The sequence below is a fragment of the Fundulus heteroclitus genome, chromosome 14 (genome assembly GCF_011125445.2).
Source record: "Fundulus heteroclitus isolate FHET01 chromosome 14, MU-UCD_Fhet_4.1, whole genome shotgun sequence".
Taxonomy (NCBI): Eukaryota; Metazoa; Chordata; class Actinopteri; order Cyprinodontiformes; family Fundulidae; genus Fundulus; species Fundulus heteroclitus.
Window position 1 is genome coordinate 11,061,088 of NC_046374.1, and position 72,089 is coordinate 11,133,176.

The following is a 72,089-nucleotide window of genomic DNA, read 5'->3' on the forward strand; positions in this document are numbered from 1 at the left end:
GGAAGAAAACAATTATCAGAGACAAAGCACTCGGAATATACATATATTTATTACAATCGGAATTCCAAGAGGAGACACACACGTTATCCTAAAGCCCATGTTGTAGCACAGGAAGTTCCCCCTCCCATGTTGGCTGCAGACGTGTGTCTGCCGGAAACCGCCCAGGGGCGCATCTTTTCATAGTCAGCCCATCACTGGGCCCCCGCATTATGTATGTGTTATGTATGTGACTGAATTATTGGGGGTGGGGGGGGGGGGGGCTACACAAACTCATTCTCTCTATACTTGTGTTCTCACAAGCAAAACAGATCCACATTCCAGTGTCACCCAAGGCGCTAAGTTCTTGATACATTTTCACTAGATGTTTTAGGAGTTTACCAAGATAAACTTTAAGAACAATAAAAAAGCTTTTACCATCAACCTTCTTGACAAGTACCCCCATAAAACCTCATGTGACTCCCACTTTGCGTAATATCCCACAAGACAGTTGGGTGAATTTATAGCTTTGAGTGAGCCTGCAGACTCCTTCTTCTTTGGACTCCAGGCCACACAGTTTAACTATATTATTGAAAACTGGCGTAACTCTTATTGCTTTAATAAAAATACACGATTAATACAAAAGCTGATTATATATTTCCATAACACTGCCTTATGACAAGTGGCATGAAGCTGCTCTGGAATCTGGTTCTGCATTTGTAGCTCCTGAACCTTTTGCCAGAGGGCAGCGGGGTAAACAGTCCATGATGGGGGTGGGAGGGGTCCTTTATACTTGTCTGAGCCCTGGTCATGTAGCGTTTACAAGCAATGTCATTGATGCTGTTGCGATGATTCTTGCCACTGTCCTCATCACTCTCTCTACACATTTCCAGTTTTTAATGAAGCTAAAGGCGGAAATTTAACTGAAGAAACTCTTGCTCACTTCCATCCAATCGGAGGCTGGTCCGCCTTCAATGCAGCCAATCCTCTTCGAGCCGCAACCTCCACGAAGCCCAATCATCATCCAGCGTTCACCTTAAAAGAAACTCCAAATCATCTCTCAGCCTGCTTTTCAGCAAGCGCAAGAATAGTCGGATTTCGACTCAGACGACCATTTCAACCCACCTCCATCCCTTTCTCCACCATCGTAGCAAGCTCCATCTGGCTTTCTCTGATGCTCCTTCAACCTCGCTCCTACCAGAGTGTAGTTTCTCCTGGACCCTCATGGAATTCCCTGTCACTCTCTAAAACAGTCCGGCAGAAGACCACCATGTTCAGCCTGGTTCTTCCAGAGGTTTCTTCCCAAAGGGGAGTTTTTTTCTCTCCACAGTTGCTTCATGCTTGCTCATCATGGACAGTTTATGCAAACTTTGTTTATCAAGTTGGACATTTAGCTCAAGCAAATCACCTTGCAAACCAGCCTCTATAGATTAACCAAATGAATCTATCTCAACTCCACCACCAGTTTCAGGCCTGGGGGAAATATCCCTATTCTCATACATCTGCTTATCTACATTAAAGTATAAATTAGCGTTCCTGTTTCCTGCTGAAGTCTGAGCGCCAAAGTTTAAATTATTGTATCAATAAATTCTTCTAATTGCTTTTATCTCTTTGTGAAATTTTCAGATTGAAATGTGTTCAGGCCACAAACCAGAATGTTCCAACTTGCTTTAGCTGGAGATCAGATTGCATATGTTACAATATCAGATCCATAGAAAGGTAATGCTTGTACTTACTTTCATTTGTAATAGCAATGCAGAAAAGATTCACAATAACAGGACATTGAGCATTATAAAGCAGGGGAATGAAACCCACAGTATGTGTAACCATTAACATGGTTAAGGTGGATATCTGCTGACATCTGTAGTTGAACAAGGAATATTAAAACATTGTAAAGCAACCAGAGGTTTCTTAGGAATTTTCTAAATACACTCAATATTTATATTTAAAGAATTATTAATTAAAATAAATGATTACTATTAATATTATTAGAAATAAATAATAACTAATATTACTATCTAATATTAATATTTGGTTTGGCAGAATTCCATCAAGTAGTGCTTGGCATGCATTGGGAAAGACCAGTACTAAATGCTGTCAAAGTTATTGAAAAAGATTCAACCAAACACCCTGGAGTCTCTTGATGTGAAGATTTGCCCAATTTCACACACCTTTAGGGCTATATCAGAGACTTTATCCATAAAATGTAATACATAGAAATAACTCAATGGTTTGAAATTTCATGAGGTATACAGACAACTATTTTCTGAATACAGAGTCAATCTCCAGTGCAGGCATAGAGAAACTCCAATGTAATTTGGAAGAAGAATATACTCCGTGAGAATCTCCAATTGTGAAGGAAAGTTATTCTATTTATTACTAATGATACAATTTAATTGCAGAAGTCTTACACTTACGTTTTTCTCAAGAGAATGGAAACAGTCTGGTCAGTTTCTGCTCTGTATAGAGGATAGAAAGAGGCATCAATGATGACAAATTAGAGTCAGCTTCTGTCTAGTTGGACAAAAAAAATTTAATTACAGCGTTACTGAGATTGAATTTAATTTATAAATGCTGTAATTTAATTTCCAAGGTATTTTCCCTTGTAAAAAGTCTTTTTTGACTTTGATATTCATGGTCTATAGGGGGAAATATCAGGCAATTCAAAGACTAAGACTTTATTGGTGTCAGAAATGACGACTAGGCTGTTTCACCAACTGCAAATAATTATTGGAAATAACTGGGTGTAAGGTTACAGGAAAAAATCACTTCAGCTTGCTGACTGTGTAATTTTGATGTCATACTTTATCAAAATTTTACTTGACTATGACAAACTGTTCTCCTGTAGATATATAAAATCACATAGATAGCCACCCCCTTTTACCCATGTATGATTAACTGAGGTTTTAGTAATTGATACAAGTTACAAGATATGTAAATGCTTCCTAAGTTATTAATTGAAACTGATGTAATTAGCCATGGCTTTGATGCAAACACACACCTAAACACTCTCTCAATGACTGCTCAATACCAGCGCAAACTGCAAAGGTGGCATTAACCCAATGGATTCCAAAAATGTGCTGACAGCTATCATTGAGTTTAATCTTCTGTGACTTGAGCCTGCTCACAGGTGATAGCCCAGAAGTACCTAGTCTGACAGTCTTCATTAACACTTAATGTCCGTCTGGGTGGGTGAGACCTGTTTCTGTTCACTAAAACACTATGACAATCTGTCAGGTAATTTCTTCATTGCAAACAATGATAAGTGAAGGATCTTCCAGAAAAAAGCCAAGGTTGTTGTGACAAACACATTATCATGATGGGAGGTGAGACATTTTCAGTTCTGTCATGGAATATTTCACAACCATTTTCTGCTTGGGAGGACATTTATGGTCTGTTCATGTAAGTCTATTTGGATATTCTAATTAGAAACCAGTAATGACAAATAATCTAAAACACAAAATAGTACATTAATAGACAAGCTTTCTTTTTTTTCAGTTGCCAAATAGACATTAGCAAAAACCTCAATTTTGTTTTGCATTTCATTAGTAAATTGACAAAAATCACCATTTCTGGCTACCTTGACATCTAATTTTGTGTCAACATATTTTAGACTTCAGCTTCTTTTTTCACAGCCCCAATATTGTATGAGTGAGTGTTTTTCACATGAAGCTGACAATGAGATAAAAAATGCAAACGATTTTTCTTAGGTTTATTTTTATCCCATATGTTCTTGTGCATCTATACTTGTTATTTGAGAAAACAATGTGTGGCTCTCATGATTTCTTTGAAAGGTGGACTTGGTGTAATGGAATAGATCGGGGCAAAAAAAAGAGTATTATTTAATACGAGATGCATAAAGTGATAACTAAAGCTAATGATAGGGGTTTTCTGTATAGAAGTGAATCTGTAATCACCTGGATCCAAGCACCTGGATGTGTTTACGAGAGTGCACTTGTTTATGTAAGGTTTATCCATAAAAAATGCTCAATAGTGGTTGTGAGGAACCAAAGAACAACCCCCCAGAGCACTGAACAAGAAACCAGAACCCCAAATGCCTGAAAGGGCCTCCAGAGCAGATAGGCCCAAGAGGGATCAACACAGGGATAGTTGCCTACCCATCCCAGGGAAGAGCAGAGAAGAGCCCAAGGAAACCCCCCAATAGGCACAGTGCTGAACCTCCCAGGAGCAGCAGTAATGAGCCCGTGGGCCCTGCCAGCAGCCAGCTACACTGGAGCGGATCCAGCATTGGGGGCAGTTATCCGAGGTGCCCCGCCCCCTGGTGGGATCCCAACAGAGCCCCAGTGCCCAGGTCCCACGAAGCAGCTGCCAGGAGTGTGCCAGCACACGCCTGAGCACCCAGCCTAGGAAACCGAGGAACACCAATGGTGGAACAGGGGGGATGGACTGGCCGCCTAGTGGAGAGCTGAGATGACATAAAGACAACCTGACATAAAGACAAACAGAAATCCAGGTGCACAGTCACATTCACTCGTTCCCACCCTAGTGCCCCACATGCATACACATATTCCAGTCCTGACCCCCCACCCCGATCCCAGCCCAGCTTACCCACAGGCCGATACACTCTGAGAAGGGGCCAACATGGACTGAACGCGCTGGCCAACCAGAACTCTCCCCACAAACCTTGAGATGCTGCCTCTCCCACACCCTTCCCTCCATTATATGAGGGAGAGCAGAAGTGCCAGCTCCATCCGACCCACAGGACCCAGTGGCCTTCCCCAGCTCTGTGCCCGACCAGGAGGGCATGTTGTTCTCAAGTGCATTTACAAATGGAGGGCCAAAAGGTGGCCGCCCCGCACAACCCACCCCCCTGCCGGAAGGCAGCTGGCGCCAGCACACCCTCTGCCCCTCATGCACCCCACCCAGAACCCTCATTGTCTAAAGGCAAGAGGAGTGATGTATAAAAGACGGATAAAGTCCACCATCGCCGTTCAGACTGTAGACTGAAAACAATCCAATTTGTATTCGAATTAGCACCAGATATGGAATTAGCATTACATATGGAAGCACCACAAATGATTTTTTTGGGCCATTCACACTGCTGTGAAAAAGATGAAACTGGGTCGCATATGGGCAAAAATGTCAGATTTGGGTCGCATATGGGCAAAAATGTCAGATTTGGGTCGCATTTCCCTGCAGTGTGAACGCAGCCTATGACAATTTGTGTACCCAGTGACTGTCTCCGCCTGAAAATAAGACAAGCCGCCTGAACCTGGATTGTCCTGAGTTCTGCAGGAAAGAATCTGTAGACAAACCAGGATCCAGACCAGGAAGCAGAGCCGTAGTTTAACACACCTTTTCACAGCTGTACTGTTACTCACCCATTACTCTATTGAGACAGTGTCTTTCCCATGGGCAAAACTAAATAGATTACAGACTCATCTAAAAGGCGCAAATCATAAAAATGTCATTAAAAATGTATAGAACTCAACTTGAACCAAAAAATAAAACAATTAAATGTGGTCTATTAAATATAAGGTCTCTCCCTTCAAAATTCATTCATATCTGATAATCAGTGGAGGAGTAGCAACCATCTTTCAGTCTGATTTATTAATTAGTCCCAGGCCAAATAATAGCTACACATCCTTTGAACATTTAACCCTTAGTCTCCCTCAAACTGTAAAATAATAAAACCTCTTCTATATGTTGTCTTGTATCGTCCACCTCGCCCTTACCTTTTTAGGTAATTTATCTGACTTCTTATCTGATTTAGTGTTAAACACTGACAATGCTATTATATGGGGGGATTTTAATATTCATGTTGACACTGAATGTGATAACCTTGATGTGTCCTTTAATTCTATCCTAGATTCAATTTGTTTTGCTCAAAATGTGCATAAACCGATGCATTCTTGCCTTCATACCTTGGACCTTGTGCTGACATATAGCATTGATTGCAAAAAACTAACAGTAGGTTTACAGGAAGATGGCTTCCTGGTTTAATCCTGAGCTGCGCTCTTTGAAGCACAACATTAGGCAATTGGAGAGAAAATGGAACTCCAGAAGGGATGTTCGGCCATTTTGTCTTAAATGAATCCTACCTTATCTTGAAAAACAGGAGGAGGAGTGAATGCTGCTTTTTAAGAAATAGGGTTTAGAAATAGGAAATACGATAGGAAATAGTAAACTTTTTGATTAATCTGTCTGTACGATTTGATTGAATTTGACTTTGTAAAGTGCCTTGAGATGACATGTTGTAAACTGACGCTATTTAAAAAATAAAACTGAATTGAAAATTTAAGTGAATTCAATTACAGTTTCCCCAGAAGAGACAGTGTGCCTAATCATGTTTATCAAAGTGTGTTTTTCCCACATCCTGAAGGACACAACATTGAAACCACCACTCCCCACGCCAACCACATGCTCCCAATCCAAGCAGACACTCTCCTCAGCTACCGAGAGCTGGCCACCACGCAACTCACTGGGCATTGAATGTCCTTCGTCTTTCATCAGATAGGAAGCTGTGTCTTTGGCAGAGAATATTAGCGTAGGATAAAACTGTTTAAATATTGTTTATTTTAGTATGTTTTCAGTTTGTGTGGTATTTAACTACTAGAGTACTAACAGGTTACTGAGCCATGATGATATAACATTTGTTTTGGGCTGCGCTTTTTAAGTTGCATCAAACTTTATGTGATACTTAAACATTGAAGGTCTGGTAACATGAGCTTCCTCCATTTTATTTGCGTTTTCTCTTCATCTCATCTCACTAAAGAGCATAAAAATGGCCCCATAGACCTTAATAGCATGCTAAAGTTTGTGTTTGTTGACCTCAGCTAATGTTAAAGCTATTTTTATTTGTTAGCTGAGCCGCTAATCCCAGACGTGACATTATCATGAGTCTATATCCAGTTTAAGCAACCATCTCAGTATTTCAGTCTGTGAAGACTGTTAACATAACATTAAAGGTTCCCTGGTGGATCATCTTATCTATTGTATGTCCTACATGCCAATCATTGTGATGTGCACACTTAACGCCAATGTGTGTGCACCTTCCTTGCTAGTTTCCTCTTGCTGGCTGTACATGCGCAATTCCAGTATTTATGGATCCAGTGAGCTTCTGATTCAGCCGTTCATTGTATCTCCACTGTTCTCACCATATACCTTAAAAATAGCTGAGTCACAAGAAGCAAACTGTCTTGCAAGTTAATGAGAAGTAGAGGAAGGCCTCAGAAGAAAGAAACAAGACCAGAGTGAATTTGGAAGATTCCTCATGCAATCCCCCAGAAGAGCAGAAGAGCAGTGAGGATGATCTTATGCATGCACAATTATTCAAAAAGGGATTTGGGAGTTTCTTTCCTACATTTCTGGAAAATCGTCCACTCTACCTTTAAGTATCAGTTTTTCTAAAGGTGTTTGCTTTAGGAAGGGCCAAAATGCAGACAAACTGGTAGGTGCAGGATTTCAATAGTGAATAAAAAAAAAACTTATAGTAGGCAGGGGGAACAAGGCAGGGAAACAAACGATGAGAAATATGACAGAAAAATAAGGCAGATCAACAGGGCAACAGGGAGTAGGAAGTTAATAGAAGACACCAGCGATGGGTAAATAAAACAATCTTCACCAGGGCCAGTACTACACTGGGGCAAGAGGGTCCATTGCCCCCACCCAAACAAGGCCCTTGCCCCCTCAATCAGATCTGCCATAACAAGCAGCTTTGTCATCTTTGCATGGGCATAACGGATGGGGTTTGTTGGTGGGACATGTCTTCCCCACTTTGAATCTGTGCCCTTTGTCCCCGCCAGCCCCAACCTCTGCTTTTTAAGCTACCACGACCGTGTCAATCTGTTATTTACATGTAGTAACATGTTTGTCTGAGCCATCTTTGAACATGCCATAAGGAAAGTCTCAACTCTGCTAAAGCTTTGGAACAAACAGGAGACATGCTACTGAGCAGTCCTTCACAGCGTGCGTGCGTGCGTGCGTGCGTGCGTGCGTGCGTGCGTGCGTGCGTGCGTGCGTGCGTGCGTGTGTGAAGATGTTCAGCCATCAAAAGGCAGAAAACTTTAAACAATTGTTTTTCAAATAAACATGCAAGTTCAGTAATGCTGTTGCATGTGTGATGTAGATAATGTTAGCTCAATGATGACTAGTCAACACATGCTGGCATATCATGTTCAGTTAGTTAACAATAATACTGTTGTTACTTTTATTACATCCCTCGCTAGTTAGTTCATGGCGAGAATAAAGAAAACATCTTTAATTTCTGTGTCAAACTTGTTCTCCCTGTGGTTTTCCACATATTTAAAATAAATCTTTATTTCCACAATAGCAAGAGCAGAAGCAGGGACATCAGAAGCCAGCAGCAGTGGACAATGATGCTGGCTCTTTACAGGTCAGAAGAGGCTACTACTTGCTGAGTTAAATTGATATGATATATCCAGATATATAAATATATCTGGAAGGAGAAACCAAGCAGTTATCAGGAGATGGTTATCACAGATATTTCAGAATAACTCTCATTCACACTAAAATATTTTTAATCTGTATTGTAGTAGTTCAGGGAGAAGGCCGTGCGTCAGGGCAGAAATCAGGCAGCAGCAGTGAGAGCCTGCAAGGAGTGACACAGGAGATGGATCTTTGTTTGATTTATTTGTATTTTCAAATCTTATTTGACTTCAGCACTATTTGCGTTCTTAAAGGAAGCAGGAACGTGTCATGCCATCTTTTTTTATCCTGATTAATTTTGCGCATCTGTTACATTTGACTAAAATGTGAATTTTGGTATTGTGTCACTTTCTATGTCCATGCTAATAAATTTAATTATGTGGCTTATAACCTTGTTACCTTGTCGTTTCCATTTCTTACCATATCATATGCAACAGTTTGCTTAAAGGGATGGTTTTTACCAAACATCTCATGTTCAGTGTTTTCATTTGGCACCTTATGATTTTGCCACTTGCCCAGTAGATGGCAGAGGGTCATTGTGTCAACTCAATCAGAATTTGGCAGCTAAAGCTTTAGACTTCGTTTATTTAAAAACTGTACTGTACTGAGGCTGATGGTGATTATGTGGCTCCTTAGCCACTAAAAGGTGCAACTGAAAGTGAGAGAATGATAAGTGACTCAATTTTTCCTCTGGAAAAAATATGTCCCCCTCACTTCTGAGATGATGGTTAAGCCCTTGCATCCCTGTGTCCTCTCCACTCATCCTGGCCATGTGTTTTGCCCTCTGAAGAATGATCTGTTTACAGTCATCAGCAGAGAACCTCTCCCTAGTAAACGGTGTCCCGATCAACATTTTTTAAGAGCAATTCATGTTGCGAGATACTCTATAACAAAAAAAAAATAAAAAAAAAAAAACATGCAAGTACATCATCTGTTTGCTTTGTCAACCACATAATGCTTTCCTGTTTTTTTTTTTTTTTTTTTCGAGCGTCCCTGCAGTGGAAGCATTTCTAAATCACACAAGAACAAACAGGTCACCCGCCCTCAGTGCTTTACACAGACTTTCACACTAGTGACCGTGTGTGAATGACCCCTGTAACACACCCCAGCCAGCTTCTAGTTCTGGATGCTGTTTCAAGGATAAACACACAATTGTCTTAAACTTTTTTACTCTCTGATCTCACTTGCTTTTAAAAAGCTCCATGTGTCTCTGCTTCGATTTTCTCCACAGTGACCCTAAGAGGTATACAAGCAGGAGTGTTGGCTTCAGATGGGACACCCAAGCTGGCCAGGTTTTGGGGTATAGGCCTAACTAAAGTGCAATCATTCTCTTGGATGTTGGGCACAGCTTACTTACAAATCACCAACTACATAAATTTGCTGGAGCATAATGTGATCACGGGGCTGCACAAGGTCCTGGGTATAAATCCAACCCTGGGTCTTTCCGGCATGGAGTTTGCATGTTCTCCCTGTGCATGCGCGGGTTCTCTCCAGGTACTCCGGCTTCCTCCCACAGTCCACAAACATGACTGTTAGGTTAATTGGCCTCTCTAAATTGTCCTTAGGTGTGAGTATGTGCGTGAATGGTTATTTGTCCTGTCTGTCTATGTGTCCCTGCGACAGACTGGCGACCTGTACCCTGCCTCTCGCCCGGTGAACGGTGGAGATAGGCATCAGCAACCCCCGCGACCCCATGAGGGATTAAGTGGGTCAGAAAATGGATGGATGGATAATGTGACCACATTATGATGCCCCCTCTGCCTGCCCTCTCATATCTGTGAGCCTAGATCCGGCCCTGATCTTCAGGTTAAAGCAATCAGGTGGAGTTGAGGAACAGCTGATACTAAAACCTATGAAGAAAAATGGTAGCAACTAAAAAATGTAAACATAAAAAACTGAAATGCAAACAAACCTCAAATACCTAAGAAGGATGGTGACATAAGGTTATTGATCTCAAATTCAGCAAACAATTTTTAAAACATACATTTATTAAAAAAAAAATGTTTATTTTCCCCTTTTGCTTTGCATTGTGAACTGGTTGTTTGAGCATAAACCAGTTGTTATTCTTAATTAGTTTTAAAGCTAATTTGACTGTATTCCAAACTCAAATTCTCAAAACAAACCATGGTTTCTACACTGATGAGACAGTCATCAAAGTGGCTTGGAGTGGATTGTGGGACGTGGTGGCATGATTTTAGGGTTTTGTTTTATGGACTTTCTGGACTAGTTTCCCTCAAGTCATTGAAATCTGCCCAGTCACCATCTACTATGCTCCACTCCCCCCAGCCACCAGCCACCTTAATTGGTTCCACCTGCTGCCACCACTAATCAACCTCACCTGGATCACCTGTCTCACTGCCTACATATACCGGCCTCATCCAACCACTCCCTGCCAGAATGTTTCATCTTGTCCTGCTGCCTGCATGTATGGTTCCTCAGTATCTTCTTGTCTGTTTATTCCCTGGACCTGCTCACGCCATGCCCTCTCTAGTTAATTTAACTAGTCCTAGTGTGCACCGCCTGGTAAAGGTCTCTCCTGGATTCTTCATGTTTCCATGGGAATTCATCTGCGGCTTCATGGACACAAGTCAACCTCTACCTCTCCTGGCCAGTTCTGATTCTGTCTGCAAACCTAGTCCAGTCCGGTTCTGCCTGCAACTCCACCTGCATTATTCTGTTCTCCTGACCATACCTGCCTACCTACTTTGTCATCTTCTTTTTAAAAAATTTCCCAGGCTTCCCAGAGCACCACCCATTACACATGGCGGCCCTGAAGATTAGTCTCTCCCACTGGTCTTCCCACAGGTTGTATGGCTTCAACTTTGGACCAGTGCCACATACCAGAATCAAAAGTCTGATGAATGCTCTTTGGGCATCGGCATCGATTCATGCTGACTCTGAACACTGTCTGAGAATGTTATTTAGAAAACCAGGTACGTCTAAAGTTGCAAGAAAGCTCAACAAAGGATGCAACATTGTGGTTTCCTGAATTGGTATGTCACCTGGGGCAGTGCATCATCCTGGTAAGTGCCTCAATGAAGCCCAGCATTTTTTCATGAGATGGATACTGGATTTATCCACTTTACAACACTGTTAGGATTGACAGTGTCTCTTTATCTCCTCCACTTTGAGAGGTAGTGTCAGAGACACTCACAGAAGGATTCCATGTCAGACTCCCAACAAGTGCTTTTTTTTTTTTTTCTTCAAATGAGACTTGTAGGTTGCTGGCAGATAAACATCATGTGGCTTTCTCAAACCTTTTCTGCTCTGAAATGCCTCTTCATTTTTGCTCCAAGCCTTTCTGCTTTTATGCTCACAAATTAAATGACCCCTCGGCCAAGCTGAAAGTTTATTTTTGTCTTTGAATGAAACCATATTCATATACATACTATTTGTGTTTTTGGTGAGAGGAGGCCATTTTTTTTTAACTCAAGCACTACTTCTAAGACACGTGAAAAAAAAGAAAAAATTTACTCCTGAAATGATCGGTAAGGGCTATGACATTACCAACACACACCACACTTTGGCCTCCAAGCAGTTACATGGTTACATAACATGATTTCATGTATCAGCCTCCTACAAGGAAAATGGTTGGATATTGAAGGCCAAATATTACACTTTTTTTTTTTTTTTTTTTCAAAATGAAACTTCAGAATGCATGACGTCTTACTGTAATGGCATTAAGATTTTATTATAAGTCAGAGTATGTTTCTTTGGCCAGAAAAGCATCCATAAGGAGTATCTGACACCACCAAAAAAATCTAAACATGTATCTCCATTTTATTGCCCATTAGTTTAGATTGTCCACATATTAATTGTATGATTGTTAAATAAGTTTATGTGCTCATTTCCTCCACTGCGTATTTGGTGGATTAGCCAAACAGCTATCTCTGTTTCTGCCAGAACTTTTAGGTTCACTAAAAGTCGTAACCAACATTTGTTTGCTTTAGCAACTCTTTTAAGGCCAAAGATGCTGTGTGAATAATTTATCTTACCGAGGTAAATTTCTGAGAAAAATCTTAGAAATCTTAGAAATTCAAAGATTTTTCATAAAAGGAAGTCATCAGGAGTTACTTTTAATCTTAGAATTCTTTGTGAATATGGATACTGTTGTGCCCCAGAGTTGTGTTGATCATGCTTTTGAATTTATAGACATGTCCACAAAAATCCTGGCAGTCTGAGTAAGCAGCAGATCAAATTATGTATGTTACTCTATCAGGTGCATAGAAAGGTGATCCTGGAGCAGTACTTACTTAAAGCTCAAAGACTTAGTAGGCCAACGAAGACCAATTTAGTATTAGATTCCACATCTAGGCAACAAACTGTTTTTTCACAAGAACCCTGATCATAATAGGATTGCTTCTTTAAAAGGGCAGTTTCTGATAACGCAGGCTGAATCATAGAGCCATCCAGCTATCATGGCCGAGTTGGCAAAGTAGATGGTCATATGAAAGCTGTTAGAAGCCAAGAAGAACAAGTCTCCCCTTCAGACTTAAATAAGACTTTGGATCTAAAGCGTATTACTCGAGTAAAATGAACAGACTCCTATTTGGGGTTTTTTGAGATCACCAACAACAAAATCATCATATTGTGTAGGTATTTGTTTCCAACAGAAATATATAGCAGCATGAAGCAGAAATGCAGTACACATACCCACATCCAAGCGTTTATAATAATTCACCATCTTTAGGTTATAGTTTACTGTTATACTGTAATTACACATTTGCTACACATTTTATTTTATTCACCCAAAAACCCCTTGTTTATCTGTTCCTTCTTAATTTTTCCTCCCTCTTGTTTTTTTTCTCTCTTGGCTTCTACCCTCCAATCTTCTTATCTCCCCTCTCCTCCAACCTCTCTCCCTCGCCTCCTGTCCTTTTCTATAATCCTCAACAGATGAGTGTGGTAAATGGGGGATAAAACAGGTTTCAATTAAACCATCAGAATTCCAAGCACATTCTGTTTGAGCGGCAACAGAAAGCAGTAGAGGATCAAAAACTGCCACACACAAACACATATTCATGCATCCTGAGCTATTTCCTCTAAGCTCTACACAGTTTGGAGAGAGTTCTATTAAAATGCCAGTCATGGCAACATCTGATTACAATCTGTGTCACAATGTAGGACGTAAATCGACTGTTGAGTGGAATGTGTGTATGAGTTCATTTTAGGAAAGAGTAGAGCCAAACAAATCCAATGGCTTGCCTGTTTAAATGGAAAATAGCCAGTCAACATGCATACATATGTGTCCATTCGAGAGAAAGACATTTGTTAATCCCTTCTGTCACTATTTGCAGTTTGAAGTACCAGAATTGTGATACTTTTGTATGTACAGTTAATTAGATTCTTATATTCTTATAGTCCTCATTGAAACTCCAGAGTGAGCTGGAGACAAAGTGTGAGGAAGCTAAAAGATCACTATGAATAAGAATTAAAATGAAGTAAATCAGAAACAAGGATGAACCATGGCTGAGTTCAGCACCCAGTCCGAAAGATAAAAGGCACCGCTCTGACCTTGGTTACACAAGATTATACAATTCATGGATGAACATTCCTACAGCCTGCTTGAGGCATGCAAAGAAGACGCTCAAACCCCAAACACATACTTAGCTACAATGACAGTGTAGCTTACTGGGCCACAATTTTAAGACCAGCACAAAACCAGCATTTCTTCTTATCATTCTCTAATTTTGCAAAAAAATGTTAGGTGATTTTATGAGATTTTTATGAGTAAACAGGAAATGATTAAAGGTGAAAACCTACAAGGAAGCAGAAAGTAAAACAAAAATTTAATACAAACATAATGAGTTGAACATCACAGTTACTTTTGCTTATAATCTTTGAGATTATCTTACTTTCTTATTTTTTAAACAACAACAAATTGTCTCTTTAGATTTTAGACATGTATTTTAATAAAGCAAAATGTACTATATATTAATTAATACTGTTTATACATATTTTCTTTCTCCTCATCCAAATAAATAGGCTGCCACAAACCAAACCCAGATTACATCTTCAGCAGAGTCCACTAAAAAATAGAGTTTACTGTTAGTCCTTTTTGTCATGAGTTTCACAGTTTTGCATGTGAAATGCTCCCTAGTGCTGGCTTCACACTGACTACATGCTGTGTATTTGCTATGACTTGATACTTTACTCCATGGATGACGATTTTAATCTTATTTAACTACACGACTACCGTGCAATGATGTAATCCTCGCATGATCCAAGTCTAACTGCACAACTGAGCTCCGCTCTGAATCACTCACAATGGAAAGGCTGCCTGGGAAGCGTGGTGAAACTGCACTGTGGCACTTCTGCACAGCTTCTGTTCTCAGTGGAACCCTAGGGGAACAGAGGGCTGGGCTGGAATTGTGGTCAAAAACAGTCCAAGGTCGTGTCCAGGAGTCAGAGAGCGGATGAGTGGTCCGGGTCAGGTTAAGGCGAGACAGGAGAAACCACAAACAAGAAAACAGGGTCAAGATCAGGCAATGCAGACAAGAACACTGGACAACTACTCACACTAGGCTAGCAGACAATCTGGCTAAAAGAGACGGGTATAAACAGGCAGAGCGACAGGTGAAAACTATGCAGGTAATTAGTGTCTGCACAGGTGTAGCTTCTCCACTAATTAACTGAGTGGAGCAGAGCCGAAAGAAACAGCCAGCCACTCCGAAAAACAGATGATGTGAAAAACAGGACAGAATGCACCACATGTCCTCTTTTAACTGTATATGTCCATTTTCACATTCTTTGATGATTTTTCAAGGGATCAATTGCCATGCACTTAAGCTTATAGGTGGGATGCATGGAATGTGTGTTCATCCCAAGCTAGTGGTTTGAGAGAGGTCCTTCTCCAGTCACTTAGCAGACAGCGGCAGAGCACTGGTAGCACTGCTGCTGCTGTTACAAGGCGTCAAAGTGGAAGTTTGGCTTAACTGGTGAACCGCAAAAGGATTTCCCTTCACACTGTCAAATGGGTGGCGGACTGCACAGTGTGCAAAGCTGGCACATGTTTGTGTATGACAAAGGTGCCATAGATCTCAGTTCACACCGACAAAGCAAAAAATAAAAAGGCTGTGCAAGTTGACAGTTTGTTAATTTACTGGGAGGAGAGTTAGGGTGCACCAGAAGTGTACCGAATATTTATAATATGCATAATATAATATTTAATATATGCATGTGTGAGACTGCTACTTTCTATTTTTCAGAATTACATTAAAAAGAGAAGAAAATACCATTTATTTTCTCAGAATATTATTTCAGATTTTTGAATATTTATTTGTGCAGTATGATTTTAAAAGTGAGCCATTATTGTCACAGGTTAACTTTCCAATACAGAAGAATTATTTTTTTTCGTTAAAGTTGTTGTTCTTGTTGACTTCTGAAAGCCAGTCAAAAGTTTACTATTGAACCATTCTTTGTGACCATAAAGACAAGGCATACTTTAAATATCATACAACTATAAGCCTAAGTAACCAAAGTCATCATTAATGTGTTTTACGACTGGGCAAAAAGTGTCCTCTTTTTTACAAATCAAAATATGGTGGTCCTATATAGTACTCTAAGCAATATGCCAGATCAAAAGGGACAAAATCGCTTTTGATTTTGTACATTCTCTTTGGACTATGGCCTTGTAAATTGATCATAATTGGTGAACTTTTTACAATCCAACTTCACTCACGTACATACAAGTCAAAGAAAGGCTTCTCCAATGCTAAAGCATACAACATGTATTCACAAACTTTTTGAGAGATTCAAAATAAATGTACAGAGTAATAACTGTTTTTGTTGGTAAGGCTGCAACTACTTCCCGCTTCAAATCAGTTAAATAAAAAAAAAAGCATCCTGTTTCAAAGCCTCGGTGTGATGTTTACTTTTCTGACAGCACTTCTAGGACAAAAGTGCTGAAAAAGAAATAAGCAAGACATGTACTCAAGTTAAAGAAGGAAGCAAGTCACAAACAAAGGATCTATTGAGGCTTAAAGGGGAAGTAAAAAAAAAAGAGTGGGGCAATTCCTAAAACTGGCGATTCATCCTGCTCTGGTCTCACTAAGTGAGACCTTTTTCACACACAAACAATGCTAATTTAAGGAAATATCTTGGAAAAAAACAAAGATATTTTTATTGTAGGACTACTGCATCACTTTTAACTTTTTTTTCAGTTGATCGGAAATGTGGAAGGCAGAACTTTTTTTATATAATAGAAGCATTGTAATGCAGTCATATGTGTTTAAGTCTTCTTTTTTTTTTTTAGAGTTCCTTTGGTCACTCTACATGTCCATCCAGTTTTAGACAGAATGTACAACCAGTCTAAAAGTCAATTTAAGCCAAACCATATTTTCTATGTGCAATCTTTACTCAATCTATACAGTCAAAAGTCTTATAGACTCAAATCACCACTTGGGGGCGCCATTGCCAGAAAATTGTTTCTAGACGCAGCAGAGACCCAAATGTAAGTACAAAAAGCTAATTTCTGTTTAAAATAAACAGTTATTTCTAAAGTTGGGAGTGTTTCTCATCTGAATAAATGTCCTAAATTAAAAGTAGTTTTTATACACCTGTTTTTATATGTGGTCATAAGACCACATATTTACCTGCAATGCCAGCAGGTGTGAAGGGTGCTGTATTTTATGTTTAATTTTTCGTTTCAAAGACATGACACACAGAGGTTTCCCCCATAGGATTTCTCTAGCTTTCATTTAAACCTCCCTGTCTTTTAGCAGGCCACTGGCTGTGCTTTTCAAAAGCTTCTACACCTCAGGTGCATCCTCACTGTTGATTGTTGCCTATCTAGGGTCTTCACCCAAAGACACAACCCATCTTACCTGCACTCCCCTCCTGGCACCTCTGCTACTATTTTCTCTTATTTGTCATGCTGGTCCAAGCGTCATCAAACTAATTACGTCAGCCGTTCTTATCCCTTACTCACTACTGTCCTGTCCCTGAGGCTGTTCCCATTGGTCAAAAGGAGACAGTCAAGGTGAAGGTTGAGGAACACTTATTCACCAGGAAATTAAATGTAGCAGAGAAGAGGAAGCAGAGGGCAGAAAAACAACACATACTGATGGGTATAAAACCTGATTAGCCTGTTTCAACACGCAAGAGTGAAGGTCTTCTTTCCTTAAAACAATGCTGCATTTTTCAACTGACTCAGGTTCTAAAATAAGGGATTTAAATGAGTACTGAACTGGGTGGCTCTTCTCTTTCTCCTTCACCGACCTCTGGAACAAATGAGAGAAAGAAAGCAAGCCCATTACATACTTTGTGTTAACTGTAAACCAATTTGTTCTGCTAGAGTTGCTGCCGCTCCATTTAAGTTTTGGTTTTCAAATCAATTATGCAGATCACGTTTTGTCATTGCCGCCAGGTGTCCTTTTAGCCATATCATGTGGAAGACACAAACTTCAAACAACTTTTAGGGAGATAAAACGGTAAAACAATGGTGTAGGGCCCATGGCTTCACACATCTGAATCAAAAGACATTTCATTTCCAGGCCTCAGCAGAACTTGACATTGGCGGAGTCAGGTAAATAATTTGATTTGGGTTTGATGACGCATGCACACATCAAAAACATGTAAAACACCAACCCCTTAGGAAAGGAGTTTCACCTTTTTGCAGATCAGTCTAACATTGATATTCTCGGCTGAGTTTTTTTTTATCTCCCCAGGATGTGATATTTGAAATTTAAAAGGTAATTATATGTTCTGTGACAAAGCATTCCATGCTTCAGACCAACTCTGCATTGCATCGTCTTTCCAATAAAATGCCTTTGACACTGAACTGCGATGAAGAATTAAGTGACCACAAAAACTAGTTCACTTTATTTACTTTCTACATTAACCAATAAAAGGGTGAAAGCAACAAAGAAAGCAAACGGATGGGTGCAGCAATGCAGTCAGACTGTGTATACATGCCTTAAAGTTTGAACTCTTTGAACTATGCACCCAAACACAGCAGCAGGAACAATGATTTCCTTTCAAGCTAAATGTTTGAATTAAAGAATAAAGAATCAGTGGCTCTTTCACGAACCTTGCCAAGGCCTTTCCACTTCCACCCCATAAATAACTAAAAATAAACCCAACCATTCATTTGTTATTTTATCTTTTGTTTTAGAGCTTTTTTGTTTTTAACTTAGTCTATTACTGAAAATAATGGGTTTTTTGTTTGTTTTTACAAATAGAGGCTTAAAAATATCAAATTCTGTTTTAAAGCATCTGTGTTTAGTGTTCTAATACTCAGCTGAGCTTTAACCAGGGAGAAAAAGAACACTAATTAATTCAACATAATCAGCCATTTGGGGTGTATAGCAATATAATCTCCAGGTTCTAACATTGTGAACACCCCTGGGGTCAACCACTTACAATGACAAGAGATAGAAATCAGCAACATAAAACTTTTTCAGGATAAAAGAGTGAGAAAACTTTTTTTTTCTAGTATGGGATCTCCTTGGCTCCTGGGTGGAGAGCCTTAATGCCCATATCAAAAAACTGCCATGCCGCACAAAGGCTAGGTATGAAAGCTGCATTAGCGCTTGTTCATTATATGTAAAGGGTCACACGTAGTGTTAATTTCATTGACCAAATATGCTCAATATTGTTTTAGTCAGTGACAACTTCTCCAAGTGAAAAATACTTATAATGTAGGAAAATACAACAGTATCAGAGCTATTAACATTTTGTTAACAAGTAAAAATAAGACAAGTGCTTATTAAGAAATTAAATCAGTTTTTATGAAAAAGTAACCACATATTTTGCTATTATGTAGTTCGAGATTAAAACTGTGGAGCAAGTTGTGTGAGGTGGTTCAGGTGTAGTCATGGCTATGTGTACATACAGACATGTTGTATTGTATATCAAATCATTGTGACATGAACATGCCAATGGATTTAAGCAATATGAATGCAGTCACAGCTCTGATTGCGTTTGGAAATTGGCTCCTCATTACAAATGAGAGACACGGTTTAGGGGACTTTTATTTATCTGAACAACATCAGGGATGATCGTAAAAAATACCCGACTTGTCAGTCAGCTTCCTCTGAAAAGTTCTAGTTGCCAAGACCGCAGCCAGAACCTGAAATGATACCAGCAAGGGATGGTTCCTCCTAGTTTCCCTCTGTAATGCTGGAGTCAGTTAAATCTAAACCGTTTAATAGGCCACTCATCATCATGTGCCAGCAGGCCAGTAGGATCTCCGACAACACACTCCCTCCACATTCTTCCATCGGCGATGTCCACCAGCAGGGCCAACGCTGGCATCGTTCCCCAATTACACACCTTTACGCAGCTATTCATGAACATGTGTGAGAGTTTACACCTTAGGGATCATCACACCTGACTTGAGCTCTCTCTTGTCATCATTTGTTAGTTTTTATCGGTTATCAACGTGCTCTGTTTTTTTTTATTTGTAGTCCGTGAAACATGTTATGCCATCGAGCAAACTCTCCAGTGAATAATTTTTGCCGCTTTTGTCAAAAAATATAAATGTAAGACAAATGTACTCACATGTACTTTCTTAATTTTCCAAAGCACCAAGCAACAAAAATTTTCATGTGTATCTTGACTGTTAAGATTACAGAAAAGCTCTGCTGCATTATGGGTAAATCTGCTGCTGAGAGTGACATATCGTAAAGTCTCGCCTCCTGCGCTGTGATTGGTCCAGTCTGTTTTAGGCTGGAGCATATGGAGCCTTACCAGACTGACTTACGCCCTGTGCAAGTCAGTCTGGCTAGCCAGGCTAGTTTTACCTTATTGTAATAAGCTAAACGTTATTCTGTTTCTTTGTATGAGTTTAAACCATAAAAGCTCAAACTCAGAAAAAACACTGGGTTTGTTGTTCCTTGAGTACAATAGAAGTGAACTCAGTTAAATTTCAGTGCATTTAGGTGAGGTTTAGGACTTTGTAGTTTGTCATTGTCAACTGAAGAAGTTTGAATTGCTGCTGTTCATTTTCACAGCAGATCAAACATTTGTGTGGATTACCACATGCTTTCACGCAACGTTATTTTTTATACATGTCCAGTTTTAATAATAGTAATAATAAATAATAATAGAATTTATTTCAAGCGCCTTTCAAAACACTCAAGGACACTGTACAGGTAAAAACAATAAGTGGTAAAAGCAACATCGTCATAATTAAAAGAAATGAGTTTTGCGTTGATTGTGCATAGGTACACTTCATAGATGGACTAACAGGGAAGGTGCTGAAATCATGTGACCATCAGTTTCCAGTAGTATTCACTATAATCTCTAACTTTTCAGTGCTGCCAGTGACCCTGAAACCAACAATCATGGAAGGCATGGGTGTTATAGTATGTCAAGGCCAAGACTCTTTCCAGCTTTGACCAACGCCATCTTGCCTATTGGTCCAACAGATCCACAGATGATGTCATTTCTATCACTTTCCATACTGCTCTCAGCCACACTGAAACCTCCCAATATACCCTAAGATGTCAATTTTGTATTGACCTCTGCTCAGCAGAGGTCAATACAAACCACCACTGACAAAACTCCTAATAATCATCTGATCAACAATCTGCAGACACTGCAACATGGAACCTTTCTCTGTCTGTGGGTCAAGGACTTCCTGACAGACCCCAACATGTCAGCATGGGTACCTCCACATCCTCCACAGTAATGGTGTTCCACAGGGCTGTGTTCTGAGTCCAGTCTTGTGCATTGTTAAGAATGGACCGCCTCCAGTTGCGTTCACCCTAGGTTATTTGCCTCAATAATGTGGTGTTTCTAATGTAGGCTTCTGTAGTAATAAAACAACTCTTGAAACTATATTTTAACATATTTAATCTAAAAGGCAGAGGGATGTTTATAGCTTCTGCACTGGACTCTCATACAAAAACAACGATAACCAAATGCCAGAGAGAGTCCAACTCTCGGCCATGTCAGCTTATATGGATGAGCAAAGCCTGCTAAGGATTGGTCGATTATCCCTTGTTGTCTTCCGGGATCCACGTCATCATTAGACCGAGTGCTTGGCTTCAGTGAAGATAAAAGTCCATGTGTTTGCATGCCAAACGTCTTTGGATTTGTTTCCGTGGTAACTGTCTTTCGCAGCCACAGCTTCTGTGATCTCATAATCCGTCGCAGCATGCTCTACACCCATTACCCATTACAGCATGCTCCAACACATCAAATATGTGAAATATGTGAACAATATCACCACGGTGGGGCTGATCAATAACAATGATACAAGGCCACACAGGGAAGAGGTCCAAGCACTGGTGATCTGTTGTCACAACCACTTATTCTTCAATACCAGGTAGATAAAATAAGCAATTTTTTTACAGACATTGAGGACCACACAGCACTTAATCATGAGAATCAATAGAGAGGAAGTGGAGCAAGTAACAAACTCCAGGTTTCTTGGATTGTACATCTCAGTGGACTTGGGCCGGACTGTGTGATTTTTCCTGAGGACGCTGAGGAGGAATAAACTCCCTCTAGCTCTGCTGAAAAACTTTAATCACTATACAATAGTGTCCTGACCTACAGATTAACAATATGGTATGCCAACTGTGCTGTATTCAAGAAGAAAGAACTGCCAATGATCCATAAAGCCATCAGGATGGCTCTATGGATCATTGGCACTCCACTCCTATTCTTGTACAATGACAACAGTTTATTTTTATAGTTGGTACAGCCTACTGTCAACATGGTTATGCAATTGACAAAATCTAAGACAAACAAATTGTTCTTGTGATTGCTGGTACAGGTTTTACCGGTGGGTCTTTAGCTACAAAGCTTCACCCTCATTCCAAGGATTTCTTAAATAAAAACAGGTGACTGCATGGTATGAGGCAGAAAGTTCATAAAGTTGGTATTTCTGCAGGACATTAAATGTGTTTGTTTTGTTTTAGCATTTTTTTTTTATAAAGCTGATTATTTTTCTTTGCACATCCTGACCTGAAGGGAGCATGCTTTCTAACAGACTTCCTGTGGTGCGCGAGCTGCCGCTAGGGGGTGTGCGAGATGAAAAATGTAATGGCGGTCTGACTGTTTTTTCCCCACACCACAAAGAGGTGGTATATGTGCAACTAGCTTGTGGTCACTACTTCATTCATTCTCGCAAATATGCTCAATTGGCTGAAACCAGGGAAACTGTCGTGAGACATCTAAGGTCAAAGTTAGTGGTGAAGATGGAGAGGAACCTAGAGAGAGAGGAATCGGAGGCAACAGCAGAGAGAAATGCAACGGATCAGGGAGAAGAAAACAAATAGGAATCAGAAAATGTCTCTCTATCTCTCTCCTCACTTTATGTCATCTACGTCAGTAGAGGTAAATTGAATTTGGGCAGAAAGTTTTATTGACAAGATTAAACTGAGTGACCTGGTAGCCCCTTATTTTCCACCTAATCCTTTAAAACCTCTTTAAAATTTAGATCAGTTCTACCATTCCGCTTGCTCAACTTATACCATCTGATACTAGATAAAACAAAATGAGTAAATCACATCTGCTGCACATGGTGTGTTTATTTGGAAATATGAGTAAGTCTTGAAAACAGTGAGACTCATGCTTTGTTAAAGGATGTAGAACTGAAGGTAAGCTGGAGCAGGACAGAGCTAGAGGACAAGGTCCAGCATTCCTATGTTAGCATGCAGAGAACAACTGAAAGAGCGATAAAACTGGTAATATTACTCCTGTTTGGTTTTCTTTACATGCAAAACATCACGTTAAACCATTGTAGACATTTTATGTTGATCAGTGAATTGAATAAACACCTATTTTTATCCAGTATGATCTGTGGCCCCAGTGTATTATACAACATGTAATACAATGTATTGGGAATAACGTCCACTCTAATATTTAGAACACAGATAAATTTCCCTGCCGCGCTAACTGCAGTCTGGAGTCTGTAGGCTCATATGAATTGGTTGAGTCCCCCTAGTGGTCTGGAGCACTTCCGTCATACGGAGCTAGTTTGCAGCTTTTCTTAAATTACATTGTTTTTTGCAACTTGCGGCATTTTGCCTTTGCATGTATTTTGGGTGTCAGCCTCGGTTTTGTGTTTGGAGTACTTTTTGTATTTGCAGCGTATTTATGTACTTGCAGTGTATTTGCACCTCTCGGCCACCGTAGGGTGTAGGATCAAAGCGCAGACAAGAACTGGGTGGCCACATAATGAGATGTCATGAAAAGAGCAACAATGCTTACAGGTAGGACAAGCAATAACAAGGACAAGGGAGCAAAGAAGGAGTAGACCAAACAAAGGGGTAGCACAACGGAGGATACGACACAAAGGAACTGGTGTTTTAAATACAGGGAGGATAAAACACAGATGAAAGCAAGAGGACAAGTCAAAGTAATCAATTAGATGAGACAGGGAAAAGACACGAAGAACTGACAGGGCAGACTGAGAGGGAGAATCACAAACACTGTTGTGCAATTTAACCTATTTGATTATAAATATTATTAATAATTATAATTGGATATTATGATTAATAATATGTTATTCCAGTCAAAGGTAAGTTACAATGAAATATAATAATACATATAAATAATATAATAATTTGCAAATGGTTGTGTGGTGTGTAAGTGATGGTTGTGATTAAGGGCTACCAGCCTTTAATGATTATAACTTGCAATTGGGTTTATTAATGAACAATTATTAATCTTATTTACCATGAAATTGCGAAAGTGATCACTAATCATTTTCTACAAGCAAAGGAGAAATATCTCTTACATATGTTTGTGTTGTTAACTCAAAAGGGATGATGCGTAAACTCTTAGAGATGATTCGATCACTGATATAAAAACCACAGATGAGCATAATTAAAATAGTTAAAATTTATTAAACCAATAATTCCCTGTTACAACAATTATTATGTTTAATACTAATTGAACATAGTAACTACTGAATAAAAAATGTAAAAGAGGGAAATAAAAACAATACCAAACAGCAAAATGATGAAACTTAGATGTAGAAACATTTAGGTAATTTTCCAACTTAAATAAGCGTCCCTTAATTAAGCATTGAACAATCATCTTCAAGACAGTAGCAAATGATGTAAAAATTATTGAAATTCTATTTACGTTTAAATTAGAAATAAAATTGATCTAGCTAATACTTGATGGTGTGGCTCGTTCAGACTAAAAACGATAAATTCCTCGGTTTTGTGTGTCAACTTAATTAGAGTCAAAGGACCTCTCTTGTCAATCCCACAACAAGGTGCTTTGTGGCTTTGTCCATCAAGCGTCGACCATCGGTTCCACCACATGTTCCAGTGTGAGGGATCTCAGTAGGTGATGGGATTCTCTCTGTTACAGTGCAAACAGTGAGAAAAGGGCGATGGCCGTCTGCGCCTTGGTTTTGCATCTAGAAAGGTGGGCTCACTGGCACTGGGTTCAGGTTTCAAGCCGTGCTGTATGCTGGAGCCGTAGTCCAAGCTGTCATTTTATGGCATAACAACAAAGAGGAAAATAACCAGAGACACAAGGGAGGATAATCAAAATAGGAGCAGGACCCTGAAACAAACATGTAAAAAAGGAAACTAAAGAAAGCATGATCCGAAAACAACAAAATCTAGACACAAACGCCTAAGGATCATGACAAGAGGAGAATTTGGGGGTGATAACCAGAAATCCTTTGTTACTGTTTTCACAAATTGTATACTGTGTTTAAAATTAGTTTTTAGAGTAATTCAGTTCAAGTGTAGTTCAATTCAAAATGCTCAGTCTTTGTAAATAAAGGTTAAATGAAACTTAAAGTGCATTTTAAAAAAATATTTGCAGTAAGGTATTATCTACATTAGTACTGCTGACATGAGTTGGATTTTATGTTGGAGGATCTAATGGAGCCCAGACCTATTTAAAAACTGTCCTCTACCATTGTTTGGTAGCTATGACTCATTCCAGCTTTAGCAACACTAGCACCTATAATTAGTGAATCACAGAATTATCACATGTATAAACATCCTTCATATTCATATTGTTCATATGTTGTCTGTCACCTTTTTTAACTGAATACCTTGAATTCTGAAACACACAATTTGTGGCAAAGGCCTCTCCAATTCTTTATCTGACTTTCTAAACACAATGGGCAACTCAACAACTACTTAATCCCATACTTCAAAATCAGATTCTCAAACAAATGGATGAATTAGGGCATTAATTTAAAAGCACTCACCCAGTTGTTATATTATTTACAAGCTGTGATTATAATTAAGCGTCTTTTCATCAACCGGTTGTTAACATAAAATTAGTTGTCTTTTATAGAGCTGCTTAATCCACATATCCACTTCTCCTTTTAAACAATACGCATTTTTACAGATACAATATTGTGCAGCACAATAAATGAGAGCGTTACACCGACACTGAACTTCCAAGAAATAAGATTCTGTGCCTCTCCACTCCTCTTCCAGACTGTGAATCTTTGATTTTTTTAATGAAACCGCAAATATTTTGATCTGAAAAGAGGGCAAAAAAATTCAGTCCTTTTTGTCCTTAGCCAAGATAAGACACATCTCTATTCCAGGCAATGTATAACAAACCACTTAGAAAAGCTGTAGCCTATGTCCTGACTGCAACTGTGTATGGGGGCTTCACACTAAATTCAGCTGCAGTACATGTAAATCTCCCCCAAACTCTTATACTGTTATTTGTGAAGCATTTTCTGTCAGGATTTGTGTACTGAACCCGAACTGAACCACACACAGAACTTAGTTTGTGAGTTTTATTGAATGATGAGTAGTGGAAGCAGGAGACCAGAGAGACAGAACCAGGCTGGATCAGCAAGCAGTTAATGGCTGGAGCTGGAAAGCAGGATGAAACCAGAGCACGTAGGCAGCATAACCAGAAGCACAGCAGAACAGAGACTTGGAACCAGGCTAGACCAGTGGCACGACAGAATAGAGACTTGGATGGAGACTTGACAAGCAGCACGACAGAATGGAGACTTGGATGGAGACTTGACAAGCAGCACGACAGAATGGAGACTTGGAAACCAGGCTTGATCAGCAGCACGACTGGATGAATACTTGCACGACTGGAGTGAGAGCAGGACCAGAGTCACAGCAGACAGGCGGAGAACTCAGGCTGGACGAGAACCAGATGAAGTGAGCAGCAATGAGCAAAATCAAACAAGAGAAAACAGAAACCAACAGAACGAACCGACGAGGAAGGACTGAATGCAGGCAGCTTAAATAGAGAGGATAACAGGTGAGATGAGTTCTGGCTTGATTAGAGGCTGACAGGTGTAGATGATTACTGAGGTGGAGAGGAGACTCGGATGTGTGGAGAGGAGACTCGGATGTATGGAGGGTGAATAGTGCCCTGAAATGTCCATGGTGCAGCAAGCAAGGCTGCAGCATGACATTTGCATCTTTTTTCAGCACAATTTGTCCTTCCACTCAACTTTTTATTGAGCTGCTTTGATACAGTCTGTGAGGACTGGGCTTTTGGCTTACCCTTCTCTGAGCTTGCAGGTGATCCGCATTACACGGCGATGGTGGGGAGCAAATAAGCGGAAGGCTGCCAGCACAACACTGCCAGAGTGTTAACCTTAAGTGGGATGACTCAGCCGGCCTTCACTATACGATTCCCACAAACCTTTGACTAATTGCTTTCTCCTATGCGCCGGATCCCGCACCGCAGCACTCCCTCGTCCCCAAGTAAGACCCAAGGTTAGACTTCAAGTTGTCTTTAATTATTCCCTTAGACTAGGCTTATTTCTGATACATGAGGGAGCAGCCGATGTTAGCTACTAGGGATCATTCAAGATGATGACTTGGTCCTATCTAAACATATGAAGAACTGTTGGGAAATAGTTTCTTTTTGATGAGCTGAAAAGTGATTGTCACATTGATAAGGCTCCACCATGCACTGGGAATGAGGCTCCATCTTTGGTTAGTAATAGTAATATAGTAATACCATCTTTATTGTCATTGAAACATACATTACAACGAAATTTGTTCTCTGCTTTTAACCCATCCCCTAGGGGAGCAGTGGGCTGCCATGTGCAGTGCCCGGGGAACAATTGGGGGTTAAGGGTCTTGCTCAGGGACCCAGAGTGCAGGCGCTGGGGATCGAACCGGGTACTTGCATCCTTCTCTGAGTGCAAGCGCACTGCTCTAACCACTAGGCCAACACTCCCCATACACCGAGATGCAGCCCGGTAGGCAATTTGGGGTTAAGTGCCTTGCCCAGGGGCACATCGACATGTGGCAAGGGGAAGCTGGAATCAAACCTATGGTATGTTGACACACAGCATTTAATAAATACAATTGATGTTAAAGAAAAGACCATCTTTAGCCATTCTAGATATTTAACCTATAAGTAAAGACGCCTGCACTAGGTTCTAAATTTTTTGTTATTTAACTTTAGATGAAGAATGGAAAAATTATTTTATTTATTTGGTTCATGCATTTAGATCAAAACATCTCAAGATAAAAAAACAAGACAACCAAAAAGGTACAGGCTGAAGCAATGCTTATATTAGCCTGCCCTTAAAGGAGCTATAAGTAAGATATTTACAGTAAATTCAGCCTCATTCTCATTTCTCACCTGGGATGGAAGTAAAATTCCCTGTAAACGATCGGTCCTCTCCATCAGCAATGTCTGAGTTAAGTTTTTCTCCTTTCAAACCTAGAGGTACAATCTGGAACTACTTCGGTTCAGAGTGTAGCCTTACTTCCTGGTTTGTCGGCCAATCTTATGAGATTTCCCAGGGATCCCAACACAGAGCGCAGCATTTGGCATTTTATCTTGGCAAAAGAGCAGCAACCTGCTAACATAGAAGCCGGTAAGAGAAGCGGACAAGAAATAGAACAGAATACGACATCATAGTGTAGTTAAAAATTTCACACCATTTAGAAACAGCATATTAAATTGTTGTGATTGGCAAGCTGTTGTTCTGATTTGAGCCACAATGTGTGAGTGTTACTTATAAGTCATTTAAGAAAAGCACATATCACAAATTCCACCATTATATATGTAATAAAGAGCAAAATACATGCAACTATAGAATTTAATGGGTGTACTTTTTACCATGACGGTATTATTTATTTAATCATGATTTATTTAGAATAGTTGCTTCTAAGAATTTGACTGGGTTCCACTTCACTGAAATCCCCAGTTGTATTCCTGGAATATCATTGACCTTTTGACAGATTATTGTAATGCCAGCTGATCTTTGTGTGAATGCTCCAGTCTAGTTTCTATTCTGGTTGTCTACTTTTTTCACACGCAATCAAACAGAACATGCACAACCAGCTTTTCCAGTGCTGGGTTTGGCAGGTTTCGATGTGTCACTCATTGTTTTTGTATCAGCCAATGTCGTTTGACTTCCTGAAAAATCAGAGTTCTGAAGCTTAAAAAAAAAAAAAAAAACAGGTGGGGTTTCAAGGTTGATATTTCACACCAGCCCTCATTTGCTTTACTTCCAGGTATCTTGTGTCTATTAGACACAGATTATTTCAGATTTAATTTGACAAACAAGTTTTTACAAACTACAAAAGCTGTTGCAGAAGTGTTAAGCTTTGACATGGGTAGATGTGATACTCAAATAAGTTCAGAATTCAATTCAAATGTTGTTGTAACTCCTTGTCAAATTTCCAAGCTTTTTGACCCACATGCAGAACACACTGAATAGGCAGATTGGTGGTTTAACAAAGTTTATTAAACAAATGAGTGAGGCAAACGCGGGGATTTCTTCGAAGCGTCGGAGAATGTAGGGAGCTTCAAAAGTTCTGAAACAGAGAGAGAGATTTACAAGAAGCCGCAACAACGAGAAAACCGACGAGACCGGGTTCTTACCACTAAAGCAAAGAACGAACTGCTGGGAAGAGTGAGCTGGTGCTGCGGGGGCCTGGAGTTGGAGGCTGCGGGTGCTTGCAGCAGAGCAGGTTGCTGCCGACAGGTGGAGGGCAGGCAGGGTTCAGGCTATCGGGCTGCAGGACTGTGGCAGCGGCTGGCTGCTGGGCGTTGCGCAGGCTGAGGGATTGGAGGAGGTGAGACACGGTGAGTGGTTTCCAGCTCCTGGTTCATACGTTCTGTTTGACTGTTGCTTTGAGGATGGTAAAACCTTCCACACCCTGGAAGTAAACTGCAGCCCACAGTCGGAGAGAATGTCCAGGGGGATTCGATGTAACTTGTAAAACGTGTTTTACAAGTAGCTGAGCAGTCTGGAAGGTGGAAAGGAGGCCTTAGAGGCCTTAGAGAAGTGGTTAAAATAACCATCATACCTTGTGAAGCCGGGAGCCCGGTAATGAAGTCCAGGGCAACGTGAGACCAGCGACACTCGGGGTTAGGAAGTGGCTGGAGCAGATCAACAGGGAGTGGGTTGGATGTCTTGTTTTGTGCACAGGTGGAACAGGCTTGGACGTATTCCCGTACATCCTGAAAGAAGGAATGGCCACCAAAAGTAGCGGGTGATCTGGATGATTGTGCGGTTGATGCCAGGATTACCGAAGACCTTGGTGGAGTGAAACCATTGGATAACCTGAGGATGGACTGAGTTCAGAACGTAGGTGCAGTTCGGCGGTCCGCCACCGGGACCGGGTTCGTTCAGTGAGGCATCAGAAACCAGGGCCTCAATCTCCCAGTGAAGGGCCCCAAATGTGCAGGTGGGAAGGAGGATGGGAGCAGGTCCTCTTTAGATTTTTCGGGGGAATGTAAGTGAGAGAGGGCATTTTTCTGGACCTGACCGGACCGGCCCGCCCTCGAGAATCAACCCTAAGAAGGAGACTGATGTCTTGTGGAATTCACACTTCTCCGCTTCGACATAAAGCTTGTTTTCAAGCAGGTACTGGCGGACAGGGCGCACGTGACGCTGGTGTTCAGTGGGATTACTGGAGTATATCAGGATGTCGTCTAAGTAAACGAAGACAAAGACATTCAGATAATCACGTAGAACATCATAAGGCCTGGAAGACTGATGGGGCGCTTTATAGGCCGAAGGGCATCACCAGGTATTCAAAGTGGCCGATAGGTGTCTTGAACGCCGTCTTCCACTCATCTCCCCGGCGGATTCGGACTAAGTGGTATGCGTTTCGCAAATCTAGCTTTGTATAAAGAGTTGCGTTTTGGACTGGTTCGAGAGCCTATGAGAGGAGCAGAAGGGAATACTTATTCTTCACGGTAATTTGGTTCAGTCCGCAGTAATCTATACAGGGACGGAGCGAGCAATCCTTTTTACAGACGAAAAAGAATCTGGCCCCTAGAGGCGAGGACGACGGGCAGATAAGGCCCGTAGCAAGCGACTCGCTGATGTAGTCCTCCAGAGCTTGATGCTTGGCTCAGGAAATGTTATAGAGATGACTAACTGGCAACGGTGCTCCGGGCAGCAGATCGATCACCCAATCATAAGGACGATGGGGCGGCAGAGATTTAGCCCTGCTTTTACTGAAAACGGATCCAAGATTGTGGTACTGCGTTGGAACGAGGGAGAGATCCGGTGGGGTCCTCTTTAACTGGGACACCAGGAGTGGAGCTGAGAGGCACTGCAGATTGTAGGCACCATGAGTGACAGAGCCGGGACCATGCTTCGAGCCTGCATTGGGACCAATTTAGGTGTGGGTTGTGCTGCTGCAGCCAGGAGAACCCAAGCACAACAGGATCGTGTTTTACGGGGAAGACATAGAAGATATACAAGAATATTCGTTCACGGTGGTTACCAGAGACAACCAGTTCTAGGGGCTTGCAGACTATTAGTTCTTTTCAAGTCCAGCGGTCTCCCTGCTACGACCGTCTGACCTGATCTTTTGGCCGCACGGTACAATCGGCAATAAAGTGCTCCGAGGAGCCGCAGTACATGCAGAGATTTTGCTGGCGGCGTTGGGCACGTTCCTCTGAGGTATCGATCTGCATCAGCTCAGGTGGCAGTGAAAGAACAGACGGGGTCGGCGCCGGTCGATTCTGCAGGGAGCCAGAGGGCGGCGCAAGCAGTCGTGCTGTATATCTATCGAGGCACGCCCTTCTATTTCTCAGCCGATTGTCGAGCCGGGGAACCAGGGGAATTAATTCGTCCAAGGTAGCGGGTTCATCCAGGCGGGCCAACTCATCCTTTAACGGCTCGTCAAGTGCCTGGAAAAACAGCACCTTATTGGTGCAGGACTCCCAACCAGCTGCGGCCATCAGGGTGCGGAACTCAATAGAGAACTCAACAACCGGGCGGTCGCGCAGCCTGAGGGCCCAGAGACGACGGGAGAGCTTGGTGGGATCGGAGTCCGCAGCAAACACCGTTTTGAACTTGTGAATGAAGCTGCTGAACGTGTGATTATAGTCCTGACAGTCAGGGAACTGGGCCTCGGCCCACCTAAGGGCCCGACCAGTTAAACAAGATCTTAGAGTCATCCTGCTGATAAGCTTGGGGTGAGCTGTTAAAAACGAGCACTTAGCAAGAGGTTTATACTGAGAGCAGAGAAAAACAAGATTGTGATTGGATTTCCCCAGAGGAGGTCTTGGTTGGGAGATATACAAATCCTTGACATTAGCATGGGTTTTTTTATTTGTTGGGTGTGTCATGATTTGTCTTTGGATGAACCCGGACACAGCACGCACACACAGAGCTAGTTCTTGAAGTGAGTTTATTGAACAGTTTGAAAGGTGAATGACGAGAGGAACCAGAGTCTTTTATGGACGGAGATGAAGGGTGCAGAAGCTGGCTGACAGGAAGAACGCGGGGAGACTGACCAGGGAGGTACGCCGGAGCTGAAGGCTTGAGACCGGGGTGGAGCACTTGAGACCAGGATATCTGAACCGGGAGCTTGAGACCGTGGAACATTGGCGGGAACTTGAGACCGCGGAACTGTACTTGAGACCGATTAACTGCTGGAGAACGTGAGACTGTGGAACTGAACTTGTTGGATCTTAAGAACGTGGAGCGGCTGGGGAAACTTGAGAATGGAGTTGAGAACTTGAGTGGAGCAGAGCAGCCTGACAGGTGAATTCTGAGCAGGGAAGGGAGAGAGGCAGCGAGGGACAGACTGCAGCCTACAAGCTGCATCCTGACAGGGTGGAGCAGCTGACAAACTGGCGAAATGTTGGCAGTGTTGAAGAGAGCAAGACAATATTAAAATCACCAGATATTGGGATGTTCTGATTGTATCCTGGCAACAACAAAACTGGTGAGTTCATAGGCATTATCGACAACAGCTAAGGGTGGAATGTAAACAGCTGCCAAAATAACACTGGTGAACTCTCTTGGTAAATAATATGGATGGAAACTTACATATGGATGACACTTCACAGCAACATGTCCCGGATGACACCATCAGCCATTCACAAGCACTGCTAATCCACATCCTTTCCTTTTCCTGCTGCTCTTTAAATCTCCGTCTGCTCATATAGTCAGGAAACCAGGCAGAGTGACGTTGGAGGATACAATCCTGCAGCCATGCCTCAGTAAAACATTACACTGCATTGCATCCATATACTTCTTCTGAGTCCTAGTCAGGGCTTGAATTTCATCCATCTTGTTAGCTAACCATCTCACAAATGCCCATTACGATTGATGCAAGAGATGGTTTGAACTTCCATCCATCAGATGAATTCCTATTCACAAGTTGGACACAGACATAAGTTGGACAAAGATTGATAAGTTTTTGAACCCCAAAACAAGGAAAACCAATATTACTATTAAGTTATTGACACCTACAGGGATGCTGTTGTGTGGATTGTGATCTCTTGATAGGAGAGCTGCTTTTAAAATACTGGCCGGAGTTTATTCTCCTCATGTATGCGCTGATTTTATAAAGTTTTCTCACACTGCTCAATGCCATGCATGTAACATAAGAGGGTAACAGGAGGTTCTAATTTGACCAAAGGAGTGGTTAACATACCATATTTATTTATATAGCTCTTTCAAAAAACAACACATGGTTGGCCAATCTGCTGCACAAGTAAAACACATGACAGAGATAAAAACAATGAAAAACCACCAAAAACATTAACACAGTACAATAAAGTAAGACTTAAAAAATGTAAAGAGTAAAAGTGTGTTTTCAAAAGGGAATTAAAAACCTGAACTGAAGGAGCTTGTCTCATGTGTAGTGGGAGATGATTCCAGAGCTTTGGGGCCGCAACAAAAGATGCGCGATCACCTCTCGATTTCTTATATGGTATAGGAAACTCCAGCAGCATCTGGTTAGTGGACTTGAGGGAATGAGATGGGTTCTAGGGGTGCAGCAGGCTGGACAAATGTGCCAGTGCAAGCCCAGAGACATTAAAGCAAATAAAACACACATTGAAAATGCTTGTGTCTCTCTGTGATGGCTTGTGGACTCAATCTAATAAGTACACATCTATTTAGCCCCTTTACTGCGACACCTCAAGGCATGGTCTTCCACCCAACTGACAGGCAGTGCAGAACGTTAATCAGAGAAGCTCCAAAGAGTCCCAGAGTGCTGAAGAGATCTTCAGCTCAGTTAGGAAAACATGTGGACAAATGTACTGGTGACAGACTTCTCAAATCTGGCTTTTGTTGAAGAGTGGCAGGACACCCTCATTTTTTAAAGAATATAATGAGAAAAGGTCCATTCATAATTTGCCACAAGCGTCGTAAAAGACACTGAAAACAAAATAAAAAACTATGCTTGTTACATGTTATAATACACACAAAGGTCATCACTAACACCAGTCAGCAATACATGCCAAAAGTGCTAAAAAGTGTGTCTATTCAAGTATTTCATTCAATAATTTGACTTTGCAGCAATTCCTCATACCTAGGATGCATGTAGCGACAGTGTAGAGGGAGACTTCCCTTTATCAGGAAGACACCACCAGCAAAACCAGGCTCAGTGTAAAGGCTATAAGCCACAACTGACTGGAGGTTTGAGAGGACAGCACAGATACACAAAAATAACACTGATTCTGGAGTGTTTCTATGTTAGACAGAGTAATGGTAGACTAGCTCTATCGATCCCTGCGTCTAGGAAAGAAACACAGCTAAGCAGATAAGTTCTGAGCTAGTTTTCTGGTCAAGAGGATGAAATAGGACACATACAATTAGTTGTGGTAGAGGCTCAGCCAGTAGTTATGTCTAGGAGAGAAAAAGTGTTAGACTCTGAGAGCCAGGGCCAAATGTATCATCTATAACATGAAGTCATTGACAGCAGTAGCTCAGCCAATCAACTGGTCTTAAAACTAGAGAGGGTGTCTGCCTCACGGACTAAAACTGCAAGTTGGTTCCAGGGGAGAGGAGCCTGATAACTAAAAGATCTCGCTCTGAATCAATTTGTAGAACCTCCGGGAACCACCGGTTTGAGCGTGAAGTGCTACGTTAGGAACATATGGAGCAATCAGATCTCTGATGTATGATGAATTTAAATGTTAATTTAAATTCTTGCTTTAACAGGAAGCCAATGAAGGGAGGCTAAAATAGGAGAAATATGATCTCTCTTGTTAATTTTCATCAGAACTCTTGCTGCAGCATTTTGGATCAGCTGAAGGCTTTGGCATCATTACTGGACAGAGTATTTCTAATTTCAGCAATATTCCAGAGGTAAGAAAAGGAAACCCTAGAAACCTGATTAATGTGGGATTTACCACATTTTTTCAGACTATAAAGCACACTTAAAATCCTTACATTTTCTCAAAAATTGATAGTGCACCTTATAATCTGGTGCCTTTTATGTATGATTACTGTACTTTTGCTTACTTAAGTAAAAAGCTTTCAAATATCTGTCAAAATGTGAGAGTATGATAAAGCCGCTGGATAATGGATGGATATTTGGAGCATTACGGTACACTCTGTCACTGCCTGATCGGCCCGTAACAAGACCCCTGAGTAGTCTACAAGCCTGCTTGACTGTAATGTCTAAACTAGAAGTGTTTTAAAACCCTGCATCTTTGTTTCAATTTTACAATTATGCACTACGTTGTGTTGGTCACACAAATTTCAAAATAAAATTAAGTTTTTGGGTGCTATTTCAAAAGTATAAATCAAAAAAATTTTATACTTTTGCAGGACATTCCATAAATGTACACAGAATCAGATATCTGCCCACACCACATTCCAATCATTTTCCAACCTGAATGCTGTAACAGATGGGTGCTATCTATGAATATCAGTAGAAGATGTGACAATCAGTGTCTCACAGTGTGCACACACCAAATAAAAAATCCATTCTCTGCATTCAGCCAGTGTGACTTACCTTGTGTGATTTGCCAGCTGTCAATTTACCGTTTCACGCATCCTGACTTTGCAGGAGATTTTAGTCTTTTGTATTATACGTGCTGGTCCAAACATAGCAAACCAAACATCACACACTTCCAAGCAGGCCAGCTGACAACTTTGGTAGGGCCCAAGACAACACAGTCTTTTTGGGAACCCCCTCTACACCTGCCGCCGCCACCACACACACACACACACACACACACACACACACACACACACACACACACACACACACACACCAAAAAAGTCATCTTAACTGTATACTTCATTGTCCTATGCCTTTTATTTTATTCAATAACCTGATGTTTACAGAAATATTGTTTTTGTCCTCCAAACAAGTCTTAGATGACTTCACTTCATAAATGTTGATAGACCCTCTGAATCTGCTGGCAGTTCATTTGCCATCTCTGAGAAAGGCTTCCTTTTTGCCGTTAAACGCACAACATTCATTCGATCAGAATCAGTCAGTTTTGTTGGCCATAATGCGGGATCATTGAAATCGACGGCGTGATCGAACTCTGAGCCACTATGCTCAGACTATCCGATCGGGCAGCAGAACGCCTTTATTGAAAGGTTGGGTAGTGGAATGAAGAACCAGACTGTACCAGAGGAAGGGTGAAGATGGCTGGAGCTGGATGACGCAGCTGAAGCTGGAAGATGCAGGGAACTGAGGCTTTGCAGACAAAAGGAGCACAGGCAGGTTGAGGCAAGGCAAGGCAAGGCAAGGCAAGGCAAGGCAAGGCAAGGCAAGGCAAGGCAAGGCAAGGCAAGGCAAGGCAAGGCAAGGCAAGAGGTATATATGCAGACAATCCGGCAGGGAATGGCAAACTAAGGCGAGCTTTTATAGAGAGGTGAGCAGGTGGAATGAGTCCAGCTTGATTACTGACAGGTGAAACTGATCAGGCATGGAGTGGAGAAACTGGGCTGCATGTCAGGTGGAAGGTGCTGGAACTGTCCAGGGTGAAGTGGGTGAAACTGAACCCTGACAATAATTGCAACAAATACTTCTTGTAAAGTATACTTGAAAGCTAATGTTGCAGCTAAGGGACTTCTTGTTGCAGAATGTGTGCAGCCTATTTAGGTCTGTCAATTTTATCTTAATGTGCGAGCTTTAGAATAACTGTCATAGAGAATCCTGTAAAAAAAAAAATTCCTGAAGCAATACCAGTTGGAAAACTCAATAATAAACACTTTGAGGGAATGGAACCAGACGTTCTATCCTAATCAAATTAGAAAGTAGACAGTATTTTTTAAACTAAACCTTCCTTACTCTCCATTGTCTTCTGCTTGTCTGATATCCTGTCTATAGGGTAACAGGTACAGGTGGTAAGCGAAGATATTCCTCTCTGAGTCAACACTCTTCAGCTCACGCAGGGGTATCCTAAACGCCTGCCTGGCAGGATATTTTTTTATTTTTGTATTTAAGCCCTATTTAAGCCAGTTAAGAACAAATTTTTGTTTTGTTTTGTTTGGGCTTAGATAACCAGCTTTACATTGGATAATTCACTGCAACCGGATGGCCTGTTGCCACAACCAGAGACAATGGCAGAGGTTTGGCAGAGAAGTAGACGGAAAGTTTAGAAAGACAGAAATCTGCGATTAGATATTGTGAGATAATAGTGTGCAAATGGGCAATAACATTAAAGTGCTTGGAACGTATGATGGGCTAGTAACAGTGGGGTAATTTTAAAGCGTTGGACTGCAGTCTCTCATCATCACCTCACAGTTCTTGGAAAGAAGCTGTTTCTAAGTGAATTTTTTTAAACAGTTTTTCAAACAGTGCATTGCCTGGGTGGGTGGGATCCGTGAAGATGCATCTGGCTCTTCTTGGGACTCGTTCTGCAAAAATGGAGTCCAAATCCTGCAGACCTATGACCTCCTTGGTCTTACTCATGTTCAGGATCAGATTGTTTCTGGAGCACCACTGCTGCTGTGTAAAGCATTCTTTAGACCAGAGGTCTACAACGTAGGGGTCAAGAGCACTAGGGGGGAAAACACTCCTTTGTGTTTATGAAAATGACAGGCTGAGAAAACTCCTTTGTATACTGAAAAGACAGAGGTGTTGCTTCATTCAAATACAACAAAGAAAACAGCATCTACACAGAGGGAAAAAAATGGGACCTGGTATTTTACAAAACAGAAAGAAAATCATAGAAAGTAAAATTCATCCTTATGTCTATTGAGTTTTTTGAACATTAGAATACAACCCTTATGATTCTTGACCATTCCAACAGATGATGTTCCACATGCATTTTACATTAGAGGAAGTGGGTCAGGCACACTAAAGAACATCTGTCCTTTTTGGCTGTCACACTGTCTCAGTCTCCCCTTGAGCTTGGAACAGAAGAACAAGCAAAGAAGGGTAGGTGGCAAATGAGCACCGAGCCAGCACTCTACAATATTTAGTACATTTTATTACTGGAAATCTGGTGCAAAAACACACACACACACACACACACACACACACACACACACACACCTACCTACCTGCCTACCTACCTACCTACCTACCTATCTATCTATCTATCTATCTATCTATCTATCTATCTATCTATCTATCTATCTATCTAGATATATACATGTCCCAAAACAGTTGCAAAGAATGGATAATTCATACCTCAAAGTTTGAGCATATCCATTCAGGTTCAGAAAATAGTAATAATAGTAATGTCTTTGTAAGTAATGTAATGGTTTTGTTGTAATTAGTTGCAGAATTCAGGAAATATCCCATGTTGCTGTTGTTGCCCTGACAGCATATTTATTGATCTGTGGTTTAAATCTAGACATCTGAAAACATTAACTCTTGTTTTTAGTGTATGAATAGAAACATGCTAAACAAAGGTAAACATTGCAGACGACTCTTTGGGACACATGACTCCTAAATGTAGGAAAAGGTCCTTCCGTGTTATTATAAATACAAAATTATCAACGTGAACTGTAAATGCCAAAAATAAACAAAACGAACAGATGACAGGCTGTCCGAATTTAGACATAAAACGCAGAAAAGTGTTGAGAAGTTTTGAGTTCTTTAAAATGAAGTTTAATTGACTGAGATTAATGTCCTTTAAAAAATGGACAAAGAAATGTCATTTTTCAAATGTACCACAGAAGAAACACAAAAAGACTTGGTGTGCAAACGTTTTTCTTATCATGCACTCCTTGGCTACAGGGAAGTATTCTTTCATGTATAAACACACTGCATCAAAATGTATTCCGACATATTTCAACCGGCCAATAAAGAATGAAAGATTTCCCTTATAATCACACAGAGGAGAAATTTTGTCTCTGTATTTAACCCATCCCCCAGGAAGCACTGGGCTGCCTACACTGAGTGGCACCCAGGGAGCAATCTGGAGCTAAGGGTATTGCTCAGGGAGACATAGTGGCAGTCTGCGGGGATCAAACCAAGTACTTGCAACCTTCTCAGAGCGCAAGCACACTGCTCTAACCAATAGGCCACCACGTGCAACTTCAATCATTCCCTTTTAAAATAAACAACTTGCATTCACTTTTTGTGTGAATATCCTTGCAGACGCCTTCGTCTGGCCTGTTTGATGATAAAACATCCATTTGATTCCCCAAGAACTATTGAATAATCCATTTATCTGAATGTGACCGTGTTTTGCTTCAGAAGTGTGAAACAATTTCACAAAAAAATCTCACTGGATTTGCCTAAGCGGCATATGTTTTCTGTTTTCAAAGATTGCTAAACTTCTTAAAAAGCATGAAACTTTGAAAGAAGAGGCAACAATAAACTCTAAATCATTGCAACACATGCAAACTAATTTAAAGTTGTCTTTTAAAGCAACAAATGTACTCACAATTTAGGGAGACAACTCACATTAGTATTTTAAAGTGCCTTTAAATGTGACATTTAGCAATAAACAATCTTGCTCTTTTCATGAAAAAAAATCCCCTTTTGGCCTAGAAATAGAAAAAACATAACTAGGCAAGTGGAGGAAAATCATGACAAAAATGCTAAACATATGGGCGGGGGTCCCAGTACATGTGTGAGTTATTTCTGGGTACTCTACCTTCCTTCCACAGTCCAAAAACATGACTGACACATAGTTGGAAAGAATTTGTCATGTGGAGTTATTGTGACAGACCCAAACCCATGCAGGAGGTAGACACAATCACTTGGGAAGTGATTTAATGAAGAAACAACATACAAAAGCATTGAAGTCAATCACAATGAAGCCTCGAACTGGCAAGGGGCATTCAGAAAGCAGGATAATCCAACAATGAATGATTGTCTTAATGAAGTTGGGTAAATGTCAAGGAAGGTGATTAGTAGGACAAGGATTAGGTGAGTCTGGCTTATTTGGTGCAGTTTGTAGACGACATTGAGGGAGAATGAGTTGCAGAAACTACATATAGGAAGAGAGATCATGGCATCTAGCTTCCCAAAAGGCATTTTGGGGCGACAGTGGTGCAGAGGTTAGGGAGTTCGTCCTGCAATTGGTGGGTTGCCTCTTCAGTCCCCCACTCTGACTGTCCCGGTCGTTGTGTCCTTGGGCAAGACACTCCACCCACATTGCCTGGTAAGAGGGCCTGGTAGTGCCAGTGTAGGGCACCCCCAGGGCAGCTGTAGCTAATAACATAGCTCACCACCGGCCAGGGTGTGAATGGGTGAATGACTAAACTTTAGTGTGAAGTGCTTTGGAGATCGTCAGACTAGTTAAAGCGCTATACAAGTACAAGCCATTTACCATTTGGTGACAAAGCAAGAACTTAGATGAATATAAAACGTAGAAAGAATATTAATTTTGATTAACTTAATGCAGCCCAATGCAGTGGCATCTATCATTCGGCTGGAGTCATTTTTTTTACTATATTTATTTCTCTTCAAGGTCAGCATTGTTGTCATATAGATTTGTATATGACAACAATTGTAAAAGCTTGATTGGTGATTGCAGTAGAAAGCTTTAGGGGACTGGAGTTGTTGGGGTCTACAACTCTACTCCTCAAGGTTTGCTGTCCTGGAACTTTAAGATGTGTCTCTGGTCCAACACACCTGAATTGCCTCTTGAGTATGCAGTTAAGTTCTCTAGTGTCCCATTAATAACCTGATTATTTAATAATAATGGTCTTTATTTGTCATTCCCAGGGGAGCAATCTGGAGCTAAAGGTTTTCCTCAGGGACCCTGAGTGGCAACCTGTGGGATTCAAGCCCAAAACCTCCCAGCCTCTCCAGGATGCAAGCGATCAAAACTCCAACCACTTGGCCACACTTCTCACGAAGACGAAAGCCTTTTGAGTCATCTTTGACATCTTGTACAAGTACCATTGAAAAGCCAGTACAACATGTTTTACTGCACATAATGCTTCTGTAATCCATTAACACCCAGAAGGCCTGAACAGAAGAATGCATTTTTAAAGCAGCCTTTTGTTTTTGCCAATGACAATCACAACAAGAAATTCCCAGCTGGATATGTCAGAATTTCTCAGAAGAGAAAACCAAAATATTTCAGGGAGTGTAGCACATTACGTTTAAAAGTAGTGTTATGGCTTTGCCCAACATCTACTGTAACAGGGAGATACAAATTTAAAAACCCTTGTTAACAATTAAAATCATGCTACTGCTTACCTTACTGATATAATACTAGCAGCTAATGAATAAGAAGAAACACAAGCTTGTCATGTAACAGTATTAGGGCATTAAATCTTCAGAACACCTTTGACACACACAAAAAAAGAAAAATAAATAAATAACACTTAAACATCTGTTGGTTTGCTCTATTATCAGAATCAGAATCAAGTTTAATCGCCAAGTAGGTATGCACTTACAAGGATGGTGCAGACAAAAAATTTAAATACAATAAAATAAAATGGATATATATACAGAAGCTATATACACTGAGTAAATTGTGCGTTAATGTAACTTCTGTGTAACATTTGTTACACAGAAGTCCTGAACGGGGGAGAGAGACAGTGTCCAGTTTCACGGGCGGCTCTTGGCCTTGTTCATAAGGCTGGTAGCATTATTTCCAAACAGGGGAAAAACAACTAAACCTCTCGTCTCATTTACACCATTCACTGCCATCACCAGCTGTGTAATAATGTGTAGAGCCCACTCACAGTACAACTTTGGCACGGATCGTTAAATGACTTAACAAATGAGAGTCTCACATGGAGTCATTCCCATAGCAACTGATGCCTCCTCAAATCCCTGATGTGTCTAAAGATAAGGGATTTTATGCATGGAGGGAACAAAAGGTTTATGCACATAAAGAAGTAACGTCCCTTGTATCTTCTGACAGGTGCGGATGTTTATCCAACATGGGAAAATATGGCATGGTAGGTAGAGCAGTTATCCTTCAATCAGCAGATTGTCAGTCGATTCCATCATCCTCCTGTCACATGTCGATGTGCTCCTGGGCAAGGCACTTAACCCCAAGTCACCTACCAACATATATTCATATCGGTATATGAATGTGTGTGCAATTGGGCGATTTTGACTCTAGTGGAAAGTGCTTTGAGTGGTCTCTATGACAAGAAATCTATATATTTCATATCATTGAAGTTTACCTTTTAACAGTCTTTGTTGAACATCCCCAGGTTTGTTAAAAAAAAACAACAAGTAGCATTTTTGATTTGTATAGAGAACTCAACCTGACGCAGTCACCCAAGACAGTCATGTGGTAAATACCCAGGGCTCCATCATTCCACCACTTCAATTCCCTAATTTTCCATTTCGGACAGGTTGTTTGTTTTGTTTTTACAATAGAAAGAAACAAAGAGTACTGAAAAAAAGATCCTCTCCACATAAAAACACCCTAGCTTGATTCAGCGCATGAAACCACAGTCTTCCTCCTGTGAGGCAACAACCAAAAATACTGGTTCACTAGGCTAAGATCCAAGTATTAACACCAGATATCATTTGACTGGCAGGATGAACATTTCTAGAGATTAAAAAAAAAAAAAAAAAAATTCTGCAAAATCTCAACTGTTTTTGTAAGGATGAAATGAAGTTGCTAAATACCAAATTGATAGACATAGAATGGCAAAGAGCAGACTAAAATAGACACGCTATTACAAAAAGTAATAGAGTTAGTGCTAAAGCAGAAGAATGAAAAACAGCAAAGAAAAAAAATGAACAACAAGGACAAGAAAAACAAGACATTGAAAAAAAAGGGGGGAAATATTTAGCATGACCACAATTAGATTTGCTTTAGTGAAGATCTTTTGTGTATGCACAATGCACTACCCAACCCATGCAGTTGGGCACATATTTTTTTTCCAATACCTGTGCTCAAGCAGCGCACGTCAGATCAGTGTCAGTTAAATGGATGAGATTAGGGGTGGAGCTGAACACCTGAAGTAAGACTTAAAGTCTGAAACTTGGTGATCTTAGAGGAGTTTGAACATGGCTCTCCAAAAGCTTCTTGGTTACGTTGCCTTCATCATTCTCATATGCCATGGTAAGAAATACATATTTTTTTAAAAACTTATATTTTTGTTCCTTTTCATCTGTTCTTCTGATAATCAATATTTAACTTACCACAGATGTGGGAGGAAAAACAATGCTTTTCTATATATGACACTATGAATACATTTAACCAAATTCTTACTCTTACAAGATTTTTATAATCATATAAGGTCATGCTAAGGAAATGAAATGAAATGAAAAGATTTCTTCACCAATGTAGCCTTTGACAGGAGGCCGGTACCTACATGTACTGTCATCAGTTATGAGAGGAGCTTAGTAATGTGCATTACTAATATCTTTTCTTATTTGGTTGGGAGTAAAATTGTCTAATTTGTGTTCATTTGAAAAACATTTATTAGACTCTATAACATTGCTTCCACTCTTAATCTCAAAGGAAAGTCTGAGCTAACTACATGGTTGTGTTGTCCTTCTCCATTTTAAAGATATTAGTTCAGACTGAACCTTGGATCCAGGAGGAGCAATGTAGCTTTCATCTTGGCAAGGGAATAGTGGACAATTTCCTGAGGTTTGGGAACCTCAGGAAGCAGTTTAATGTATCAATGAGTGGAAAGCGGCCAGGATGAGAGATCTAAGTCTGAGACCATGGTTCTTGACCCTAAAAAGGTTGGATTGCCCCCTCTGGGTTGGGAAAGGTCTCTACATCAAGGAGAGGAGTTTAAATATCTTGGTGCTTTGTTAATGGCTGATGGTAGGATGGAGTCGGAGATGGACAGACAAATTGAAGCTTTATCTGCAATAATGGAAGTACTGGTCCTGTCGGATGTGAGGGAAAAACACAATTCTCGATTTACCTGTTCATCTATGTTCTGACCACTAACATTTGGTCATAAGATATCAATGCCTGTGCAATTTCTCAGTTTTCCAGGTAATCGCAACAGAAAACACACTTAAATCAGATTTAACTTTTATATGGATGAGATATGGATATGGATCATGACTGAAAGAACAAGATCCCAGATAAAACGGAAGAAATAAGCTTCCATGGGAGGGTGGTTGGACTCAACCTTAGAGATAAGGTGAAAAGCACTCTCATCCATGGTAGCTTAAAGTAGAGCTACTTCTCCACATTGAAAGGAGTCAATTGAAATGGTTTTGAGTATCTAATTATGTTGCTGCTTAGGCATCTTTCCTTGGAGGGTTTCTGGGCACATCCTACTGGGAGGAGACCCAGGTTAAGTCCTAGAACTCGCCGCAGGGACAATATATCCTGTCTAGCCTGGGAACTCCTTGGAATCCCCAGAATGAAATGGAGGATGTCTCTGGAAAGAGGGATGTCTGGGGTTTGCCCCAGTACCTGTTGCCTATCTTGGATAGGCGGAAAACAATGGATGAATGAATGGATGTGTTCAGGTTTAAAATTGTACAGATTGATCTCAGATATGTAGTCATTTAAAAAAGGTTTTGAGTATCTAAGAAAGTTGGTTGACCCCCTGCACAATAGCAAGTATAAAGACTTATACCTTGACAGAATATCATCTCTGAACGTTTAGTTTAATATATTTCTACGGGTTGTGATGTGACATTTTTGTGTAAATTTTGCTAAATATTTTCAATTTCAATTATTTAAATGCTATCAACTAATAAACAGGTATCTAATTTTGCTGCCATGATATCATTATTAAACAAAACCACACATTATATGTTATTATATTCTTTCTATTCTGCATATCTGGAGCTTTCAGGCAGTAATTTACAATTCAGTATTGTTGCACATCATCTACTTTATTCTGTCTTTCAGATTGTCAATCACAGCAGCCAGGTACGTTTCCAAGACCAATTTTACAAGTTTTATAAGTTTTCTTTCTTTTTTCTTTCTTTCTTCTCAGATAAGACAGTACTGACATTACACATTTGAAGGCAATGATATTATTTTTCTTTGGATTACCTGTGTACCATGTTTAAAATATTTCCAAAATTGGAACTATACCAAAGATGTGTATTATTTATTTTCTACCACCTCTATAACAGTTATTTCAAAGTATTAACAGATGATTAATAAATAAAATGTAATAAAAGTAAATAAATATATAGAATCTAACAATGGAACTTTTTGAACAGTCTAACGCCATTAGCATTTTTTGTTGTATTGAGACAACCTTAAATTCAGTCTTTAGAAATCTACACGGTTTTGGAATGTACTTTCTTTTGTACAAAAAAAAAGGCAAACAAAGTTAGTGAAAGTTTTGTTTGATTATTGTCATTTTGGAAACTGTGAGTTTCTGATCAAATCATTCAAGTAGGGTATACTCTATGTGACATGAAAGTAATTGAAATTTGTGAATCAAATGGCTGTTTGTTTTTTCCTTGTAGCATATAATTAGCATTAATGATATTTGCCTTTGGTATCATATGATGGAACATAGATATGACCACTTATTGCTGTTTTCTGTTTATTTTTCATAATTTTTCATGTCAGAATGTGGTTATGTGGCTACAAAAACCAGAATTGTTGGGGGTCAGGATGCATCCCCAGGTCGTTGGCCCTGGCAGGCAAGCTTACAGAAGGATGGTTTCTCTTTCTGTGGAGGATCACTGATCACCGACCAGTGGGTGCTGACTGCTGCGCACTGCGTAGGCAGGTGAGATTTTACTCTGTCTTGTTTAGCATGGTCACAACCATTTTATTATGAGAGGCTGTTCTTTTTAATTTTTTCTAAAAGCATTTAAACTACAAAACCAAATCAAACTGTTGCACACAAAACCGTTAAAAAATCAAACATTGCAAGTTTACCACACTTTTCTGATCAGATGAACAATTTAACTTAGAACTGTATTATATATTCAATAATTATGTTATCTATAGTATATATACTACAATATATTTTGTAAAGTTATTGTAATATATATTATATAGTTAGTACCTGTTAATCATGAAGGCCAGTTACAAGCATTATATGTCATGAAGCATGTTGCCTGAAAATCCTTTACTCAGTTTGCAATAGGATTCACCATGTGTTTGCATGGTGAAATTACCTCGGAGGCAGACCCGCTTTAGGATGTTCCGAAAAAATAGCAACATGACAAGCCAGCACAACAGACTTATTATTTACAGGATTTTTTCCCCCTACATATTAGAGCATGCAAAAAATAAAAAAAAAGTATGTAGCACAGTCCAAGAGCTCTGATATCAGCCTCTCAGTGACTGATATGAGCCATGTTACAAAGATTAGTCCGTCCTGATGTAATTTTCGGCAATGATCTTGAGGCTTCAATGCACAGAAAAGTGCAATTTGGTATTGCTGAGAATAAGAGTGTGCAAATAGGCAATAACAGTAGTGTAATTGTAACATGATGGACCACAATTTCTCAGCGGGGGGAGGGGGGGGGGTAGCCCTCATTGCTCTTAGAAAGAAGCTGTTCCTGAGTTTATTAGTTCTGAATTTTATGCTTCTGAAGCGTTTACCTGATGGAAGAGGGGCAAACAGTGGAGATGTGTCTGGCCTTTCTCTGGATTTGTTCTGGATAAACTGAGTCCAAGCCCTGTAGACCCCCTCCGATAAACCCCTGTGTTGTCCTTAACACCCGTGCTAAATCCTTCCTTGACTCAGTGCAGCTCCCAAACCACAGCGTTATGCTTAGACATAGAACACTTTCTATGGTATCTCTGTAAAAGTTTTTTTGCAATTTAGGACTGTCTAGTCCATTTCAATTTCCTGAGGAAGAAGAGCCATAGTTGGGCCTTCTTCACCAGGTGGGAGGTGTTTACGGACCAGGAGCGGTCAGAGGACATACGGATGCCCAAGAACGTAATGCTGTCCACACACTTCCCCACCTCCTCCTGTATGGAGGAGTGTGTTCAGTCCTACTGGACCTTCTGTGGTATATTATTACCTTCTTGGTCTTACTGGTGTTCAGGATCAAATTGTTCCTGGAGAACCACTGTGTCAGATTACGGACCTCATCTCTGTGGTATGTCTCTTCATTGCTGGAGATGAGACCCACCACAGTGGTGTCGTCAGCAAATTTCACCACTGTTTGTGTGGGGTGGACAGCAGAACAATCCTGGGTGAAAAGGGTAAAGAGAGCAGGGCTAAGGACACAACCCTGCAACGTGCCGGTGTTAAGGATCAGTGGGGCAGATGTGTGTTTCCCTATCCTCACCACCTGGGGCCTGTTGCGAGGAAGTCACTCATCCAGGAGCAGAGCAGTGTGGATAATCCCATGTTTTGGCGCTTCAGAGACAGCATGTCTGGGAGCACGGTGTTGAACACTGAACTGAAATCCACGAATAACATCCTGAAGTAGGTGTTTGGATGCTGGAGATGAGTCAGAGCTGAGTGGAATGCTAACGAGCAATTCTCCCTGTAGGCAAACTGCAGGCTGTCCAGGCCGGCAGGGACGGCCTCCTTGATGTGTTGTAGGAAATCCCTTTTTAAGCACTTCATGATGACGGGGGTCAGAGCAACAGGACAATAATCATTGAGGCAGGTGATAGTTGTTTTTTTGGGAACGGGCACAACGATGGAGGATTTCATGCAGGCATGGAGCATAGAGAGCTGTAGAGAGAGGTTGAAGATGCCCAGAAAAGAACCTGCTAGTTGGTCAGCACATGATTTAAGCGTCCGATCTGACTCGATGTCTTGACCTGAAGCCTTGTTTATGTTGACTTTCTTCAAGGAGAAGGACACTTGGTGCACCTATAGGACTAGAGGCTGAAGGTGCTCCTCTGGCAGGGGAAGATGTACAGGCTCCCTGCTGCTTGGAGAGTCGAAGCGTGTGAAAAAGCTGTTTAAGGTGTCAGAGAGAACCGGGTCATTGTTGAGCCGCTGGTCGCTGCGCCTGATGTTTGCAATGTTTCTGATGCCTCTCCACATGTCATGTGGGTTGTTGTTGCTGAAGTGGTCCTCAATGTGCTGCTTGTACCTGTGCTTGGCTTTTTGGATGACTTTTTTCTATTCACGTCTAGCCCTGCTGTAGGCCAGTTTGTCTCCAGATCTGAATGCTGCATCCTGGGCCTTCAGCCAGGACCGCACTGAACTGTCCAGCTATGCCATGGTTTCTGATTAGAAAACACCCTGATTGTCTTCGTGGTGTATGTTGAATGGTCTGCATTTCTCTATACAAATCAAAAATGTCACTCGTTTTTTTTTTAACAAACCTAGGGATGTTCAACAAAGACTGTTAAAAGGTAAACTGCAATGATATAAACAAGTTTGTTTGTCTCCTGAGGGCTCAGGCTGGACTTGCACTATGTTCTAATTACGGTGTAAATGTTACTGAGTAAGCAACAATTTTGAGCTCTTTTATTTTTTTCGAACAAAAAGGTTGTATTGGTTTTTGCTTCCCGACGTATTTCCGCCACTTGCCAACGTGGAGATACGTCACATTTATGTCGGGCACACATGCACACTCAGGTCAGTTTGCTACATTTGGAAGAACTTGAGCCTGACAAGCGGTTACATGCACACTGATTGGATTATCAATCGGCATAAACCACCCCTCTCATTCGGAATACAATTTCATTTTGATTGAGCTTAATCCAATCATCCTACTCCGACTGGCTTGTTTAAATGAGGCATTTTTATTGTGATTGGTTGTTTATTCTGATTACTTTTGTACTTTTGTTGCGTAGCTAATGATTCTATACAGTTTTCTCCAGTCCTGCTCTCCATCATACTCCTGAAAAAGGTATTACAGACAGAATTCTTTACACAAAGATGAATATTGCATATTTTCCAAGGCACTAATTTACGCCATTCCATGTAATATTTGTGTAAATTAGCTTGCTAGAAATTCAGTTAGTCATCAGTCAGTTTAATATCATCAGTTTAAGTTTGAGTATAATGTAGAAGATCATTATTAAATTTAAATGAGCAATAAGCGACAATAATGCTGCCCCCCCATTTCCCTTCTCCTTCTCACCCATTGCCTCGTATGTGCATACTTGCAAAGGATAAACACGCATTACTTTTCAGGAGAATATGACTAGTGAAGAAGTAAGTAACTCATAAATTTATGATACTGTTAGCAAGAGAAGTTTTTGAGTTTTTGATCTGCTGGGCCTGCTGCCACTATTTTGTGCCTACGCAACACTGCCCTGACGGGGGCATTTTATGGGCAGGTAGGGGCTAACTCCTGGGTGGCAGCTGTTCACATGCACATACATTTACGTGCAGCCAGCCTGGCTATGTAAACAAGAGTCTGGAGAACAGACTGGAGAACGAAACAGAGAGATGGTGTGTGAGGTAATACGATATTTATGAGGTGCAAAATGTAGTCTACATTACGACTGTGACAATTTCTAACTGTTTAACTCACATCTTATGCAGACCTATGGTGTTACTTTTGTGTTTTTAAGTGATATCCTCACTGCTGAAGTTCATCTGGGTGTCTACAATTTATCGGATTCCAACCCCAATGAAGTGACTCGGAGGATAGTAATCGCCAACTGCCATCCTGATTACGATCCTATCACCAATGACAATGACATGTGTCTGCTGAAGCTATCAACCCCTGTCAATTTTACAGACTACATACAGCCCGTGTGCTTGGCCTCAGGAAACAGCACCTTTCATGATGGCACTACCAGCTGGGTCACTGGTTTTGGGGACCTTGGTAAGTCACAAAACATTTATTTTAGTTTAACGGTACAGTTTTTGAATTCCCACTTAAAAAAAATCCAAATTCTTCTTTCAATTAGGTAATGGGATGGCACCTGACATCCTACAGGAGGTAGAACTACCAATTGTGGGAAACAATAAGTGCTCATGCTACAATCAAGACTTTTCCCCCATCACAGAGAACATGATTTGTGCGGGTCTTGATCTGGGTGGAATGGACTCATGTCAGGTGACTATGATTCTTTTTTGTGTGTGCATGTTCATGTACATGGATTTTCTTACTTCTGTAGAACATAGTCTTGTATAATGTCATGCCTGGTAGAGACCAAAGTCTTATGAATAAGTCATCCATCCATCCATAACACATTTTGCAATTACTTGCAATAACATAAAAAAAACATTCTGTATCTCCTACAGGGAGATTCAGGAGGACCACTGGTGATGTACAATGGACTTGTGTGGGTCCAGGGTGGAGTGGTGAGTTTTGGTGATCGATGTGCCATTCCAATGAGACCTGGTGTCTACGCTCGAGTGTCAGAGTATGAGAGCTGGATCAGTGTTACCGTCACTGGCATGGAACCAGGCTTTGTTACCTTCACCTCGACAGGCACTGATTTCGACTTGGATTTTACCTGTTCTACCTTCATGCCTCCCCCCACTGATGATAGTATTTTTGCCAGTGGTAAAAACCTGGGTCACTTCACTCACTTTGTGGCTCTGTCTGCTCTTGCTCTGCTTTTCCATGTCTATGTTGGCAGTGGTGGAATATAAATGTTGCATATTGATATGTGCAATGTACACATATGAGTATGGCCCCTTTTCACTTTGTGGTTTCCTTTTCTACAGTTGTAGCCACTTGAATTGTGCTAATTTTAGAAATGTTTACACAAAGGATTTGACTAGAATCTAATCTCCAATACTATAATCTTAGTTTGTAACCCTGTATTCAATCCAAATGAAACATTATAACTAATCCAGCGCTATTATATGGCTGTTATAATCACATATGGGCCGATTTACATTGATTTGTCAATAACTGATGTACTTTCAATCAAACCTCTTACATGTTTCTTTTTACAGTAATTTATAACTAAAAATAAATGTCTCTTTGAAACTGGATTCATTTTGTATATAATTTTTCCTCTCATGAGAATTAATCGAATAGGCAAATTTCCATCATAAATAACAATTCTGAAAAACTGAAATGAATCAAAAAAACACAGGTAAAGGGAAAAGAAAAGCAATTAAGATGATAAACATCTGAGGGAATGGAAGGAGGTGAAATTTTTTTTATTAAAAACTCACTATGAAACTAAGTTAAACTTGTTTAAATTTAATAGGAGTTTACTAAAGAAGTAAAAAACAAGGAAAAAGATTTTTTATTTTAAAATCTTTTTATGGCACAGAAAGTAAATCAAATTATATAAGGTATTTTAGCTGACTAGCATCAAATAATAATACTAGACAGACCAAAGTGGAGAAACAATAGAATCCTGAAGGAGGTGTTTGATTTATTTGACATTTTTTGAGAACAATCTTTAGTGACTCTGGAGGAGCTACAAGGTAAGAATCTCTCCTTTCAGAAAAAGTGACAACAAGAAAGCTATTGCAAGAAGAAAGCCACATCAAGATCCTTGGCACTTTGTAGTTAGAACAAAAAGCTGGAAGAATGCGCTCTGGTCAAAGAAGAACAAACTTTTTGGCATTTATGTAAAATTCTATGGGTGACATGAAACCTCCAAATAACTCTAAATCCAGCCATCATGCCTATTAAGCAAGAACAGTCAAGCCTATCAAAGCTGAAGGGAACATAGATGGAGCCAAATAAAAGACAATTCTTTGAAGAAAAAAACAACTTGCTACAAGGTTCAAACAATATGCAGAGGTTCACCTTCAAGCAGGACAGCAACCCTGAACACACAGACTGAGCTACAATGGATCTATTTAGATAGCAGCATATTAATATGTGAGAGTGGAACAAAGTCCAGACCTAAATCCAATTGAGAATCAAGACTAGATGATTTATGTTCAAAATGCTCTCCCTGGTATCAGTTAATTTGCAAAGAAGTGAATTTTATCTAATTTGTAAGAAAAACTGGCAAAATGTTAGTATTTTTAGAAAGGTTGTGTTTACCCTGTCTGTGGCTTGTAAATGATAACTTCCCTTTTCCTGATTGACACAGCAGGTCATTTTATGACGTTGCTTCACAATGTAACTACATCATAATGAAGTGCTTTCCTCATTTCTTGACAGCCATAGTGAAGATGTGCAAAAATTCCTAGAGCAAAAAAAAAAGGCAGGACAGGAGACACTCTTCATTTCTGACATGTCACGATGAGTTTTTAACTCCCATAGACTTTATATATATATATATATATATATATATATATATATATATATATATATATATATATATATATATATATATATATATAAATAAAAGAGAAAAAAATCCGGTATTCATAAAATATTGTGTGTAGTACAATGGGCATGTAAGAGCCTCAGTTTTGTCTGTGAGCTAGAGCTAATGACGCTGCAGTTCTGAAAAGAACACAAGAATCTTATGTAATCAGATATTTTAGAAATTTTCCCTGCATGAGTTCACAAGTTGACGAACAGAGGACAACAGATGGTTAAAAAATATTCAGGATTATACTGTCCTTATAGATAATAAAACCTATATGCATACTGATGCAAACAGGAGCAGCCAATTAAAAAGAGTGACCAGGAGCTTTAAAATGAATATTCAAAAATGTAATATTGTCGTATCGTCTAGGTTGAATTTGTGTAGAAAGTTCCTACAATTACTATAAGTTTCTAACCTACTTAGAATTACAGGCTTCAATGCATACATGCATCCCACTTATATTTAGTTCAAACTCCTGTTGCAGGTTTTTGAGAAACCACAGGATTTTCGTAGCCTTCGGCAACGTGTTGGTATATTCCTCGTTGAATATTTGTACATTGAACAGAAATGTTTGTTTTCATTAAACTGGAAATGTAACCTCTCTAAAACTTTAGATAATTTTCTGTTTTGCTTTTTTGTAAATATATATATATATATATATTTATTTATATATATATATATTTATTTATATATATATATATTTATTTATTTATTTATATATATATATATATATATATATATATATATATATATATATATATATATATATATATATATATATATATATATATATTAAAAGCTCAGTTTTTACAAAGGTAAAATGAGTGGTATTTTTGTTGTACTCACCTGGCAAGCCAGAAATGTTTATCAGAGTACTTTCAAATGACCTCATGCAAAAACAATCATAAACCATTCTGCAGCTACTGATATCATTCTAAACACTGTCGTCTTCAGCCTTTTAAATATTTGTTTCACGCTTTCGGGAAACTGATTCATATCAGAATCGGCTTTTATAGCCATAAAAAGAAAAAGAGAAAAAAGAAAGAAAAAAGAAGAAAGAAAAAAGAAATAAGAAAAAAAAGAAAAAGGAAAAAAAGAGAAGCACAAAAAAAGAAAAGAAAAAAAAATCCTAGAGCAAACTAATCTTTTTTTTTTTTTTTTTTTTTTTTTTTTTTTATCATGATCACTCCCTGAACTATTTCCTCCAGCTTTCCAGATTTTCTTTAGCTTCCTTATCAAACATCGGTCCTCATCCAGTTTGCTTGCCACAGTTCCAGAAGTTTCAAACTTTTAATTTATTTGTCCGCCTGTAAATGTTGACAGGTTAAGCCACGTGAATGTTATTTTTTTTTTGTTTGTTTTTTAAATCAATTTGCAGATGTAACAAGATAAACACAAACCTTCCTTGAATGGCATCCACTCTTGGCTTTCCAATTTTAAAGAGAGGATAAGTAAACCTTTGTCAATTACCTATACTCAAGAGAAGCAGAAAATTACCGGTAATTAATTTAATGGTCTCATACAATCTGATCAGTTTCAATACAAACACTCAAAAATGCTTTTGTTACATTTGTTTCAATAGGATTTGTTACAAGTAACCCCAGCCATGGTACATACAGTTTTATTTAAAAATACATAAAGTGGAAATTTGCCTCTGAGTAAGTAGATTAAAATAAATGTTGGATTTTTCTAAAATTTATATTGTGGGAGTACGCTATTTGAAAAACAATATATATCCTTTGGCCATTTTACACATCTTTATCAAGGGAGCTAAAATTAAAAATAATGCAAAGACTTAAAAGAGAAATACTGAGCGTGACTGAAAAAATACAATTGAACACAAAAAATACCATGTCTTAGAATGACCTCAGCTAACTAAAAACCAAAGGGAATAGCTAAATCAAGGTTAAACAAATCATCACACTAATATGTCGGATTAATAAAAGATCCAATTCGTTTCTCTAAATTTTTTTAAAATATTCATGGTAAGAAGTATTTTAAGGTAGGCAAATCATTCAAATTTCATTTAGTTGACCAAAGAAGAATGACACAAAATAGTCCCCATGTAAGGCAAACAGTACGTCAGAAATATTTTAACAGCTGATGAATTTAAAAGGCATTAAACTTGTTTGAATAAAAGCCAGTTCCTTTGTAATGAGTGTAACCTTCCTCATTCCTTGATGCTTCTCCAGCAATGTAGCATTTTTGGTGATGCACCACTGAAAAGCAAACAAAGCAAAGTATTTTATAACATTTGTTCATGGTCCAAACAGATGCTGATGTAAGAACACCATGACAATAGGGTTTCCTTTTAAAACCGGCTCTTAATGTTGTCAGTAACAATCACAACGCTGAAATGCTCAGTGATATATGTCAGACTTTCCCACAGTATTAAAGAAAATTCTTTGATGAAGTATAAATAATATATAGGTTTAGAGGCTGTGCAGGTGGTATTGACCTTCTCTGTATTACGAGTAAGTATAATTTCCATAAAATGCTTCTTTTTGTATTTGTTTATAAATAAACAAGTCTTTCCCAAGATCACAATGACTGAGACAGTTGGAGCAGGGGTTCAGGACAAACTCCTAGCTCCTGCACTACCCACTGTCAAACTGAATACAAGTTATGCTAATTGACAGCAAGTGGTCCCGATCTCAATTATAAACACAGGAAACAGGGAAGGGTCAAAGACATATCTAAAGGCTTTTAGATAGGTCAACTTGACTTTGAAAGAAAACCTATCAGTAAAAAGTTGGAACTTGAAACTAATTAGATTTTAGAACTTCTTTTGCAATTAAAACTTCAAGGATTGATATAACTTTATTTAAAAATATACATGTAAAATAAAACTTTTTTTCCCACTATGGTTAGTTTAAAGCATTTCTGTACGTTGTTCCAAATTGTCAATCCTGTCTGTCTGGTACGCTTCTAAAACCAGTTGGACAGGTATTCCTGTTTTGATTGTACTTTCCACTTCTACAACTCTTGGAGACTAAATGTACTAGTTTCACATATTTTTAAACAATAAGGTGTTTGTTTGAAATAAGTGAGGCACAAGACTTATGTGTGCATTGTTTTGTGGCCAAAGCCATCATTTGCATCAATTAGTAAAAGAAAGAAAAATCACAACAGCAAATAGGCAATGGTCCTGGGCCCAGGAAATGGGAGTGACTAAGACAAGTTTTGGTTGCAACTTTTGAAATTAATTTAGTTTCTCAAGTAAAATTCAAGAATGTCCAGTCTTCCGATTTTTTTTTTTTTCCACAGGACAAAAATGACAATAAGACAAAATTTAAGCAGAGGCTTGGGCAATTTTAAGAGTAAATAGTTAGTTTTTTTTTTTTTTTATCTCAGGATGAGACTGGAACAGGTGCAAAAGGAAGGGAATGGCAGACAAATGATTATCATCCAGAGCAATGCAGCCATTAATGCCTCCATTAGCAACTGTAAAAGACACAACAACAACAACAACTGATAACAGACAGATGGCAGAGGTCCAGGTGTCGGTCCAGTCAGAGTGAAGCAGGAGACAGAGGCAGCTAGCTGAGGCAGGGAGCTTGGCTGACAGTCGCAGGGATACAGAGAAAGGAGGCGGACGTAAAATACTTTAGTCAGAATCCACCTCAGACCTGCGCGTGAGAAGGGAGAGCGCTCCCAGTCAAGTCATTCATTAAGAATATTGGTCATGAGTGTCTGATGATGAAAAAGTGAATAGAAGCAAATAATGTTCACCTATGTGTGTGTCAGGCCACAGCAAAACCAGGAACAAGTCTCCCCAGGGTCGTTTTGCGTTATTTACAGATCCTGAAAGAGTATAATCTAAGCTTTCCAGTGATTTCAAATGTGTAAAATCAAAAACAAATTGAAAAAGATAATTGACAACGTGAATGTTAACACTCTATAAAGAAACGTTGAGGAGTTTTCTCACTAATTTTCTTTGGTTAGTGGCTTGCAGCAGTCTAGCTCTAGGCTCTGTCTTCTTTTGGACAGGGTGTTGTAAATCACAACATACTGTAAAATAAATACGAATTTGATTTCAGAGCTGCTGTGATAAGGTAACCATGACTGCATGGATGAACCCGTGACAATCAGTGTGTCATCTTGTCTTTATAATATTGCCCCTTTAAAAAAAAACTCCCAAGCATGAATATTTTGTTTCAGTTCAACTAAGGCTCATAACAGAAATACAAAAAGACAAAGGGAGAAAGAAACAGTACTTAGATCCCTATGTCTCTCTCCCAGAGAAAGGCATCAGCCAAAGTCTGAAAAATCACTGATTACATGACTTGTGAAACCACATGCTTTTGCAGTGGGATTAGCGACCACACCATATTACACAGTTGTGTTTGTTTGACTGTGACTGAGGTCGAGTAAGTTCCCCTCACACCCTTGCAGACTCAGGTGTTCACCTCCTCTCACACTGACAGAGTTTTAGTCCAACTCGCCCTGCCGACTGACGACGACTACCACCGGTGAATGCAGGCCTTTCCCAACCAGGAATTGGGATTAAAACCAGACAAAAAAAATTTGCATGTCCCCACTACATTGCTCCTGCCAGTATTTGCACAGCCGCAAGCAGGGTCAAAGCAATAATGATATTCTTTTACTCCATGATATTCAGTTCAATTTCTTTTAACTTAAAATTAAGCTTTCATCGCTGCAACCTCATGTTTAACAGGAGCAGGTTTGCTTCATTTATGGTTCAAAAAAAATGTCAAAGGGACAATAAAATTCTTGGAGTGGTACACCAAAATCAAAGCCAATGACTGACTCACAAAATGCTGTGATGATGTACTATTACTATATTTTATAATGGGAGCTGCAAAAAATATCACAGATCAGTTGTCTTTGTTTTATGTCTACAAATATATATTTCAGACTGACCAGAAAAGCTAATCCAGATAGCAAAATATGAGTGAATCAGTGGAAAGTAAAAATAAAAATAAAAAACAATGTAAAAATTAGTTCAATATTCAAAGAGTTATAGTTGATTAAAATTGATTCTGCGCCTGGTCAACACATTACACTCAGCTGAGCTGTCGACCGCCCCAAGATGGCGCCCCCAAATCCTGTCAGCGCACATAGGCGAAAGCGGTCGGTGCGGGGTCTACTCTTATATTATGTCCCACCCCCACTCCCTTCCAACATGACGTCACCATGTGACCGACTGAACTATATAATACACTGGAGTGCTGATTTTGCCGAAAAACTGAAGTCACTGGCCGCCATCTTGCTACTCCCTACTCTCACAGAATTCCATAGGATTTAGTTGCAACAACAAGCAGTTTTCTGGCTGAGTGAAAACGTTTCACAGGTAATTCTACAGTCAGTGGATGTACTAACACTATCAACTACTAGGAAATTAGGTGCTAAAATATTTTACATGTTATTCATATTAAATATATATATATGTATATATAAGTATGTATATATGTAGATATATGTATACATATATATGTAAATATATGTTTTTGTATATTGTTATTGATTTATTTATAAATGTTATATATATATGTTTAAATAGATAAAATGCGAAATATTTCAGCACATGACTTTCTCAGTACTTGATAATTTTAGAACATAACATAAAAGTATATGGCATTTGACATTTTAAAAGTTTTAAGCCCCCCCTGAACATCAGAAAATCCTCGTTGGACATGTGGATGTAGCGCACATATTCCCTAGTTACTGGATGAAAATAGGGAGTACCAATATGGCGGCCGGTGGCTTCAAAGCGACTCGTTCTAACAGCGGGCGATTAGCACTCCAGTGTATAATAGAGCTCAGTGATGTGACCTAAGATTTATGACTTGTGACCTATGACCTAAGATTTATGACTTGTGACCTATGACCTAAGATTTATGACTTGTGACCTATGGCTTATGACCTAAGATTTATGACCCGCTACTTATGACCTCCTTAATGATTACCAGAAGCACGCCTATCGGCCATTTTGAGACAATTAACCCCTTATGTTTTGAGATCACCTCCAGAAAGGTTTGAGTGTAATGATAAAACCGCCTAAAAACAAAAAAAAACCCGCAATAGGCATTGTAATATGTATGCCATGCCAGTGGGTGGCATGGCATACCGTGTTGGTACCGTGGTACTGTAGGGAAATGCTGTAGGAAGAACCAAAAGAAGCAGGAGTCAAATGTACTTCCTGCCAAATGGCATTTACTCTGTAGATGACATGTATGTCACAATTCAACATTGAGTTTAAAGTTGTAATAAAATGGAAAAATGGAAAATAAAATGTAATTTTGTCAATTAAAAGGGTCCTTCTTTATTTTTTTATTATCACTATTTTATTTTTCTAAGAGAGCACAAGACTATTACCAGAGGTACAATTCTGGCCTTTGTGAACTTCCAACATCAAGGGGAAAAAAAAGTATCCACTGTTAAAGGTACAATAGCAGTACCTTTGAGGGTACCATCCCAGTGACGAGCCTTTGTACCCTTAAAGGCACAATTAGGTACTCTTTTTCTGTGTGCACATGAGGGAGGCAACATGTCAGGGCCGTGTCCCCTGCTGTTGTTGGCTCTCAGAGTAAATCAGTGTTACTCTGTTTAGGTTTTTCTAGGCCTACCCACAAGGCAGTGGGGCTATTTGCCCATAGCTGGGACAGTGGTTGACGGGTGCAAGGCCATGCTCCGCGTCTCTGGGGCCCACTGTTGCTCCGAGATCCCCTGCAGTTTGGCCTGGGACACGGAAAGTACCCAGTTTCCGTGTGTGGCCACGAGGAGGCACTGCAGGGGTCTTTGTGGTGGAGAGGCTATTTACTGGCAGGAGGAGAATCCAGATGTGTGCTGAACCTCTGCTCAGCCCACATATCGGGACAAGCCAGCTGCAGTAGCTTCATGCAGAGGGTTGCAAGCGCAAAACCGCATGCACTGCTTACCATTCCTACAGGAACCTCTACACTACTGCAAGAGACGCTTCACACTCACACGGTGCACACAGGTGCACAGAAACACACCCATTTTTTGTTCAAGTCAATTCAAATTAATTCATTAACTTATTACTAACCCATTTTGATGTTCTGTCTCTAATCTCTGTTCTGTCTCTCTTTGAAATCGGTTGTGTTTTTTTCTCTCCTCTCCAGCTTTCACCCCCCTCCCACTCTCCTGCTTCTGCTGCTATGTCTTGTCTTTCTGAGCACTTTCTTCAAGAGTTTTTTGATATCTCAAACTGTATCCTGCAATAGGATAAAGTAGAGTAATGGCAGCGTCCTGTGAGCACCGTGTAAGGTGATGTCCTTGGCAGCAACGCCTCAGTAAATCATCTCCCCCTGAAATGTTTGTGATGGTGGTTGTACTGAAACAGCAATTTCCCTCTGGGATTATTAAAGTATTTCTTATTCTGATTCTGATGGCAACAGTATCCTAAATTTTCTGGTTTGTAAGCAATTCCAGGCGTTAGCTGCAGTGTCTTTGAATTCCTCCAGTCTGAACAGTTTTGCAGTTTCTTGAACTCAACACTTACAGTGTTGAGCACATTTTCCATCAGCCAATTAACCTGACATATGTTTTTGGGAGGTGTGGGGGAAACCGGAGCACCCGGAGAAAACCCACGCAAACACGTGGAGAACATACAAACTCCTCACAGAAAGCGGTACCCAGCTAAGAGCTGGGACCTCTCTTCTGCGAAGCTGCAGTGCTAACCACCGCATCACCGTGCCGCCCTGTTTTTTTATTTTGGGAATTAAATTGGACATTTGAATGGGACTAAAATATTTTTTTAAACTGTTCAGTACTGGCCTACTTCTCTAGCTGCTCATTTTGGGAAGTGTTCTTGCTTTTCTTCCATTTCTTTGGCTTCTTTAAACCCAGAGTGTGCCGTATCTTTTTCCAAACTGAAGGGTCGGGTTGTGAGCCTTCCACCTGCATGGGTTCAGGATCTTGGCTTTGCTGGTTCTCTGGCAGGGTCTCCCCAGGAAGCTCAGGCACTTCCCTGGCTTCAGGATCAAGAATGCTTAAGTCTTTTAGCATCTCCTCTACGAAGTTATCTAGCTCCATGGGGGACGCCTCAGGATATTCAACAGGCTCTGACAGGGTTTCCTCTAAGAGACGGTCGAGATCCATAGATGGTTCTTGACGCCTGGCCCTTTTTCTTTTTGGAGGACCCAGGTCATCTCTGTCTTGGAGCTCAGCTTTCAGATTCTCTAGCTCTGTTTTATAATTAACCTCACAGCCAGAGAATCGTTGTTGGAGGACGGTAAGTTGCTGGTGGAGAGCGTCCTTCTCAGCTTTAAGTTGGTTGATAAATTTAAGGTTGTCCTTCATTTTCTGTGAATGATCTTTTATCTGTTCGTCTAACTGCTGTTCAAACACTTCTGCTTGCTGTCTGTGCGCAGAAACGTCCAGTTCATACCTATTTTTCAGCTCCTGGTATGAAACCTTAACCTGCTCCAGTTCTCTTTGGAGATGTTTCGTGTTCTCCGCCGATTGCTGTTGCAGGAATCCGAACTCTTGTGTCATTTTCTGATGGAGATTGTCCTTCTCAGCTTTAAGGTCGTTGATAAGCTGGAGGTCATTCTTTGCTCTCTCTGAATTTGCTTCTTTCTCACGATTCATCTCCTGCTGGTGGGCTTCTGCCTGTTGTCTCAGTGCAGAAACTTCTGTTTCATACTTCAAGTTTAGTTCTTGGTACGAAACCTTTAACTGCTCCATCTCACTCTTCAGACACTTCTTCTTTTCTTGCAGGACGGCGATCTCATATGACATTGTCTGGAAGAGATCATCCTTCTCAGCTCTCAGGTTCTCGATGAGCGTTTGGTCCTGCTTGATCTTGTCTTCATAAACCTTCTGCATGTCGACCTGCAGCGTCGCCCCAGCATTGTCAGCTTCACGTTCAGAGCGAAGCTGCTCGTAGGAAAGCTTGACTTTATCCAGTTCTTGTTGGAGGGTGTTATTTCTCTCTTTTTCCGCCTCGATTTGTGCTACAAATAACTCCTCGTTGACGACATGAGCTACCTTTAGATGTTCAAAGTCTTGCTGCAGAAGCTTTTTCTTCTTGTATTTCATGGTGCTGTGCACCTTGGAAGCAATAATTGCCGGGCTGAGACTTTCTGGATCGGAAAACTTCTGTAAACTCATAAGTTCTCTTTTTGTCTCCTTGCCCTTGTTTATGTACATCTCTTTGAGGTTCTTCTGCCTTTTTACCTCATGTTTAGCATCTTCCAGTTCTTTCTCCAGGGCGGCCACCTTCTGGTTCTCCTCAAACCATCTGGCTCTCTCCATTTCCAAAAGAGAGCCGAGCCTCTGGATGTCTCCCTGGAACACATTGGCAGGCTGCCTGTTGTCAATCCAGCCTCGCTGATGATGTCCACCTCCCCAGCCCTGCTGCTGGTATTCCATTTCACCAAAGTGGGAACTTGGTCTTTGATGTCTGGTCAAACAAACGGTGGATAAGATCAGTGTTGATCGCGAAAAGTCGACTGTGAGAGCGCTTTGCGTACGTCTGAACTCGTCAGTGGGGTAGCAAGCAATGAGAGGAATTTAGAAGTGTACTGCATAAAGAACCGAGCTGATGACATCACAGACAGGACTTCAGCTGTGACATCATAGAGTTTTCCTTTGATGTCCAGAATGTTCATGTGATGTCAGTGGTGTCATGGCAACAGCGTTGTAGGCTGTTATCCATCATTATTTCAAACCGGAGAGAACCTGCCCTGTTAATACTGGTCTGACCATCAAAGGCGGTGGTGTCCAACATGTGGTCCGGGGGCCATTAACTTGGATTAATTTGGATTAACTTTGAGTGGCCCCTGACCATAGTTCAAGAATGGTAGAAATGTGGCTTCCAGGAATGGACAAGAGTAGTTCGGCCATTTAGCAATTTTTTTAGGTGACATTTTCTACAACAACTTTGTATCTTCCTAATTGGAAAATGTCAGTTAACAACACAAAGCTTTTTTCTTTTATTAGTTATGATTTTATGCTTTCATTTTTATATAATATTATGTAGTACCACACAAAACCTGAGTTTTGGGCACACTTATTCATTTAAAAGTTTTATTTCTATTTTTAGGTTTTAAAAAAAGAAAAAACATTAAAGCTTTGCAAAAAACAAGGTTGAGATATTTTCTTCAATAGGATGTTAATATTTTTGGACATAGTGTAAAAAAAACATAGTTTCCAACCTAATAAGAAAAATAGACCTGAAGAGATTTTGCTGGTACCTTTAATATTATTCTATTGCAGAAATTCAATGCAATTAGTTTTTTGCAGCTAAAACTTTCTAAAACTGGCATTTGTTATTATAGCTTTACTTCAAAACCTTAGTTCGTTAATCATTTGCCAAAGGTGTTAAAAGTCGTCATGGAAGTTTCAAAGACCCACGGGTGGCTCAAAAGCAACAGGTTGCAGACATGTTCTAGATCAGGGGTCAGAAAACTTTACAACCAGCAGAGCCATTTTTGCCCCCTGTCCAGCTAAACAAATTTTGTTTAGAGCCACAAAAGTTACACATCTCTCTGAAACAAGAGCTTATTTTTATAGTATACTACAGGAAATGTGTTTACATTTTTTTATTAAAGATCAACATATTTTATTATTTAAACCAACTGTATTTTTATGTTTAGGTTAATACATTTTCTTCAATTGGACATTTGATTTTTATAGCAAATGGCATCAAAATGATGAAAAAGCAAGTCATTTGCAACCTATTGACCAAAAGATACTTCATTTAGCTATAGTAAAATATTCTATACATTAGTTTCTTTCTTTCTGGAAATGTTATGCATATATTCCAAAACTAAATGTATCCTAATCCTAAATGCATACATTTAGAAACATTGACCAATTTTTTTCCCCTTGCATTTTTGGTCTAAGTTTTTAAGAGCCAAAGCTGAAGGTGTAAAGAGCTACATGCGGCTGTGGAGCCACAGGTTGCAGACCCTTGTTCTAGATCAACAAATAACATTCACCTAAAGAAGTTAGGAAACCAAACACCTTTCCTTTGTTCAGGCAAACTCACACTGTCTCACTCGCACAAAAAAAGCAAATATACAGAGGTGGCATCCAAGTCCATTACCCCAAGTGAGCAGCGCTTACACACGGATCCAGCCTAGGTTCCTTTCCCAGGGGGAAAAAGCTAGAAAACCCACCAACACTGAAAACCAACTTGTTCCGGGTTGCTTTCAGCCCATAATAACAGGACGATTGACCAACACATTTAATGTGTATTGACATTTTCACCTGACAATTTCACCAGTTTGTTACTGGTCTCACAACCAGTGACTGTTTCGATGTTTTTATTTTTGTGTTTTCATGATGTAAAGCACTTTGAACCGCCTTGCTGCTGAAATTTGTTATACAAATAAACTTGACTTGACAAGAATCAAATCCATGAACTTTCAGATTGCAACGCAGCTGTTCTAGTCATTAGGCCACTGTCACCCAGAGGTGCTAGATGTATTCAATCAAACCTGAAATTGTATAAAACATATATCATACGTCAGTCGGCTTAGTCTGTTCTCCTAAAACACTTATTGCAATTATTTGCAATAACCAACTTTTACAGCATATACAACTGTATAACAAATTTAACATATTTGTTAAAAAATTATTTTTACTTATCAGTTTACTCTGTTTCTTTTTTGCATAAAAGTTTACTTGTTGTTAACCACAGGTGGAGGCACTTTATAAGCTTTTTTTAACCCTCTTCCTGCACTTCATTTATTTCAGGTGTTTCCTTTATGCATTTTAACACTGTGCTAAATAAAGAACAAACAATTGTTATTAAATCCACATGTGGTAACAACATTATTCTTTCAATGCTACTGAACTTAAAGGGAATCGTTAATGCTGATTTATGAAAAAGATCAAATAATATTGAGGCTTTAAGATGACAAATGGACACTGAGGCATACTTATATTGAATAATGTTTGTTTATTGTACAAGTTCATGATTTTAAGAGCTTGTAATAAAGAGACAGCGATTTAGGTAGGAAGATGACGGCCCGCTCCTTCCCCCACTGACATTATTTGCTAAAGCATTTTGGTGAAGCAAGAATTCCAGGCTGAGGAAGGTGAAAGCAGTGAGCACCAAAAACAAATTATACTACAGTTCCACACATTTAAACCTGGAAGAAACCAGTTACGGTAGATGTTTCACCCCAACTTAAGTTTAAACAAAATGTGATGAAGAAACAAGAACTAATTTATGCTGGAGTTGTAAAGGTGAAGTGTCTTTCCCAAGGACACAAAACCTGAGATAGTCAGAGCGCGGGATCGAACTAGCTCAGTTTTTCATTAAACAAAAACCATGAATTCCTTCAACAAACACAAGTGCTCCACAGGCTCCCACACCACAGACTTTCCACATCTCTGTTACAAATTATGAGGTTACAGAGACATGGGCTGCGAAAGGCTGTTACCCATGGAAACAGCAGATAAACAACAGACACTGGAGACACAGAGCCTGACATGCTTAGATTGGACAGAATGACTGATTAGGGGAAAATGTGTCAGCTTGGACGCGTCTACATTATAGTATGATCTTCTCCACCAATGTGATGAAAGGAACACTGATATCATACTGTGCACGCCCCTGAATGGGTGTACACAATTGGTCCTACTTAATGTCTGTGGGAGGAATGGACTGGGCTCTTTGGTGTCCAGAAATCTGCCTGTCTCGTTGTTATGTATGAGTGTCCAGTACTGAAGCTGTAAACATCCCTCTGCCTTTTAGATTAAAAGATTTAAAAGCAAGTAAAATAACTTCAAAATCGACCCTAAAACCCACAGGTAACCAATGAAGGGATTTTAGGTTGGGGGTAATGTGCTCAGACCTTTTTGTTACAGTTTTTGTTCCGTGCTGCAGCATTTTGCACAACCTGCAGGCGCCTGATGGAAGCCTCATTAACCCCGAGATAAAATGAGTTACAGAAATCCAGCCTAGATGTGACAAATGCATGAATTACAGTTTCGAAAAGCTGTCTCGATATAAAAGGTTTTACTTCAGCTAACTGCCTTAGATGAAGGAAGCTTAATTTCACATGGCCCTAATCTGGCTTTGAAGTTTAAGATCTGCATTTATCTTAACTCCCAGATTTGTGATAATCGACCTAACATATTGTGCCACAGAACCCAGAATTATGTTTGAGGTGTCAGATGCGCTAACACAAACCATCACTACCGTTTTTTGCTTGTTCAAGTGTAAAAGGTTTGAAGCCATCCAGGACATTATATAATTTAGACAATAGAATAACAAATCTAAGGAGAAGCCCTTGGCTATTTTAAAAGGGAGATAAACCTGGGAATTATCTGCATAACAATGGAAGGAAACCCCATGTTTCCTGAAGATGGAACTAAGGGGAAGCAGGTACAAAGAGATAGGCAAGGGGCCGAACACTGACCCCTGTCGGACCCCACAATGAAGAGGAGGAGCAAAGGACACAAACTCACCCAGTTTTACCAAGAAAGTTTGCTCTGCCAAGAAAAACCTAAACCACTGCGATGTAGTAGCCCTGACATCAACACACTATTTCAAACGAGAAATTAAAATTTTAAGATCAACTGTGTCAAATGCAGCAGTTAAATCTAGAAACTCAATAACAGCCAGTTGCTATAAGCACATTGTTATAAACTCTTAAAAGGGCAGTTTCAACACTGCAAAGCTTTAAAACCAGCTTGAAAATTTTTTAAAATACCATGTTCCTCTAGAAATGCCATTAGTGGCTTTTAAACGACTTTTTCAATAACTGTCTAGATATGAGGCAGTTTGGATTCAAACTGGGTGATTCAAAAGTATCAAGATCAGGTTTCCTAAGAAGAGGATGAATTACTGTCCATTTAAGATTAAATGGAACAACACCAGAGGACAGGCTACTATTTATAATTGAATGTAGAACCGCCGCTATCATGAGAGAAACCTCTTTAAAGAATATAGGTGGGAGTGCGTCATAAGGAGAGTGCGAGGGCTTCATGTAAGCAACAACCTCCTGTAAAGACAGCAGGGAAACTGGCTCAAACTTGTCAAAGACAGCAGAGCAGAAGGGAGGGGTAGATGAGTCAGAAACAGAAAGAAGGATGTGAGCTTTCACTCCACTTGTATTTTAATATTTCATATGAGACCTGAGGTTTATCCTGTTTCCACTTACGCTCAGCTCTCATGCACTCTCTCCTGACAGCACAGGTTGTTTCATTCAACCAGGGTTCAGATTTGGATCACTTGCCTGATCTTAAAAAAGGCCACAGAATCTAAAACTGTTCGAAGGATTGAGGAAAACCATGAGCTGAGTTCTTCACAACTTCCATATGAGGATTCAGGAGGGCTGCAGTCCTTATTAAAAACATCAGAAAACTGACCAGCAGAGGAAGAGTTAAAAACACAACAACTCTGAACATCAGCAGGAGAATTAGGTTATTTGAGAAACCTCAAATAAAACAGGCTTATGATCCGTCCAAACCACATTAGTGATGGGCACCACGGTTCTTTTGAGTGAACTGAATCACTCGTATCAGTACATTAAAATGATTTGTTCAAATGATTCGTTCACCGAATCAGTAAGTTCCTATTGCTAAATTTTTTATTTCCTCACATTACATTAGTCAATTATCATGGCTTGGTGTACTATTCATAGAGCTGGAACAGCATTATCTATTCCTTTATATTTACCATAGGGTAAAAGCATGGCTTTAGTGACGCTACTGTGCTATTTATAGAACTTTAACTCCTTATTTTGTTTCTTTACAGTTAAAACAAGTAATAACGATGACACACTTTTCAGGCTCTCTCCTTGCCTTATTTTGAAGTTCTAGCAAATGGAAGTCCGTCAGCTAAGATCGAAAAAGGGGGGAATTACAACACTTGGATTAAAAAAAATAAAAACACTACTGCCTTATTTTGAAATATATCCCTTGCATTTCCAGGCCTGGCAGTGCAGTTTTATTTTGAAATGTATGGCATGCATTTCCAGTGGTCTGCAGCCAGGTGCTTCCCTTTGCAGTGCTGCAGGGCCTCAGTAACCAGACTTCGGTAACCAGACCCGCATCCACATGCAACTGATGTGAGTGGACACATTGATTTTTAATTATCTGGGTTCCTTGCGGCGCCGCAACCATAACTGTGCCGCATTCAGTGTGTGCTCAAGGTTCATATCACAAAACAACCCCAGGGAGACTTGTTCCTAATTTAGCCATGGGCTGTCACATATTCTCACTAATTCCTTCTTTTCATTGCTGGTTTCTTCTGTTGTCATGCTCCTTGTTGCTCTGCCAGATCTATTTTCCGTCGTTCTTCCTCATGGTTTGTTCCCTGCCCTGTTCTTCATGCCTGCTGTGGGTGTTTTTTTTTTTTTACTTCGCTTACCAGTTTGTCTGCATGTTGTTAATTCCTCCAACAAAACACCACGTAACATTTTTCCATAAACAAGAACATGATGCATTGCAAAAGTTTTCAACCCCCTTGCTTTTTTAGCTATTTTGTTACACTCCAACCTGTACAGTGCAACCACAATCATTGAGCATGTGGTTGCACCAGTTGCACCTTTCAATGCAGAGTTCGCTTGTGTCCAGTTTAATCTCAGTAGAAATTCAGCTGCTGTGTGAAAGCCCTAAGACCTTTATTTAATTAAGAGCTAGAACCACACCAGACATGTCAGTGAAAAAGTGGCAAGAAGTTTAAAATTTGACTACAAAACAATATCCCAAGCTTTGAACAGCTTAAGGAGAACGGTTCATCTGAAACTTGGAAACTTTATGGCACAACTGAAATCCTATCACTGAGGGAGGCATTGTAGAGATTGATGACCACAGGCAGGAATGATTTCCTGTGGCGCTCTGTGGTGCATCTGGGTAAGAGGAGCCTTCTGCTAAAAAAGCTCATCTGCTGGGTCAGTGTGTCATGATGAGGGTGTGAGACATTGTCTAAGATGGACTGAAGCCTGGACAGCATCCTCCTCTCTGCCACTGCCGTCAGAGTGTCCAGCTCCTCCCCCACAACATCACCGGCCCTCCTGATCAGTTTGTTCAGTCTGTTGTTGTCAGCGACCCCACTGCCCCAGCATGTGACAGCAAAGAAGAGCGTGCTGGCAACAACAGACTCATAAAACATCCTCAGCATCGTCCCACAGATGTTAAAGGACCTCAGCCTCCTCAGGAAGAAGAGTCGGCTTTGGTCCTTTTTGTAGACCGCCTCGTGTTTCTGGTGCCGTCCAACTTATTGTTAAAGTACACTCCTAGGTACTTATACTCCTCCACAGTGTCAACAGGGACCCCCTGGATGGAAACAGGGGTCACAGTTGTTTTTGTCCTCCTCAGATCCACTATTAGCTCCTTAGTCTTTGTCACGTTGAGCTGCAGATGGTTCAGCTCACTCCAAGTGACAAAGTTGCCCACCACTGTCCTATATTCACTCTCATCACCCTTTTCAATGAAGCCAACTATTGCTGAGTCATCAGAAAACTTCTGAAGGTGACAGGACAGTAGTTGAAGTCTGAGGTTAAAAGGGTGAAGAGGATGGGGGAGAGGACAGTCCCCTGAGGGGCCCCAGTGTTGCTGACCACCCTGTCAGACACACAGTTCTGCAGGCGTACATACTGTGGTCTGCCCGTCAGGTAATCAACAATCCAGGACACAATGGGGGCCTCCATCTGCATTGGCGTCATCTTCTCAATGGGTGAGAGCCGGATGGATGGAGAAATCAAAGAACATGATTCTCACAGTTCTCGCCGACTTGTCCAGATGAGTGTAGACTCTGTTCAGCAACATAATGCTGTCCTCAACTCCCAGGCGGGGCTGGTAGGCGAACTGTAGTGGATCAGTGAAGGGCCTTAGCTGCTCCAGGACTAGCCTCTCAAAGGTCCTCATGATATGGGACGTCAGTGCCACCGGTCTGTAGTTCTGAGGGCTGCTAGGACGTGGCGTCTTTGGCACAGGAACGATGCAGGACGTCTTCCACAGCACGGGGACTCTCTGGAGGTGCAGGCTCAGGCTGAAGACTTGGCTAAGTACTCAACACAGCTGATAGGCACAAGCTTTGAGCGCCCTGGGGAATACACCATCGGGGCCTGCAGCTTTGCTGGAGTGGAGTCTGGTTAGCTGTCTTCTCACCAGGTCAGGAGTGAAGGACACTGTAGAGGTAACAGCTGGGGAAGGGGTGAGGTCCTCAGGTTGTGGAGGACATGATGGCCAGGGAAAGACAGTGGCATGAATCAAAGAACCAGTCGAGTAGTCTGTAGAATAGCTGGAGAAGCGGCAAAGATCCACAGCCCAGGCGGGAGTGCCTTTTACAGCCCTGTGAGAGACCATTTCCAAACAATTAGATGTTTATTATTTTACAAGGGGAAAACCCATTAACAATTGGACGATTGTTAAAGCAGCTGTCTTTTACAGTGTCTTCCGCCAAATGGAGTGGAGTGGGGAAACATTAATGTTCACTTCACTTCTCTTACTAATCAAGTTTTGAGGACTGGTTTTGCATATCTGTTTCACCTTTGAGACTGTCAATCACAGGAGTCTGTTAAATATTTCAGACACAATAAACAAATTTACTGCAGTCTTCTCACCCACAGTGCACTGAAAAATCAGAGAGTACTGATGTTAGAAGTTTTAGGACAATACTGTTTTGTATTAGTCCTGAGTCCAAAAGAACAGTAAGCTTGTTTTGTGAGTTGGAGCTCTGCTAAAGTTGGCTAATTTATATTTTAGTTTCTGCCACCATTTGTAAAAGTAACAGAAATGCAGGAATTTCACACAGCACGACTGTAATCCTACCAGGACGTAGCTGTCCTAATTTGACAGGCAGCAGGAGAGCATTGATCAGAGAAACAGCCAACAGCCCCATGTTGACATTGCGGGAGCTTCAAAGATCCACAGCTTAGGTGTGAAAGTCATGCGCTTCTTCTAGTCATGCGCTCCACACATCTGAGCATTATAGAAGAATGGCAATATTGATGAATTGTTGAAATAAAGCTGCATGTATGTCTGTGTATCTGTGAGAATTGTACGACCTAACATTTTTAGTTAATATTACCAAGACGTAAGTAAACATAAGCAAATGCATTTGCAGGTGTTTGGTTCAGCTTTTATTGTCATGACTGTGGCAAAACGCTGACTTGAGGTGATATGGGAGATAGAATGGTCATTTTTTTGTGAGGCTAAAACAACAAAGTTATGACAAAAACAAACAAATGACTGGGGGTGGGACAAACTGATGAGCTGTTAAATGCTGCATATAACAACTGACAGACTGGAGTAGAGTTCGAAAAGGTTTGGTATCTATGTCTGTGGTCATAGGAATATAATCTAGTCAGTTTAACAGGTCAACCAAGATTGTCTTAATCTTTAAAAAAAATACTTTTGAAGAAATTGTAAGGAGCCAGCTGCTATTTAATTGTCATGCACAAAATAAAACAGCTGTACATTTGTTAAAATAAGGCTGATAGATGCCTACATTAGGAAAGTTACCAGGTTGACTGCTATTTATGTTAGGTGCATGAAAGAAAAAAAATTGGTTTTATTTGATTTGCAAGTATCATTTTGTAAGTGGCTTCCTTGAGTTTACATCTTTCATGAGTAGAAAATGGCATGTCAACCCTAGCATCCTGAATAACAGGTTTCATGCTGCGTCTATTTTCAGGAAGTTGATCTTGGTTTAAAAGGAGGCATCCAGAGTGGTGCTGATCATCTATTCGTATCTATAGCTGAGGGTATTTTAGACTTTTGTCCTTTTAGGTATTTTAGACTAAGACTTGGTGATCCGAGAGGAATATGAAAATGGCTCTCCAAAAGCTGTTTGGATACTTTGTAGTGGTTATTCTCTGCAATGGTAAATATTAATGCTTCATTTTTCATATGCAACCTTAAATGCAAAACCCATCTGTTATTGCTGGTCTATTGTAATTTTGGATGTTTGTCATTTTATCTTGCTTTACTGTTTTATGCTACTTGTTCTATACAGAGTTCCTAAATGACCTGAAGGGCGCTAAAATGTATTATTAGTAGTATTAAATTATGCTTAATGATTTGGTTCAGCATACTGAATCACATGCATCTGTGGCACATACAGTAGACAGTCAAGTAGTTTTTGTGGATGGTATCTCTGTAACAATTTTTTATCCATTAATTATCTTAATTTCGTAACTAATCTTCATGAATATATACTAGTAGTGCAAAGTAAAAACATTTTTTTTCCATATTTTCATTTCAAATAAGAGTTTTACCAAATTTTGCTGTGATTTTTCCTAATTGATATATAATACACAACTATGGTGAAAATGTCTTGTGAATTTCGTATAGACAATTTTTTTGTCTAACCCAATTCCTTAATTTTAGCCGAATCTTCCTTTTGACTGTAAGTAATTTTAAAATTTTGGACTGCCCAACCAGAGTTTCAATAGATTTAGGAGTTACTTAATGATCAAAAGCAAAACCAATATGGAAAAGCCAGGTGTAGAAAAACTAAGTACATCCTTCTCACTTTCATGAAAATTAGGTAAGGAGCAGCAAAGAACTGGTAATAAGATTCCCTCTATAAAAGACATGTTGGTAGTTCACTGCTCTGAGGCTTCCAAGTTTAACACAATGGCAAGAATCAAAGGTATCAGCATTGATGTTAGACATGACAAAATGTATATTTTATATATGGGATGATGTTAAATGGCATGGTGTTTATGCTCAAAACCTGTCAAATGTGGCTGAAATAAAATTATTCTGAAAAGAAGAGTGGGCAGAAAATTATCCATCGCGATGCAAAAGACTCATGAACAGTTTTTGCTTATAGATACTTGTTGCTACCAAGGGTGATGCGACTATTGGGTATAATTATGCAACAAATAATATTTCAGTCCAGACCAGGTTGATTTGGATGTCTGTTTTACCATAACATTGGCAAGGCAGATTTATTTGTATAGCACAGCTCAGTAACAAGACAATTCAAAGTGCTACACAAGTACAGAACAAAGAAAAAAAGAAAACTTTAGAGAACAAAGCACACTGCATTGCCGCTGTCGCTTCGTGCTTGCTCAGTATGAGGGATTGCTGCAAAGCCATGGACAATGCAGGCGACTCTCCTTGTGGCTCTACGCTTCTCCAGGAGTGAATGCTGCTTGTCGGGACTTTGAAGCATCTGTATAATCTGACCCAATCTGTATAGTATGATTGAACTTGACTTTGTAAAATGCCTTGAGATTACATGTTTCATGAATTGG

General features: G+C 40.1%; 3 protein-coding genes across 3 annotated transcripts in view; 2 read left to right on the forward strand and 1 right to left on the reverse strand.

Moving 5' to 3' along the window:
* The first annotated feature begins 42,814 nt into the window (after positions 1 to 42,814).
* LOC105934828 (serine protease 27) lies at positions 42,815 to 50,641 on the forward strand. The gene is made up of 6 exons (XM_012874990.3): positions 42,815 to 42,933; positions 44,701 to 44,721; positions 45,379 to 45,541; positions 49,261 to 49,517; positions 49,603 to 49,751; positions 49,940 to 50,641. Exons 1-6 carry the CDS (start codon positions 42,879 to 42,881, stop codon positions 50,291 to 50,293), a joined length of 999 nt encoding a protein of 332 aa, XP_012730444.2. The 5' UTR covers positions 42,815 to 42,878; the 3' UTR covers positions 50,294 to 50,641.
* An 8,833-nt stretch (positions 50,642 to 59,474) lies between these two features.
* Positions 59,475 to 61,290, reverse strand: LOC105937521 (GRIP1-associated protein 1-like). Its single transcript, XM_012878874.3, has one exon. The coding sequence runs from the start codon at positions 61,288 to 61,290 to the stop codon at positions 59,692 to 59,694; it is 1,599 nt and encodes a 532-aa protein (XP_012734328.2). The 3' UTR covers positions 59,475 to 59,691.
* Positions 61,291 to 70,588: 9,298 nt separating this feature from the next.
* LOC105934832 (serine protease 27) overlaps positions 70,589 to 72,089 on the forward strand; it is a 6,536-nt gene continuing 5,035 nt past the window's right edge. The window contains exon 1 of the mRNA XM_012874993.3: positions 70,589 to 70,708. Coding sequence (XP_012730447.2) covers positions 70,651 to 70,708 — 58 coding nt within the window. The 5' untranslated portion in view covers positions 70,589 to 70,650. The remainder of the gene's footprint in view (positions 70,709 to 72,089) is intronic.

Bases quoted from the DNA above. Each gene is read 5' to 3' on its own strand.
- LOC105934828 (XM_012874990.3), top strand. From the start codon at position 42,879: ATGGCTCTCCAAAAGCTTCTTGGTTACGTTGCCTTCATCATTCTCATA. The intron at 45,542-49,260 runs GTGAGATTTTAC...TGTGTTTTTAAG, and splicing joins GCTGCGCACTGCGTAGGCAG to TGATATCCTCACTGCTGAAG. The intron at 49,518-49,602 runs GTAAGTCACAAA...TCTTTCAATTAG, and splicing joins CACTGGTTTTGGGGACCTTG to GTAATGGGATGGCACCTGAC.
- LOC105937521 (XM_012878874.3), bottom strand. From the start codon at position 61,290: ATGGAATACCAGCAGCAGGGCTGGGGAGGTGGACATCATCAGCGAGGC.